Below are 72,089 nucleotides of genomic sequence, written 5' to 3' on the forward strand. Positions count from 1 at the left end.
CCCCTCCAGTGAGCTCCTGTCCGCGGCTTCCTTTGCCCTGTTTTGCGTCCACCTCTCTCTCTCTCTCTCTCTCTCTCTCTCTCTGTCTCTCTCTGCATATTGCTTTCATTAGACATCTCGGTCTCTCTCTCTCTCTCTCCTCTCTCTCGCTCTCTCACTTGCACACACACACTCCTCCCTCCCTCCAAGTGCTTCTTGTCCGGCCCCCCTGATCTCTGTGTCCATTGGCTTCCACCGGGTCTATTTCTCATGTCCAGCCCCCCCACCCCCCCCTCTCCCTCCCTCCCGTCTCTCTCTCTCTCTCTCTCTCGCTCTCGCTCTCTCTAATGACCGTCCATTGGTGTTGTTATTGCGCGTCCCGTCCGTCCCTCCTCCCACTCCCACTCCCACTCGGGTGCCTCGGCCCTGCCCATGTTTTTGTATGTCGGGTGTCCGTCCATCGCCTGACGTTCAAGTTCGCCCGGAACGTCACGTCCGTGCACTTGAACTTGCACAGCTCAGGGGGGGGGGAGGTGGGGGTGGGGGGGTGAGGGGAGGGGTGGTGGGGGGGAGGGGGGGGCTTTTGCCATTTTTTCCATCTCTCTCCCCTTCTCTCTCTCTCTCTCTCCATCCACCTCTCTCTCACTCTCTCTCTCTCTTTTTCTCAGCTCTCCTTTCTCAAAAAAGCCATGACGGCGATCCCGCGATCCATCTTCGCCTCCGCGCCATCTTTGTATTATTTCTAATTTATTTTATTTTTTTTCTTGTGGATGTCAAAGGCGTTGGATGAAGATATTTTTTGCCCCACCGGAGTCTCCTCTCTAACCCCGGCTCTCCCCGATGTGATCCGCGCTGAACGCCGCCGCTGCCAGCCACCATGTCTCGCCGCAAGCAAGGCAAACCCCAGCACTTAAGCAAACGGGATTTTTCGCGTAAGTAGAGATGAAAGAGAAAGAAAAAACATGTCATTTCTGGCTCCTTTTCAGTTCATTCAGCAAAGGGAGGAGGAGGGAGGGGGGGGGGGGAGGACAGCAAAACAGGAGCTTGTGGACACCGGACGCACCGCTCGGACCCGCGGTCAACTGGACTTAATAGCGTGAAGAGAAAGTGCGACAACCTCGTGCGTAAAAGCCGCTCGGAGATCCCACAGAGCCCCAGCAGAGAGAGAGAAAAAGTTTTGTGTGTCGGTGTAAACCCGTTTCTGCTTCTCTGTTTCGCGGCCAGAACGTGCATTCACAGGCTGTTAAACTGCACTCGCTGTGGCTCCGGTGCCCTCACGGTCGCTCCGGTCAGTGGAAACGCGCAGGGCTCCCCGTAGCAGAGCGCGTACTCTCCGCGGAGGATCGTGAAGAAATCACCCCCCCCCCCTCAACCTCTGCCCCCCCCCACCACCACCACCACCACTACCACCACCAGAATATCACTGTCTGATAGTTCTGCAGGCAGGTTTCATCTGCTCTCTCGTTCTATTTTTGGATTATTTTCAGAAAAAAAAAAAAAAACTTGGAGGTGGATGTTTGGATCGAGGGGGGAAAATCTTGTGCCCGAATGTTTACAACTGCCTCCCCCTAACAGCAGCTCAGGGACAGGGACACAAATCGATTTACTCAGCATACTTAAAAAAAAAAAAAATCAGAATGCCTATCATGTAAAGGCAGTTTATTGGTGTAAAGTTTAGATGAGATTGTTTCTTCCTGAAACAGTCAGCAGAGTCTGTGCAGCTCAGAGTTAGACAAGAAACACAGCAACAGGACAACGGTATATTTAGTCCTATTTCTGTGAAATATAATTTTCTCATTCAGCCAAATTTGGACAACAACAACAACAAAATATATAAATTAAGATTCCATTGCTTCACGTACAGTTAAGGAAAGGCACAATATCAGGTAATCTGTGGACTGCAGCTGCAGCGTGTGGGGGAAACGCGACCAGATTCCAACTATGTCTAGTTGAGAATCCGTCTTTACGCACAGCGTCTATTTATCACCAAAGTTTGTAGTTTTTTTTTTTTTTTTTTTAAGTTGAATGGATTTATTGAGATGCAGAAATCAGATATGTGACGAGAGCAGATGACTGTGTTTGGGAACTGCGGGGCGATTGCCCAAAGTGGCGTTTATCACCACACCATGTGCCGTACTGTGCGCCACCTCGGAGCTTTTCAACGGCTCACCAAGTGGCTACATACATAAAAGAAGAAGATATTTGGGCATGTTTACGCATCGTTGCTTGATTATGTTTCGATATGTTGACTAGCTGTCGCTGTGTTTGGTTTGGAGAGAGAGAGGCAGAGAGAGAGAGAGAGAGAGAGAGAGGGAGAGAGAGAGAGAGAGAGTGTGTGTGTGTGTGTGTGTGCGTGTGGCAACGGCTGGGTGACAGCGCAGTCACCATGGCCAAGCGTCGTCGCTAGGAGGCAGAGCGCGATCAGAAAATCCAGCGCTGAACTTGAACCTGATCAGTTTCACCGCAACCCCTATCTACACGGGCTACTATTTGGCGATCTCTTTAGAATAAAGGGAGAGTATACAAGACACGGGACATGGAGGGGGGTGGGGGTGTGGGGGGTGCGGTGGGGGGGTGGAGGCACCCCAGTCGCCAGATCTACTATTCCTCTTTATCACCTCAAAGCCACTTTCTCTCCCTGTATCTCCCCTTTTTGTTCATCACATTTTACATACGCGCAGGCTGCAATCAGCATATGCAGGAACACTGTGATATGCCTGCAGACCTCACCCCCCCCACCCCACCCCCAAACATTACACCACACACACACACACACATTTCATTTTGCATAGAGGTTCACATTTGTTACCAGTGGGGCTCAGATTTCGGCCTGTCGCTGTAAGCAAACATCCAACCGTCATTATTTCTTCTTTTCAGCACTCAGAGAAATGTAGAAAATGAAAACAGTGTGTTCATTTTCTACATTTCCTACAATTCTATATTTATGTAATACTATTTCACCTACTCTACATTTCACCAGTGTTTGCTTTTTAACAATATAATCAGGATGGATTTCAGTAGTAAAATGTAACAACACTCAACTGTGTTTTTCTCTGTTCCAAGTCCACACTTCCTTCTCCAGGTTAAATTACATTATCAGTAATTTCCGTATTTTGCAAAGATGGAATTATATTTCACATAGTTTCTTCTGGGTAGTGAGTCAGTAGACCAGCTGCTAAGTTTTTATAGTTGTGCTCTTTGTATAGATTCATCAGACAGGTGGAACTTACAGTAAAAGGGTTTCCATGTATACCTTAATTTTTAGATGTATTTGTTCTCCTTTAGGAAAAGTGATATTATTGCTCTGCATGTTTTGATATGTGAATTGAGTGCACAGACACATAATCCTCCTTTATTTCACCTAGCTGCACTGTCTTAAAAATAGATACAAACGAGGGATTTATATGTGTCCATATTTTTTTTTAAACTGAACTCTGTGCATGAAGACTAGCTTCATATTTTTATTTTTTATTTTTTTTACAAAACCCCCTTTTTTTTTTTTTTTTTTAGTTCTCTTATCCTCCCACCTCATGCTCCATTAAATCCAACAAAATGTTTTTTCAAACCCCGGATATCCGCTCTTGAGTTCAACCTTAGAAGTGAGGGGCTTATGCAGCTTTCATTAATTTCTGTTTTTGTTGTTTTATCCTGCAAATTTAATGCCCCTCGTGTGGCACTGTGCTGACCTGAAGTTAAATCAAAGAGGAGAAGGATTGGTGGGTGGGGGGTGGTAGTGAAGGAGACTGGGGCGGGGGGTGATTTGGTGGAGGCGGTAGTGGTGGTGGTGTTGGTGCAAGCCAGGAATTTATCATGTTATCTCCATGTCCCAGTTTGTGCACAGATGTCGCACAGGATTGCGGTGTTCAAATGATATTTCCTTGAGGGGACGTAGTCCAAATTCAGACCCTATCTCTCTCTCTCTCTCTCTCTCTCTCTCCCTCTCTCTCTCTCTCTCTCTCTCTTGCACACACACACACTCGTACATTACCACACACACTTTGTTACACATGCATGCACAGGAACCCTATCCCTTTTATCAGACAAAATCTGTACCAATCACCCAGACAGTGAAAATTAAAATCTATTTTTTGATTCTCAGTGGTTTTAAGTTCATTAAAATGTGAAATTGGCTGCTGAGTAAAGAAGGTCAACATGCATTAGGCGGCTAGCACAGAGTCAGACTCTTCACCTTGGACTGGAAGATTTTCTTAAAAAGAGGGACAGTGAATTATGTTCTCCCATTTCACTTCTCTAATTCAGTGGGCCACTCTGTTCACACTCCTCTCCCTCCACTGAGCTTGACAAAAGGCTTCTTAAAAAAGTAGTCAGGAGTTAATCCGGCCTCGGAGGGGTGAGGAATCGGGTTGAACGGCTCATTTTGGGGTGATTTCCCGCTGTACAAGCAGCTGGTATCTAAGAACTATAAGTCAGGCACATGTACGAGGAACAGAGACAGAGGGGAAGAGTTTTTCTTCTCCCTGACACATTCTCTCTGTGCCGCCTGCCTTCCCTTCCCTTTCCCCGGCACGTATGTTGGATATGTTTGTGACAGTTTTCCCTTGTGCTGATTACAGTATCAAACCCTGTACAAACAAGGTTGGGGAAATGAAACTCATCCATATATTTAGTTTTTTGGTGAATGCTGCATGTAACCATCATTTTCTTATGTTTCCCCTGTCATTGGGTATGAAATTGGTATCTTTTAGAAATCTGATTTGAGCTTTGCAACTATTCAGGATATCATTTCCCACCATTTATTCTTATGATGTGTGATCCAGATCAGCTTGCATTGTAATCATTTTTCCTGCATTACATGCATTTCTATCATTACAAGGCAGATTTTCTCACCCCCTTTATTGTGTGTACCACATGGCAGGCTTTTATTTAGCTTAGCCTCTTTAACTCTGATCTTCTATGTGACAGAACGAGAGAGGTTTTGTGGACTGTTCCTTGTCATCAGATCCCACAAATAGTTGTATCAATAGGTTTAAATTACAGGAGAGAAAAAGAAAAATATAAACATGTGGTTGTTGCTTTTCTGCTGAGAGTAAGCGTCACCTTCTAATTTACTCTTTTTTGCTCACTCCCCCCGCCACCCCCCCACCCTCCCATCTTCTTCTCCCTCTTTCTCTCTGCTTGTCCCCCCCCCCCCCGCCTCACCAGCAGCCGAGCCCCTCTCCACGGCCGTCGTCTCATCGGAGGAGCTGTCGGAGCGCTGCTCGGAGCACTCGGAGGAGAGCGGCAGCCTCAACGGGCACCATCCCGGCTTGACCGTGGGCCGGCTGGCCCGGCTGGGTCATGACGCTCACCCCTCTCTGGAGCAGGACCTGCTGACCTGCGGCCAGTGCCAGGCCACCTTCCCCCTGGCAGACATCCTGCTCTTCATTGAGCATAAGAGGAAGAGATGCCATGGGCCACCATGCCTGGCCGTGGGCCGGGGACTGGACAAGCCCCCCTCGCCCTCCCCGGGCCTGGCCCTCACCCCGTCCCCCGCCCTTGGTTCCCTGCGTAGTCGGAGGCCTGTGGAAGTGGGCGTCCAGGCCACGCTGGCGGACGACGATGATGATCGGCTCTCATCACCCCGGGGGATTTGCCCCAAACAGGAGCCCCTCCCAGGTAATCATACTGCTTTCACACCAGCCAATGTAGATCACCTTTGGCTGGATTTTTACCACAGCTGCTACAGTGCTTTGAACTAAAACAAAGAAGCAGCAGCTTTACTGAGGCAAGGGTTGTCTGATCGTTTTTCTAAGATGTGCGTCTGCCTGTGTGAGGGTAAATTCTGATTAAAATCTGACAGAACAAAGAAAATAGACAATAAGTGGTTCAGTCTTTCCCTTAGACATTTTCTGAATTTGTTGAGGCATACATGTTATCCCACAGCTCGGAGGCAGCTTTCAGGGTCCAGATTCTACTTTTCTAATCAGCACGTTGTCGTTTTAGATGTGTGTATAGCCCTGGATGGCTTTATGTTTTCTGCGAAGTCAGGTCTTGTTTTTGCATCATCAATGCATTGTGTGTGTTTGTGTTGTGGTATGACAAGCCAGTGTAGTCTGCAGTCTAGCCTATGAATGCTCCACTATAGCTCCAGACTTGTGGGGGCTGTAGTAGTAGTCCGACCAAGACGTGTTTGGAGGGACACACATGCCAACCCTGGTTATGGCAAGAAATCTGATTGGTTGAGATTTGTTTCGGGGTGGGTGTTGTTAGACAAACAACAACAGAGGGACGTCACAGGTAGGGAGGAAACCAGCGAGAATACGCCTCTGTTCTCTTTCACAGATGACCCAAAAGCGCACACACTGGTTTGATTTAGGATGGCTCTCTCTCTCTCTCTCTGTCTCTGTGTGTATGTGTGTCTCTATCATCTTTTGTTTGTACTGACTAGTGTAAAGGGGAGTGTGTATGTGCGCATGTGTGTGGGTAAGAGTGTAAGACAATGTAACAGATCTTATCAACCAAAGTCTGACCAGCTGTCCTTCTACTGATCCACTGAATTCAATGCAGAATGAGTATGTGTGAGGGAATGTGTGTGTGTGTGTGTGTGTGTTTTCCCAGTTTGCCCATTCTGCCCAGTTTGACCATGGTGACCAAATCCCACAGGCAAAGAGACATGGGTGACCTTGACTTTGTGGTACCACTGGTCAGTGTGTGTAGTGCACTTTTTAGATGTTTGCGTGTGTGTGTTTGGTATGTGTGTTTGTGTGTGCAGATGGGGGATCATTGGTTGAACTGGTTGTAGGAGTGTGTTTGTGTGTGACTTTCAGTCTGGGGAGTAACTGCAGCCTCTTTCTGGGATTGGGTGCGCAGAATGTGTGTTCTTGCAAAGCGTAAGTGTGTGTGTGTGTGTGTGTGTGTGTGCATGCATCTCTCTCATGTGGCCCTAGCAGATGTGTCCTGCTCTCGGTGTGGTTTCCCCCCTTCCACTGCCACATCTTACCCGACTATATGCAGCCCAGCTCTCCATCTCTTTTCTTCTTTTCCTTCTCTGAGTTTACCTCCATACCAAATGTCATAGGTAAAATATATGATTTACCTCTGGTTTTATCTTTTCCCGTCCATCCCGTCTCTTTTTCCAGTGCAAGAATCAAATAAGATGCGAGAGGAGAGAGGGAAAAGCCACTTTTAGTTTTGCTCATAGTGGGAAAGTCGTTTATTTAAAGCGTCTTAACACCACTAATTATTTGTTGCAGTGCCATTCTTTTTTCTTCCTTGTGAATTTTAATTAGCAGTAGTTTTTAGTGGCGGGCTGCCTGTACTAAATTAGCTGTTACAGAGAGAGAGAGAGCGAGAGAGAGGGAGAAAAAAGGGGGTGAAGATGAAATAGAGCAGCAGAAACACACAGGCAAAATACACTATTTATCACTTTGCTCGTTGAATGCAGCTCAGGAATCCTAAATGTTGTAGTTTGTTTTCCATTTTGTCATTTCCGCATTTGTGTGTGAGAGGAAATAAGCACAATAAGCTGTTAAAGGCATTACTGATCATTTCTTTTAACTGATTTCAGTTCCCACTTTTGAAATTTGTATTTACAGAGAGTTAAGATGAGGAATGTTGTTGTCAGTGAAAGATATTTTTGACCTTTGGCCTTTATCTTTAAGGCACTGGAGACAAATCTATCCAGTAAATATCAGCTGGAAGGAGTTAATGCAACATGAGACTGTGTGTGTGTGTATCTTTTTTAGTCAAACCTGCATGTCTCTCTGCAGTAACTATACGTTTCAACACACACCCACACCCAGTCCTACACACACACACACACACACACACACACACACTCACAGACACTCACCAGCTAAACTGGGTTATTAGAGCGATTTACATCATAATACAGGCGTCTGGCTGCTTCAATAGCGTTGTGTGTGGGAACGTCTTGGTAGGAACAGCTGTACACTCAGACAGGAGAAGAAAACAGGACAGCAGCGTTATATATCTTGTCTGATGTTGACGTCAAGCTGAACAGCAGACAGACCGAGCATTATTAAATGTTTGCTGTTTGGAAATTTAGACCGAAAAGGAAAAAAAAGAACAGTCCATCTGCACAAGGAATTCATCATTTTATTTACGTCTATCCCTCTTTAATTGATGCTTTTTTGGACCTTCTCTCAGCCACTGGACGCACACCAGCACAAACACCACCTCACTTGCTGAATTTACGCAACACATTCATTCTGATAGCCGATAATTAAAGCCAGTATTTTCCTCCCCCGACCCCAGCTTTCATCCTAATTGACCCCAAACTGTCACGGTGAAGTAAATATGTGAAAGACAGAAAAAAAAAACTGCTGGAATTTCAGCTGCGATTAAAGCTGTCCAAAAGCATTCCTAATGACAAAAAAAGGAGGTGAGGGAAGAATGCGTGTGTGTTTCTTATTTGTAAATGCTGGCTTGGTGTTCCTCTGCGTCTTGTAGGTTTTCCTTACAGAATATATGGCCTCTTTTTCAGCCAGTGAGGCACGCACACCTCCAGTTCAGCAAATATGTATTGTATATTCAGAAAATCTTTTCACACTTCTTTTTTTTTTTTTTTACCTAAGAGACATGAGATATGCCAGTTTAATAATGATGACTGACCTCACTATTTTAAGTCTAACATTATTTCCATTGGGTTGAGGTTTTAATGCTCATGCTCAATCTGTACTTATTTTAATCAGTAACAATATGAGCCAAATGGATCGCTTTCAATTTGTCTCATAATTTTGGGGGATGTACTCATCTAATTCTAATAGTAGTAACAATACTACTACTAATAATAATAATGATAATAATTAAATCTGACTTCTTTGAAAAATCCAGGGAATATTTTTCATCTCGTGTTGCAGGAAATCAGACATTTTATCCTTTATCTCTACAAATGTAGCATGTTTTTCTGTCTATATCATGTGGGGGCTGTATGGCTGCTTGTTGTGAAATGTGTATCAGCATTTATGGTCAGAGTGCTACAGAGCTGCTCTGGTTGCTGCGAGGCTCAGAGGAACACAAAGCGTCGGACTTGTGCCGGAACGCTGCTATTTACATATCAAACAGCTCCGATCGAGGAGAGCTGAGACTTTACCTGTATGTGTGTGTGTGTGTGTGTGTGTGTGTGTGTGAGTGAGAGAGCACAGTACAGGCAAAATGCCGATCAGTCATGCAAAAAGGCAGCATACCTGCCCACCCACACCATACAGACACACACACACAGAGACACACACACATGCACGGTTAGTACTCTCTCTCTTGCCCATTTATTCTATTAATCCCTGACTGAGATGAAAATTCTGATTATAATCCCAGAGGCGCCCCCCATTCAGAAACAGCATCACTAATGTATGTCTCAAAAGAGAGGGGGTTTGCATGTGTGTGTGTGTGTGTGTGTGTGTGTGTGAATTTATGTGTATGAATGGCTATGTCTCTCTCTCTTTTCCTTTTAACGAAAAGTGGTTGCAATTTAGAAAAAAAAAAAAAAATTCTTGGCTCGAAAATTGAAATTTAGAATGAATTCTCAGTGGGTTATTTCTAGAGTGAGTACAATTTCTGCTGTCCAGTTTGCCAGTTGATTTCTTATAATTACCATCCAGAATTTAATCCTGCCCTCTACGGAAAATCAGTGATAATATGTGTGTTAATGAGCTGAAATTGATATGTGGCCAGTGCAAAGAATTATTCATCTTATTGACCACTGATTTGTGATAAGCTCTGTTAGCTCATTACCAGAGATATTATCAGTAGCTGTACATGATGATAAATCCAGACATTTTTTGAGACTCATTTCATAAAACACTTTTTAGCTCCAAAATATCAGGCTCTCAGTCCGTCACTCTGGTCAGCCCACTTAAGAGTCATCCTGGCTTGAAGCCTTGTATCGTGAGAATTTTTAGACTGTGATCTAGTGATTAGCAATTAGCTTATCATCACTGGCTAATGCCATGCACCTCAATACACATTAGTGCATTTTTAACACCCATTCATTGTCTGGCTCTGTGTCAGATCTCTCTTTCTCTCTCTATCTCATGTCTGTTCACTCCCTCCTCTTTTTTCTCTTTTTTCTCTTTTGGCTCATGCGTCTGTCTCTCTCCCTCCAACATTAGCAGTCAATGCAAATCCGGGACAGCCAATTGATACTGAGTCAATTACAGTATGTTTGGTATGTGTGTTTCATGCCATAGCACATCCCGACGAGCCTACAAAGAGATTTCACACACTGGCTGCCATTACTAATCTATTGTTGCTCTCTCTGTCTGTCTCTCTTTCAATGTAAGATTTTATTTAGTGGACTCAAGTGCAACATTTGAACTCCTGCATTTCTCCCCCAGTGTGGTGACAATCTGACTGTGTCGGCATTTTGAATGAGCTTACTGAATGTAAACATGATGCTTTGTGTAGAAAATATCAGTGGCAGGATAACACAGGCCACTGGAATGACTGAAAAAGCTAATAATCTGCCACCAAAGCCAAAAGACTGTATTGTATTTTATATACAGCACTCTCACAAAAAAAAATCTCCATAAACTGCTTATTGGCAAAACTGTTGATTATAGTCTGTGTATTTACATGGTGTGTCTGCAATCCAGACAGGCCAAAAAACTTGGAATTCACTGCCGACAAAATTTAATTTAAAACAAGGATTGAAAAGGCGTGTTTGGTGTTGCTCAAAATAGAATGTGAAGCATTTAATGTGAATTTAAAGTTGCTTCTCTCTAGCCTGTGCTGGGAAAGTCCAGACTGGTGAACCTGTTGATTTATCCTTTATCCTGTTTGGTAATGTAATACTCACAGAACACACACAGACTCAGATACACGCCCATATTTTGTTACATAAGATAGTATTAGTGCAGCAGAGCTGAATTGCTGAACTAAATCTAGTCTGCTCTAAGTCCTGGCTCTTCATTTAAAACGGTCCTTCAGAAACTTAATATTTCACTTTGATAAAGTTGGGGGACTCATGAGAAACAGATTAAAAAGGAATCTTGAAAATCAAAGCAGAAGAAGCAAACATATCCTGACGTTTAGTTAAGAGTTTGGGCCAAACTCCAGAAATACAGCATCCTGCATTTCCTATAATACAGATAATATATTTTATAAACCTCCTCTGTGTAGTGAACACCTACATCTTTCAAACTCTAGCTCCGGTTTTAATTGTCTGGACAAAGCAGTTCTATAGCCACAGAAGACATTGGTAATAACCAAGACGAGTAAACTGGTCTTTTATTGTAGAATCTGCGGAGCTCCCCTTTAAATGACCATGGGTTAACCCAGAGGCTGCTGACGTGCCTTGAAGCAAGACAATAGACAGGGTCAGAGCTGTTGCTCTGAACCTGACCTCTAACCTTTCTGTGGAGTGGAGAAGAGTAGAGGAAAGATAATTTCCCTGTGGCAACAAGTCCTCCAACCTAAATGACCATTGTGTGTTGTTTGTCCTTACCCTTGGATATGACCCAGAGGAGCATACCAGTGGCTGGTGTATTGGTCCTTTGTTGTCATGGTAATGATAATAAACATGCAGTTAAGGTTATGGAACCATCATGTTTTGGTTAGGTTTAGGCACAAAAACAACTTGGTTAGGTTAAAGGGAAACAGACAGTCCTGTATACTTCATCATCTGACTTTCTTTGATACAGTCAGAACAGCTACAGTCTGCAGGGGTCACCTGATAACAAAACTTTTTTTTGCAAATTAGTTTCATCACTGAGCAAATTATTTTACACGGATTAATATCACAAGATAGATACTTTTACAGCACTATCTAATGAGTCTTTGTTGGGGAAATGGTCCGGCAGCTGTTCCGAGGGTTTGGAATAAATAGAGGAAGAGCAAGGCATGCTTAATTGAATATGTAATATCCTCTATTTATTTTCTATGTATCTGTATAGAGTGGGAAAAGAGAGGAGATCCCTGTTAGTGATTAGTGATTTGAGGATAACAGCAGGTTCTGTCAATGTAACAATGTAATATCACAATATGAAAACTTTTACAACAGTCAGTATGTTTCTGGGTCAAATGTCCCGGTTGCACAGGCAGACCCATGGCACATGTAACTGTGCAGCGTTTTGCATGTGCGGCGAGTTTGGAATAAATAGAAGAAGAGCAGGGTATGAGCCACCACCACCACCACGGATGTACAGACAACAACAACATCAAAGCGTTAAAAAAAAAAAAAAAAAAAAAATCCAAGGGAAAGACATCATGCTGCCCACTCACTTTGATTGACAGCTAGTCCCTGGGAAGCGCGGCGCAGACACACCACGGCGACGACGACCAAAGATGGAGACAGATCTGTAGAAAACAAAAGATCTCCCAGAATATTGTGGTCAGCAAACCATTCTGAAAACAATGACAACAGCAGAGGACAATAAAACATTAAAAAGACCAGTGTTACTTCCCAGTTTGTGCTATTTACAGCGGTGACAGTATGTCAGTGATGTGTGTGACGTCAAGCGGACTACTGTACACGCTCAGTGATGGAGGATTGTTTATTGATCTGGCTCTTTGTGTTTATGCGAATGATTCGACATCCACGCTACATTTACTCCTTCGTGGTGAGAGGGAAAGCTGCTGTTTTTGGCTCACTTGCTGCTCGCTGTGTGTGAGTGTTTATTCCTGTGCACTCATAGACAGACACACACACACACACACACACACACACACACACACAGACCCACACACTCTGCTTGGTCTGCTCAGGGGGAGCACATGTAACTCAACTCTCTTATTATGTTGAAGGCAGTTGAAGGCCTGTTCATAAAACAGTTTATACACTACAAAGCTTATTTATATAGGCCATTGGATTACAGACTGGCTCTACACACACACACACACACACACACACACACACACACACATACAAACATATATTCAGATCTCACTGCCTGGATACATGTTCATTCATTGGTCCTTCTCTCTCCATGAACCTGCTATTACATATACAACATGCTTACGTGAGTGTGTGTGTGTGCTTATAGTGTGGCATGAGTGAACATGAAATAGCATGTGTGTATGTGAGCTGGCAGTGTGGATGCAGGACATCCCCTGGTTAAATGTGCCAGGGCTGAGCTGGCAATGTGTGTGTGGCCAGTATGTGTGGAAGGGCCTGGCTCCTTGCTCTGGTTTCATGTTTCCCATTTGGCTGAACTACTACTACAACTGCAGCACAGAGCGGCACACACACCACTCACACACACACACACACACACATGCTGCCATGCTGCGACTATGTGTGTGTGTTGGTAAGTAGAGCGCATACAGTGTATGCACAGCTCTACAAGTATGAGTGGGTCTAAATCTTTTATTTTGGCATAGTGAGTGTGAGGCTGTTTCCTCCTCTCACTCCCACCACCTTTTCCACTTTACGTCCTTCTTCTCAGCAAATTAAAAGTAAAATTAGTAGAATTCATCCTCAAAGCAGGATAACATATGTAATGCCTGTAATCTCAGGCAGCTTACTTTGTGTTTTTTTTTTCCCCCCCAACATACAAGTCACTGCAAACAGGCAACACAGGCTGACCATGGACTGTGATGGCATTTAACAGTTTGTTTGTTCTCATCACCTTCAGTCTGAGACCACAGAGAAAACTCCATCAACAAGCTCAATCATTTATAGCAATGAAGTCGCGGACCTATGTATTTTTTAAATATAAAAACTACTGTGTTACAGTAATTCACTTTTAAAGAGACAACATTGTATCTCCAAATCTGGTTGATTTTTTTTCAGTTTTTCTGTCTCTGGTTGAGCAAAACAGAGAATGTGAAGATGTTGTGAAGGTGTGATGGCTCTTTTCACCATTTTCTGACATTTGGCCAAGCAATTCAAAATCAAGGAAGTGATCGGATTAATTGGTGACGAAAAACTGTCCTTTTTTCTTTCTCCCTCCCTCTTTCTCTGAGTTTGTGTATGCGTGTGTTGGTGTGTGTAATAGTCCATTGTCTGGTGTATAAAACGAGGTTTGACCAATATCTGGTTTGATAATGTTGGTAATGTTTTGTCGGGATCCCACGAAGGGTCGCAGAATGCACATTACCCACAAAAATGCACCAGTGAACCATACACACACGTACAATCTACAAAGACACAAGATGATTAATATTATAGGAGAGAAGAAAAAACATATCTCTGCTCTGCCAAATCATCCTTCCCTTTCCCCTAAATTTGCTATTTTCTTATGCGAGTTTATTTCTGAAACTGGTTCGAAATAAAACAAGTAAAAATCAGTCATTGCTCATAATATACACATATGAAAGTGGTGATGGGGATTGTTTATAGACACTGCTTTATATTGGGGTCACAAGCCAAAGAAGTTGGGAAGCACTGGTCTATGAAATGAGCTTGATCTGACTTCAGTATACCATCACATTTTAATTATTATCATTACCATCCTGAGTTTTAAAGTCTTGTGTTTGTGTGTCCCATCATGGATGATGATGTTTCCACTTTTTTGGAGATATATAAACAAAAATGTTTTCAGCTCCAAAAAAAAAAAAGGGGGTCATATAAAAATGAACCTTATTATGTCATAAACATTAGGTATTGTCACGTTAAACCTGAGCCCATAATTACACTTCCGTCCTCAGATGCCGAGGAATAACACTATCTAATGATTCTCCAAACACGCACACAACATGTCTAAGGAACTCCCCCACCGCTACCAGCAGCACTGACTTTTCCCGATAATTTGCGGAGGCTCATTTGAATTTTAAGCGCTACTTTAATCTTCAAAGCTCAAATAGCTTTATGAATATGCATGCAGTGGGCAGACTTTAGTTCATTACCTAGTTGTAAATTCTAATGACCATTAGGCCCTCACAGTAATTGCCAATTGTTTTGCATTTTTGATTGGCCTATTACCATGCGCATTCGTGGTGCACATCAGCTACGCTTGTCAGAGCCGGCATGTCAAGGGGTGTTTGTGTGTGTGTGTGTTTTCATGCCTGTGTGTGTATTTTCTCATTTGTGCCTTGGGTGAGAGATATCAGTGTGTGTGTGTGTGTGCGCATGCGTGTGTGTGTGAGAGCTGGGTGTGTTTTTTAGGCTAATATAAATGAAAGTTGCATTTTTTTTAATTGTGTGAAGACGAGCCAGAGATTGGACATATTTAATTTACATGATGTCTTGTCTGTTCCCTCATTACACTGCTTGTTTCTCACAAACACACACACACACACACACACACAAAATATACCAAATGCAAACCATCTGGCTCTCTCCTGTACGTGTCTGTCTTGACATGGTAAAATGATTTCTCAATGCCCATCTCTCTCTCTCTCTCTCTCTCTGTCAGCCTATTCATTTTTAGTGTCACCCCCCCTTTCTGTTTCTCCTTGAACAAACAGATGTCAGATACCTCTCTTTTCTCCTTCCTCGTCCCTCCCTAACTCTATCTAAGGCTGCCATTTTGGAGACAGTGATTCGTCTTCCTAAGTGAGTTTCTCTGTAAACATGCCTCCCTAAAAAAACGAGAGAGAAAGAAAATGAATTCCATTGTTCTCTCCTCAGCAGAAAAATGCGTCTCTTTCTGTGTGTGTCATGCAGTTGTGCATACAAGAAAATAGGCACCTGTGCGTACACACTCACTTACGGACACACACCTTACGCTTCCTTTGTACTCAGACAGAGGCCTGTTCTGACACTGTTTTTTTGTGAGAGGAAGACAAAAGAAGAAAGTCAATAAAACAAATTAATTTTCATCTAATAATGAGGCTGCACAATTAAGAAAATGAGAACAAAGACAGAAAAGCAGCAATAACAAACAAGAACAACTGGTGCTCAGGCACCAATCTTTATGTTTTCTTCTTCAGTTCCCTTTGTTGCTTTTTTCCCCCCTCATCTTCTCCCCCTCCTTTTCCACCCCCCCCACCACCCACCCAAAGACACACACATACACACACATTTGTCTTTTTCCTCACATCTTCCCAGCTTGTGTACAAGCGCTGTGAGGAAGATATGTGAACCTACATAGCGATGAAAAGGAATTCTTAATTGCCCAGAAATGAGCGATGTTACAAATGGCGGTGTAATGGACGCAGCCGAGTGTAAGAAGTGTGTGTGTGTGTGTGTGTGTGGTGTGTGTGTGTGTGTGTGTGTGTGTGTTTTGAGGAGTTGTCTCCAGTGGGACTCACGAGGCCTGTTTCCTGAGGTCTCTTTTAGCCCCCCTACAAATACTCACACACACTCACACACACACACACACACACACACACACACACACCCTATATACCTCTGGCTGCTGTTACTCACTTCAAAGTTGTTAATATTCAACTGGGAAACTGTATCCAGAGCACAGCTAAATTATTAAGCGTATGAACTTTTTAGGCAGTAAGATGAACTGATGGGCCACATCTATGAGATCCTCCTCTTCTTCATGGGTGTGTATGTGTGTGTGTGTGTACATACTGTCTCCTTCTGCCCAATGCCTGGTCTTCGGCCAAGGGCATGCATAATTGATCCTGTGCCCGCTATCATTTTCTTGATGTAATTGCCCCAGTAAGATATGATGAAATCTAATGGATAATTTATCCCCCCAAAATGGATAAAGAACCTTTAAAATGTACTTCTTGGGCATTTGTGTGTGTGTGTGTGTGTTTCATAGTACACAGATATTGCAGGTGTGTGGGGTCAGTCTAAGACAGGTTACTGATATTGTTACCAAGGAGAAAGAAATCCACAAAATGTTGACATTTTTAGGATGTTTTTGAAAGTAAAGTCACCATAACTGCCAGTTTTTAAAGGCAACATCAATCAATATAATTTGATTTGTAATATATATCATTATTAGTGCAAAAAAAAAAAAAAAAAACAACTTAGGAAAAAGTGTAGGAGAGAAAATACATTTTAAAAAATCAACACTTTCCAGGAAAAGTAACAGATTTTTCTTCAGTTTAAGGCTGAGGTCTGAAGGTCACAGCGTATTTCCGCTGCATCAATGAGATTTAAGAAAACCAACTGTGTTTTTTTTAACAGTATATAAAAAAGCTCCAAGAGATTTGAGAGTTTGTTGAATCTTCCCAACCTGTAGCAGAGCCATACAATTATTTAACCAAAGCTAAAACGACAAAATTGCCCTCAAAATTACACTGACAACTTTGTCTCACCTCTCTTCAAATGTTTGACTCAACCTGCTCCCAAAACTCAGCCCTAAAAAAAAAACCCATTTACTTAAAAATAAAGACCTCGCCTCTCTTGTTAAATAAATATTGAAGTGTGAAAGAGACGGTAATTCCTTGAACTCTTGCCCTGCGACAAATAAGCCAGGAGGAAAGCATATCTTTTGTGAATGTGTTTTTAAAGCAACCCCCCCCCCCCAAAAAAAAAAAAAAATAAAATAAAAAAATAAATAAAAATCCAAAAAAGCAAAGAAAGAAAGAGAGCACCCTCACCTGCTCTTTATGAATTTCTCTTAACTTTTCATTCTCTTTCGACTCATCTTCACCTTCTCTTTCTTTTTCCACCTGTTTTTTCCCCCTGTGCTACAGTTTGCTGTTGTAAGACAGATGTGTTTCAACATGCTCTGGACTGTAGTTAACACTGCTGATCACTCTCATTTACACACACGCACACTTTCGCAGACACACACATACTTTTTTATCTCTCTTAATTTAATGGAACCTGTCTCTTGGCCTTTGTTTGATTTTTGACTTTTTTGCTTGTTGAAAAGTTCATAGTGTGTGTGTGTGTGTGTGTGTATGTGTGTCTCTTAAGTGTGTGATTCTGTGTGCGCATGTAACACTCCACCAGACAGAGAAACAAAGAGACAGACACACATGCACGTACACACTGTTTGTCTTTGCTGTACCAGGGAAATGCAGGCCCCAATCTGCAATGTTGTGAGAGGTGTTGGGGGAGGAAAAAAAAAAAAAGACAGAAAGAGAGAGACGGGGGGATGAGGAGGAGAGGGCATAGGGGTAGAGCGCCCTAGGGGGATAGGGGATGTGTGAGAGAGAGAGGGTAGAGTGAGGCAGGAAAGGCTGGGCCCTGGTGGTGGCTGTCCATTAACAGATGAACTTGGCCGACATCCAACTGTTTGATGACACGGATGTCTTAGTGTGTGTGTGTGTGTGTGTGTGTGTGTGTGTGTGTGTGTGGATGGGTGGGTGTGGGAGCTACACCCACACACACACACACACACACACATACAATTACACACGCTATCTTTCCTCATTCTGGCTCTGCATATTAACCCACTGTTAGCATTCAGTTTAAGCTCTCATTCCCATTTTTGTCTACGAGCATACACACCTTCTCTCTCTCTCTCTCTCTGCCTCTCTCACACACTCAAACACATAGTTCAACAGGACCAGCTCAGACTGCTTTGCTGGCATGGAAACTGTGCCATGCAGGGTTAAAGAAGGAAAGTAGAAAAATGAAAAGCTACAAAAAAGTTCAAACACACACTGGAAAAAAAATAAATAAATAAAGAATTACAGCAGATTTCCACTAATGCCCCTGACCTGTCGAGCCCTCCACTTCAAGAGGCAGAAACATAGAAGGCAGGAAAACCGCACAGAGAAAGACAGATAGACAGGTCAGAAAGAATGCAGGAGGAAGTGAAATATACATATTTCTAACCTTTCTGGAACTGTTGCTTGTGTAACTGAGCATGAGTTGACAGTGCAGGAGCACATTTATATTTACAGCAACAGCCGAGGTCAGGAGGTGCAGCAGGAAGGAGGGAGGGTAACACACTTTCTGTAAATTTACACTGCCGAGCTGCCTCTGCTGCTACTGTTGCCTGCCGAGCAGGCTCAGCAGGTTTGATGCCTTGCTTAAGGGCACTTTCATGTCAGTGGTTACTGGTTATAGCATGGTGGCAAAGTGGGTATGAGTTGTGTTTTAACTTGGTAGTTGTAGTTCTTGCTGTCATGATCTTTAATTAAACTGATGGGACTGGTGCTTTGCACGCTGGTGTTTTTTGTTGAGTCCTATGTTGAAGATGTGTGTTATGTTGCTATTGTTCTACTTTTGTTGTTGTTGTTGTATAACAGCTGAGTGCCTTGCTTAGGCCACTTTGCTTTTTAATACGTATACCTCGGTAGTTGTTTTGGTTAAATTATGTTTCAATTATTTTAATAGTGCTTAATGTTTTTCTCATTGTAAAATGGTCCTCATCTTTATCATGTTGTACAAGGCACCATGTCCTATTAACTTGTAACTGCAATCAAAGGTCACATGAGTGTGAGAGCTGTGTGACTGTAAACATACAGGAAATAAGCCATAAAGTCTACAGTTAAACCAGTTAGAAGGTCATACATATGTACTCAGACAGCTAAGTGTGAAGGCACAGACAGACGATCACTCTTGGTTCACAGCTGACGGTGTACAGCTGATGCATGCTATGTCTGTCTGGCCTATTCAGAATTTTGTTTGTATCTTGAAAGAAAAACATGTTTTATATTTGATATCTTTTGCTGATCTTTCACACATGCAAAGTAGGAAAGATTGTTACACTGTCTAGTGTTTTGTTTTTCTGTATGGAAACACATTAATGTATCCAGAAAACTGCATAATGAGCTCCTGTGTAATGATTTTACATTCATAGGAGATGTAAAATTTATACTAAAAATCTTATTTTAGTATATCATAATAGTCAGGACATTGCAGTTGAACTCCTTTGAAGAGTAGAATTAAGGCCCTCACTATTGCTTATTATAATTCATCTTTTTGCAAATAAACAGATATCAGTAGTTGACAATAGGTACAGTATAGATGTGTACTGTGGTTTCTGCTGAGGATGGAAATGTACTTTGGACCTGTGTCACGGTGTCTTTGGATATTTTTATGCCGGTCTTCTATAGCCTCCACATTGTGGTCTCTTGTGGTCAGTGCAAACATAAATCAGAGCTTTCTCTCACAATAAAGGCAACATATGCAGAGATACCCATATACACATGAAACATATACACAATGTTTTTGTGTTCTTAATTTTGTAACTATGTGTACGTAGGAATCCAGACATACAGTCATTTTGCTTGGCTGTTTAACAGTGCATAGGCGTCACATGGTTATGTCATCTGCCAAGGGTCAATGGGTGTATGCTGTATGTACTGTACGTGTGAATGTGTGTGCGCCATATGATAGGATAGGTGGTATGTGGAGTTTATGTTTTCAGTGTAGGCCGTTATAGTACATGCAACATGAACTGTGAACTGGAAACCATGACCTGCACTTGTAAGTTCAGACTGAAACACATGCTGCAAATATAGCACAGTCAGCTTATGTAATGTGCCCTCCTGCAGCCATGTTGGAGGTCCAATTAAACAGACACAGATGATGCCTCTCATTTTGTCACTGACAGGATATGTCTTATTTGATCTCACTATCAAAGTATTACAATGTCTTGCCAACACATTTGATTTGCGCACCAACTAATGTGCAAACGTTCAACAGCCTTTAAGTGATTTTAAAAGCAACCATGTCTCCTAGAAATTATGTTTCCACACAACTAAACTCTAACAGCAAATATGTTTTGTAAGAAATGTAATTGCTGCCTGGCTTATGTTCAGAGGCGATCTTTTTTTTTTTTTTTTTTTTTTTTTTTAGTATGAATGAAACCGCACATTTATTTACAGCAGCAAAGATGCCAGGAGGTGGTTGTGGTGGATGTGGGGAGTGTGCACAACTGTCACACCAGAGACTGCGGTTCACATCCAAAGCACTTTGGTTAAGGTTATGGAAAGATCATGGATTATGTTAAATATAAGTAAACGCATTGTGTCTGAAGACGTTGCAGCTACCTGCTGTAGCTGGAAGTAACTGAACAGAAAGAGTAAAGCTGAGGGCCATAACACTTAAACAGTGAGCTAAAAGATGCTCAAACCCCTCATAGAGCTGATTGAACCATCAGTTGGGTGATAATTCTCTGTGGGCTCATCATCACGAGTGACACTTTCCACATTACATATAGTCATCTTACCATTACTAATTTAAACATTTGATTAGTGTCACTTTAATCTTGTAAATATTCATTGCACTGCTGAATTCGTCTATAGGCTAACCAGCTAACTAAGCATCTGCCAAGATTAACTGCTCGTTTCAAGCTATCTAATCAGAAGCTTGGCTTAACATATTAAACCTAGACTTTTTTCAGATGTCTGTCTACCTTGGTTTTTACAATTTACATTTGAAATGGCCGGTTAACAAAGCCTATTTTCTTTAGTCCTTGATCCTTCTGGCTGTGTATGATACTGTGTTTTTTCTTTAAAACATAATTGAGTCCAGTCGACATATTTTATACTGTAGCATCTTATATGCCAGATACTTCTCATGGGCTAGGGTTAGAGTGCGTGAGTGCAGTGTGTTTGTAGGGGATAGGGGATGGGGTTTGGGGTTAGGGTAAGGGTAGGTTATTGGTGGCCAAGATCCCTGACCACTGCTGCAAAGTCTGCTTAGGCAGGCCAGTGCACCCATAATTTTAACACACACACACACACACACACACACACATACAAACCTAAGACTTGTAAGTGGTGTAACTTACTGTTCCTACCTTTGGCTATATCTCTCCTCAGCCCCCCCCCGCCGCCCCACCTCCTGCGGGCTGTTTGTAGCAGTATTTGCTGCATTAAAAATGAGAGCTGCTTGGCTTGGAGCTACCACATCGGCTACCTTCTTTTCTCCCTGTGCTCTAATCTTATGTAAACACAGAAATCAGCTCCCAGCTCGCTCTGGCAGATGCAGGCCAGCAGTGATGTCCCACTGTGATATATCCCTCTAAATCCAGGATTAAAAGTTTGGAGGCACGGGGTGTTTGGGGGGTGTGGGTGAAGATTGGGGTGGGGTGGGGTTGGTGGTGTCATCTCTATCTCTTCAGTGTATTTATACCTGTGAAAAAAGACAGACTGAACTAAATTCAAATAAGTTGGTTTGAATCTAGGTGGTTTATATGAATGTGCTCAGACTCAGAAGAAAAAAAGCTATAATTGTTCAGGAGAAATAAATGTTTGCACTCCACAGGAATGAAAAAGCCAAATCTATTTTTTTCATGAATGGGAGGGTGGCATCACTACACTTTTAAGTGTCTAGTCTGCCAGAAATCCACAAAACGAAGAGGAAAAAGTGAGGGAGGGAGACAAACATCCCAAAGAGAGACAAAGATAAAGTGGAATAAAGAGACAGAAAGAAAAAGATATCTACACCATGCTGAAAGAGGCATGTTGTGATGTGACCCACGTCCAGGTCCGTGTACGCATAAAAGCATCTGTCTTCAAAGATATATTTTATGTATGTGTGTGTGTGTGTGTGTTTATCTGCGGACTGTGGCTGTCTGTGTGTATCTGTGTCTGTGAATGATCTATGGTTTGTGTTTACCGTGCCATATTTCGGCCTGGCCTGCCGTCACCGGCGTATGAATGATAAATTGCGGATGTCCATCGGATTCACCCAAGCACCTGTGGTCCCTCACTCCCCCGGCCGTGTGGCAGGAGAGCAGAAATAATAAATAAATAGGAAAAGTAAGAGATAAACAAAAAGGCCTCTTAGGGATAGGACTTTTTTTGGTCTCCAGAGCTTGCTTAGGATGCAAGATATTTTGAAGATGTTACCCCTCTTTAACCACTTTTTAGCCTATTTTTGTGAATGTTTTGTGAAAATTTTCAGTCATTATCATCCACCTCTGACCTGAGTCGAGTGTTTCCTTTTTGAATATAGCTTTAAGTGGAGATATTCAGTGTCCAGGTGTATTTTTAGAGCTCTTTCCACTATGTATGGGCATTTTGAAACTGCAACTAAGAATTATTTACATCATTACTTCTAAGTATTATTTGCTCAATTTAATAATTAACTTTTTGTCTGTAAAACACAAGACGACATCTTTACATTTTTTGTCTTATCTGAATTGTCCAAAACCTAAAGATATCCACTTTAACAGTGATTTCTAACAGAAACAAAAGCATCAGCTCTCTCGCCCTCTGTCTCCTGTTAATCTACCCTAATCACAGTAGAACGCTCTTGGACACTTAGTCATCAGTTTATCTTCTAACTGTCTCTATCAATAGCTTATGAAGCTCTGTAACTGCAGATAAAAGAGATTTCCCTCTGAACCTGCAGGTTATTGTTTGACTGGTAAATGAAGATTATCAGATGCAGATTGAGATAATCTAATCATAAAAAAATGTATAATGCATGAGATTCTTGTCTTAGAGGTTGTCTATTCAAATCAGGACAGAGTGTGTAGCTGAAATCATTTGTGTGTTTCACCCAGAACCTTTATTTACAGGACAATGTTCCTTTAACCAAACCGTCCAGTATCAGAGGTATGTGGATTGTGTGGTTTAAGGTGAATGCCTGTTGTTCCACTTGGACAGAACGATCATCACTATGGGCAAAGACTGGTGGAAAATGTGGTTTTGTTGCTTTTTACTGGTTTTGATATGATGAAGCTAGTTTGGAACGAAGCCCGTTAGTGTGTATGAAGCCTGTTATTACAGTGTAGCTGTCAGGAATGTGAGCAGATCAGGACTTTTGTGTTTTTGAGTCACACTCCAATTCATTCCTGATGGAGACTCATCCACGCAAGAGCTCACACACACTTGGAATTTCTGTATTACATTGGTAGCTCCTGCCTGTTCTCCCCATTTCATCCCTGCTGAGACCCAAGCCTGTATGTGTGTGTGTGTGTGTGTGTGTGTGTGTGTGTGTGAACATAGTACTACGCATGTGTAGCTTTAAATTAGCAGTTTTTCTAATGATGTATCTGTGGTGTACAGTGGCCTGATGTTGGACTTGTGGTTTGCAGAAATAACTTGTCAGCTTCGTTTCTGCCCTTTTTCCCTCTCTCCGTCTCTCTCTCTCTCTCTCTCTCTCTCTCCCTCCCTCTGTGTGTGTGTGTGTGTGTGTTTGCATGTCTGCTGTTCCACATGGCTGCGTTCTGTTGACCACAAAGGCCTTCATAGCATCACTACCCGTCCTTTTCCTCCTCCACCTCTTGGTTTCTGTCTCAGGTTCTTCTTGTTTTTTCTCCTTCTATGTCTCTCTCCCTCTCTCTCTCTCTCTCTCTCTCTCTCTCTGCTGTGTTTGTGTTTTCTTGGCCTGCTTGTCTCAGTAACAGTAAATACCCTTGCTACCTGACACAGATCCACCTTTCTACTTGACCGCGCACACAGAGAAGGGCAGCTGTGTGTGTATGTGTCTGTGTGTGTGAGAGAGTAAAAAAGTGTATTCTCCAGTGACCCTCTGCCCTCTGGTTTAAAGGACTGAGTGAATGCACACACACTCTTGCTCACACACACTGTCCCCCAAGCAGCCCCCTTTTCTGACATAAAACACAGGTTTAATCTTTGACACTGTGTCCAAACTGGCCTCTTTGCAGGTGAGGAGAGCCTCCTGGGGAGAGAGAGAGAGAGTGTGTGTGTGTGTGTGTGTGTGTTGTGAAGCTGTTAGTTGTGGCCTGACCTAAATGTGGAGGACAATAGCCTGGAGGCTGTGTGTACGTGTTTGTGTGTACATACTGTACAGTATGTGTTGTCTTCTTTGCTGCCTTTGTGTGTTTGTGTGTTCCCGTTTTTTGGTTTTCTTCCCTGTCTGCCTCCACACTTTCAGCCTTAACCTTTTCTTTAGTCAGGTGACACAACTGTATCAGATATTGGCTTTTTAGCTGGTCATAATATGGATCATGTTTGCCTGCCCCTCTCTGTTCAAATCAGTCAATGAGAGCAGGTCCTAAACAGTGTGTTTTCATAAAAACAAACATATTTTTTCTCTCTTCCCTTTTAGTTACATCTCACCATACAAACAGTTTTGGTTTTGTGTCTTGAGATATTGCTCTGTGAGATTTCTGCCTCTACCACAATACAATGAATTTAGATAAAACTTGATTTGTAGTGCTCATAGAATTAAAATATTTACATGTAATTGATAGTGTTTCTTTTCTGAAATCTTTCTGTAGCTACTTCACCATTCACAATTTATTTATTTATGTTTTGCTGCCAGCACCTCCATTTCCCCTGTGCATTACATTGTGGTACAATAGTGTCCACCAACAGCACACTCAAAAACTGAGTGTTTTTAGTATGGATTCTGACTTATTTGAGTATACATGATTTTGTCACTTTTCCACCCCGCGTGTCAGAAATAATGAAACACTGGAAGTTCTCCTTTTTTTCATTGCAATAATCAATGTTCCAGGCAATGCACAATGTCCAGCAAAATGTCAGTTAGCAGCAGCTTTAAGAATAGAATAGAATAGAATAGAATAGAATAGAATAGAATAGGCTCACTGTACAGTTAAGTACAACAAAATTGTGGGTGCTCCACAAAGACAAACAGTGCACTATAGAAGAAAGGTATATACAATAAGAAATGCAAAATGTACACAAATTATACAAATAATACAAAAATACACAAAACACCAAAAAAAAAAAAAAAAAAAAAAAAAAAACCTGCCAAGCTTTCTGAGAAATTTGGAACATTGTGGTATTTGTATATATCTGTTTCCTCTATGCTATAAACCAAATATTAAAATAAATAATAACCCTAAGCTCCCTCTTGTTTTTGTTTTTTTCCCCCTCTTTTTTTAATAAACAAGATAAGTAGCTGTGTTTTGGTATGAATGAAAACAGGTCAGGACTGGACACTACTGGCAATACTGGTCAAGAAAGTTCATGTTTCATAGCAATAAAACCAAACTTAGGCCCTCACATACGATACTATCATCTGTTGAACCACCACAGACTGGCACTGGCTCATTCTGAGATGGTAAATCAGCCCTGCAGGCCAAATCTTTGCTATAATAGATGCCTAGAAGTGGTATTTTGTGCCCTCAGCTTCAATAAAAACCCAGAATTCCTGTTTCTATTGCAGTGCTCTGTGATGATGGTGATGTTTCAAATGGAGATATTGACCTTTTAGGAATATTTACCATGTAATGCAATTATACCACTAATGGATTTGGCCCACTGATCTTTTTATGCACTGTGTCAGCGGGCCAGTAAAACATTGCTGGCTTTATTACAACACAGACGCACACACCATGCAGACCAGTTGGGCCCTGTGCTCATTTGTGTGTGTATGTTCAACATCTATAATCCTCCCTCCCCTGTGCAATCACACACAGACTCAAACACACATGCAGGCATGCATACACTGCCACAAACACACACATGCACACCAGACCCCTGCGATTGTGTGTCTGCCAAGTCAGACGGCAGGCTGCCAGCAAAAAAGGGGGCTGTGACTGGGGTGAATGCTCATCTGCTGGAGTTAGCCAGTTATAGCCACACACACATACACACACACATACTGACCCAGAGCCCATTTAGATTAACAGGGTTAATTAGCTCAACATGGCCCCCAACCCTGGCCACAGCGGAGGGGCGTTGGTCTCAGGCTGGGGTTACAGGAGTGCTAGCTGTTTATGTGTGGAATGCTAATGCTTTTAGCCACTGAGGTCAAACCTGTGTTGAGCCGGACTCTGCTAGCGCTAATGAGCTAAATATATACTTTCAGGTTCCATAGGTCCAGTATAGTACAAGCACAGTTATAGTTGATCGATTGGCCAGTATTATCCACTAGCTTTAGCTTATTTCTTAAAATCAGTATTGAAGTACAAGGTGATAATGAGTTACTAGAGAGAGTACACAAAGGCCAGAAGAATACTGATAAAGTATAAATGAAAAAAAGATTAATCAGTAATTGATGATACGTTTTATTTACCATAAAAATGATTTATCATTCATAATACAGGCTTCCCCATATCACATACTACTTCAAGTTTTCTAAGCTGCTTTTAATACAATTTAGTTATTTTTCTGCTTTTCTCTCAACTTTACTATATTTATGGTTAGTGCTATTCTTGGCCGTGGGAAACTGTAATTTACTTTTAAAAAATCTCAACTCAAGGTTCTCTTACTTACTTCTCCTGGATCTTTTATTAGCATCTCACAGTCTGCATCAGCACACAGAGTTTTCTAAGTTCATGTACAGTTGTTATCCACTAGTGAAGACTCAGAAAAAGCTGATAAGGAAACTTTGTGTGATGAATGTATAACTGTAAAAACCGTATTATGTTTTCTGTAGGTCTGGAGGAGCTTTTCTGAAGTCTGATAATGACCCCTGATGATGTTGGGGTTCAGACATCAATATCAAATATTTGAGAGAAAACTTGCATTATAGGGTGAGGGCGTGGATTTTGAAAGATGAGGGGATTGAACAGGCAGAGGGTATAGTGAAGATGCTATTGTGCTACATTATGGGAACTGTATGATCCATACTGGGACTAAAAGTCAGAACATTTTGGCCTTTGCTGTTTTGCTTTCGGCCATTTTCTCTCACATGCGCCCCAGCTTCATGAAAACTGCTGTACTGAATCACTGCAGTGCTCTGTTAAATTTGCTGCTGTACTTGCTGGTATTATGTTCTTTTAGACATTTGTAACTGTTTAGTACATTTATTGTTCACAGTTCACAGTTATTTTTATTATGTGTTCTTTTTTTTATGAATATCAACCGACATATTGGGTTTAAGTTCCAGTTGAGGGAGTCCAGTACTTTTTGTTTCTGTGACATAAAAAAAGAGCACACCCAAGCTAAGACTTTAATGTCTACTGTACACAGAGTGGTGTGTGAAGTTTACAGTGCATGTACTATATATAGCAGCGTGTATTTAGTATACCAGCCACTTCTCAACACTCTGCAATATATGACTAAGTTGATACAATTTCTCTGTGATAGCTTACCTTAAAAAGAGTTTTAAAATCTCAAATGGAAGCTGCTTATTGCCGGATAATGTGAATTTCCCATTTTTATTTAGTCATTTGAACTTCTCGTGGTAAGACCAGTGACAGGGCTGACTGCTGACACCTGCCAACTATTATCACACATACCGGTCAGTTCCTCTTTCACGCTTCTTTTAATTTCACACACACATCTGGCTGCAGGCCTGACAGAAACAGGTAGTGAAAAATGTGAATGGCTGTTGAGGTGAAACTTGTCTGCCTGTGATGGGATTGATTTTAGTATGATTTGCGTATGAATGAGTGTATCTATGTCTGTGTATAAGTGTGTGTCTGTAATCTCTTCTCTGTGTGTGAGTCACGGTGGTTTGTGTTCTGCACTCTGGTTGTCTAGTCTAAATATACCAGCAGACCATGAGAAAGATTCTGTTTCTTTTTTTTTCTGTGGCCGTCAGCCTTCTGACACATATTGCCACTTTGTTGCCGCCTTTCACTTCTGATATTACACCATTTGTGAGGGGAAAAGATTTAAATAAGAGCCATTTTAAGGCCCGTAACTGCATTCACAGATCTGTGATGGCCATCGGGGGTTTTGGTGAGACATGCTGCTGCCTTGTTGAGACCTTGAGGTAGTTTTAATAGAGAGAAAAGGAAGAAAGGAGGTGGTGTCTGTATCAGCCAGGCAGATAGCGACAGTTTAGGAAAGAACGACATAGAGAAAGCGAGCGATATACAGACACACACTGAGACAAAGACGGAGGGCAGATGGTAAAAAGAGTCAGCGCGATGTGTGAAAAGCAACAGTCAGCCTGTGACTTCACTGTGTGCCAGTCTGGCCTAAATATGGCATGCTTTTGACACTTTCTCCCCTCACACACACACACACACACACACACACACACACACACACACTCTCTCTCTCTCCTCCAACCCTCTATCACACACACAGTTTTTTCAAAAATGATTCGACTACATGAAGTCACTAACACAAGCAGGGTTAAATTGGTCTGTGGCTGTTTTTAACATGTTTTTACATAAAAGCTGTGAGCACAGCTGTAATAATGAGCTCACATCACATGGGTCTTTTGCTTTCTCAAAACACTAAATTCATATTGAATTACAGAAACAAAAACACTAACTGCGGCTCACTCTCCCGACACTTGGACTGTTGCATGAGATCTGTGTAAAATATGACCAGTGGCAGTGTTATTACTGGCCTGTGATAAATGCAACGCTAATAACCAAAGCATTTGTTGTTAATAGCGTATTCATTCATAACATTTGCCATTTGTGTAATAAAAGCTTAATAAGAACTTATTCTGGTCTGTCTCAATTGAGAGTCAAAGGGCACCTGATAATCTGAGCTCTTCAGAGTTGGGTTTTGGCCAGTTTTGATAATGATCCTGTATTTATTTCTAAGGTAAAACAACTGCATAAGAAAGCTATTGAATTTTCAATGTAAGATGAGCCTTTAATGTGTCTGTACCCAGGACCCCTTGTCCATAACCCATCAATAATTTTGATCTTCTAAAGTGTTATACATACACATACACATACACACACGTATACACATGAAAAATCTGTGACTGCCTGGCCATGGGGTGTGAGTTTGAATGCATTTTTTTGAATCTGAGAAATCAATTATGCTGCAGCAGAGTGTAAGGTTGCTTTTTTTTTTTTTTTTTATCTCTGAATGTGTACTAGGCCATTGTGGGCAATTTTGGAAATCAGCAATCAGTGAGCAGGATTGCTTTATGGCTATAATGGACTTTTATATGATTGATGATATGATTTTTTCAAGTATTTAATTTTCTGGATACACCAAAACAGATATGGCCTTCTGGTTGGTAAATCTCTAAACAGAACATAACTTAATATACAGAGGATAGACACGTTATCTCTATATTCTACATTATAAGCAACAGTTTCATAACATGTTCTGTCTTTCTTTCTTTCTTTCTGCAAAAAACAAAAAAACCTTCAGACAGGAGTCACAGTGTGGTTAGCTTTTCTCCCTGCACCACTTGAGATAAGAGTCCAGGATATGTTCCTTCAACCCATATGACCCTGACAGATAGCACCAACTTAATCCCACACACACTCACACATACGCGTACGCCTTCGTCTGCTATGGCTCTTCCTCCTCCTATAGGCAGATGTATAGGGAGGTAAGGGGGGCGGTTGGGACACATTTTTTGGCAGCAGTTAGTAGGCAATGTACAGTATATATATACACACACACACACATGCACATATGCAGAGCTATGCTTCAACTTGATTTACAGGGCTTAGCTGCATGGAATGGGAAAAAGAGAGAGGGTGGGGGACATAGAAAGAGAGACAGAGAAAGAGAGAGATGGGGGAGTATAGTTTACAGGTAACAGGTTTGGGAAAAGAAGAAATATAGCGATTGTATAACTGTTTAAAACAGAAATGGTGCAGGATTTTACAGGGTCTGGGAGTGGTTGCCCTGTAGGGAGAAGTGTAGTTTGTGGTTAGGAAATATAAATTTGTGTACCTGACACGCTGCTATATGTCCTCCATATACAAAATGGGCATGGGGGTCACATGAAATGCTATAAATTACGGAGAGCATATTTCCCCTCTTACCTTTAGTAGCATCTAGCCACACAGATAGTTTTGGTTTTATGTGTCCAGGTTTGGAGTTATCCATCTCTGAGATCTCTTCAGTGTCTTTGTTACTCCACACAAAAATCACTGTCAACAGTGTCCTTTAATAGAAAGTAGCTCCAATAAAAATAAAAACTGTCTGTGGATTGTAAGATACTTTTTCCACTGCAGACAGTTTGACATGTCATAACAGGAAAAACAGAGGTGTAATTACTCACATTAATAAAAAGTGCATTCCATTTAAGTGAGCCAGTTTCAGGGTCCTGGTGTATTACATGCTGTCTAACTGGAATGGCTCATTGGAATGTTATCAGTTATGCCTGAACCTTTCCTGCAATGACAAGATGTCTGCTATGAAAAATTAGGGATACTAATTTTGAAAAATTGATGCCATAAATTTTATTTTTATATTGCTGTAAGCAAAAAAAAAAAAAAAAAAAAATCATAAAAAAAATCATATATCTTTATTGTAGTAGGGTGTATCAGAGATGGAGATTTAGAAACCTTAAAAACTATCTACATACTGTAGATACCAGTAGAGTTAAAAAAAGAAAATATGTTGAGCTTTTTTTCTAACTTGGTTAAACTAGCCCTTTCATCATGAGTCTTGTATGATAAATCTTGCATGCCCAAAAACTAATGATGGACTGATGATATTCCAGTGACGGAGTGGAGACACTGGTGTCTATACTGATGTCTACACATTATTTAAGCATTAAGCTGACCAATCAGCTTAATTGCCAGAGAAGAACATTGATATTGGAAAATTCAATTACAATGTTTGATGACATCCAGTGCCAATGTTCTGTGGATGGCAGCTACAGATTAGGAAAAGGTTGTGGCTATGGTTAGTAAATGACAACATTAACAGTTATATTGTGACATGATGCGTCAGTCCTTTCAGGGTTAGCTGTTGAGTTGCTGTTGAGTAGTTAGTATGCACTTGTTTAATTACTGTCCCAAGCTTCCAGCCCACCCCTACATAGGAAACTAAATTGCAATTGGGTCATGTTTTCTATTAGCATAATGAGGAATTTACTTATTTGGCAAGTAGTAAATACTGCATACTGATATTGAATGTATCAATTAAGTGTTTGCAAACAACGTATTTGTCACCCATTAGCACCACCTTCTGGCAATTCTACTGCCGCTATTAAATGTAGCGGTTCAAAAAATATGTTGCCTCTGAACTTAATCCAGATATTTAATAAAAATTCAGCAAAACGTATTTGGTGTTGCAGTTTAGTTGTATAAAAACACAATTTCTTGGAGACAGGGTTTTCCAACCTTTGGCACATTTAGATTGTTATCAGATATGTTTTCTACATCCATATATAGTCATGTGGTGATAGGTGATAGCTGACTTACGGTTCTATTTTCATTCTGTCTTTACAGGCAAATGATTCAATTATTTTCAGCACAAAAACATTTAAATGAAAGTATAGACGATACAAAGGAAAATATATTAATCTTATATGCACATTGTTGTGACTCATGTTCATCTTATCTAGCAACTTAATGCTCTGAAATCCTTTTTTCCTGTGTGGTCCCTCCTACATTCTGCAGGACTGAGACCAGAAAACACTGACAGGTTTTTCTAATAGGCTGACTGACCTTCTCATCAGGAAGCATTTTTCTAAAGATTGCCTAACAGCTGTTATGAATATGATGGCCTTGTGGATTATTAAGGGCTAATGAGGAGGAGAAAGATATTCTAAAGATATGTAAGGAGTGAGAGTGTGTTTGTCAGACCCTGAGGGTGCCTGAATGTTTCCTCTTTTTTCTGTTCTTTCACTTTCTTTTAGCACGAGGCCATGCTGAATAAGGTTGAGCCAGGAGTGTGAGTGTGTGCATGTGTGTGTGTAGGTGTGTTTGCTTGATGATGAGTGATGTTTATGTTTTGTCTTTCTCTCTCTTTGCCTCTTTTTTTTCTGTTCTGAAGGAGGCAGGCAGACAAAAAAGACTGAATTGTTAAAAAGAAAAAAGTGAAGACAAAAAGAAATTGAAGGAGGTAAAGAAAGAGGCGGAGGGCGGGAAATACACAGGTATGCCAAACCTACCATGTCTTTCTAGGAAAAACTTGCGTCAGTGCTTTTTCGGCTCTAAATCGTGTCTGAACCTGACCTGACATGATTACCAGTGCTCGCCACATGCAAGGAATGGACCTTGCTTATCTTGGAACCAGTGCTGTTTTCTACCTGCCTGCATTCAGGATTTAAAATGCACCACAGACCTTCAAGAGTTCCTTTCACAGGGTGTCAGATTTACCTTAACTGAACTAACTTAAAGAAAGTCTCTAAAAAGTGACATGTTGGTGCAGCACATAGAAATGTAAAAATGTTACAGTCGCATAGTGTCTAGTACATGTACATTAATATTGCATGTGATTTTAACCAAAGTGCGTATGTTGGATTTTTCACCTTCTACCCAAGTAATAATTGCAGTCCTGATTACCATATATACTGTTTTTTGGAGCTTATTTGTCCTTTGATTATTTACATCCTGTACTGAGAGACACTTATTTTAAAAGAGTGTTTTTGTTTTTACACAAACCCGCACTTCATCAGCTCACTGAACAGTTTAAGTTCTTTTTAACAGTTGATAAGACGGAATTATATTTAAGACTGAAATATTTTTAATGTGTCTTGGGTATTTTCTGCCTGTATTGGATAGCTGATAGTAGAGAGCTGACAGGACAATAGACGGGCCTTCACCCCATCGGGGCACCCATGCCCTATTAACAGTAATCCCAATCCAGATGGGTTATAAAGTATTACAAAACACAGGAAGATCTAGATTAAGAGCAATTAATGAATGAACTAAGTTGCTTGATATCAACAACAATCATCACCTGTGGGAAACTCTGCTCAAAAATGTCACAAAGTGTGTGAAAGACATTGAAGAAGTAACAGGAAACTGTCTTTTTTGTTACTTTTTGCAACATACACACTTCACTTTAACAGAGAGCAACATGTGGACACTCCTCTACCTTTATCTCAGGGGGAAGTATGGTTTCTCAATTATCCTTGTTTGGCTATCCCCTTCCGACCTGTGGCTGTATTTACGCGAACGCCCATTTTATCCATGGCTTTTAATGGCATATAAAAAAAATCACTTCCCCAACAAAATGCCCTCTCCTAATAGCTTTTTAGAGTTGTTTGGGAGCTGTTTGGGTTTGGTCATTAGTGGACCATGAGTGTGTGTGCGCTTATGTGTGTGTGCGGTGCTTTGGACCAGGATGAGAGGCGCTACTAGGTCGTCCTAGGTGGGATAAGGGTTGGTGGAGGGTGGGGTGGGGTATCCTGGCTGTGCTCATGAGGGTGGGGTTGGTTAGAGTTTGGGATTGTGTGTGGTGCAGCACTTAGGCCATACTGAGCCTGATGGGAATGCCAAGCCCCCACACCACTTTCCAAATCACTAATGGAGCATCTTTGGGTTCACACATACACATAAAGACACACATACATTGAAATACTCACACAACTTTATAACATGCATGTAGATGCTACCCCCACAAAAAAAAAAAAAAAAAAAACAGCCCACCCCTCTCCACCATCTCTTCCCCTCTGTTGCTTTTCACACTTCTCAATTATTTACTGGCCTTTTTGTCCGCTGCTGGTGGCCGGGCCCCAGGACATATGTCAGTCTGTGTACGTGTGTGTGAGTGTTGGTGCATGCAGAAATGAATACCACTTCACACACAAACAGAAGTGGCTTTCACATCCATCACAAGTCTTTCATCATTCAGAACTGTTGTCTATACCATATGTTCATGACCAGTCACAGGCATGCTGAAACCATTTTTCACACACTTTTCAAATTACTGTTTGTGAATATTTTTTTTTTTTACAAGCCTTGTTTATAAAACACAGTTAGGTACAGTTTAGTGCTGTAACGCATATTTAGTGCATGATTATGTTTTCTACCTTCACACCTTTAGATTTATAAACATTTTTATTCTATTCTTTTAGAAACTGTTGTTGCAGTGTTGTGCAGTTAGGCTACTACATATATAAAATGATGTAAAATGTTTTTTCTATCTATGAATACTCATTAGCAATAGTGGACAAAGAGACAGCTAATGGTGTAGGTCAAAAGGAACTTGCTTGAGTAGGGTCTTTTAAATAAGAAATGATCCATATTTAACTTTTATGATGGTACAAACAACACAGTCTCATATCTATATCACAAACTGCCTTGAGAGCACATATGGCACATTGCTGCTCTGAAGCAACAAAGAGGTGAGCCATTGTCTGACTGAAACATAGAGCCCATCTTTCAAAATACACAGTAGAATATTTTTCCTGCAGAGAAACAGAGTTAGTGCATTAGCATCTGTATTTAACTTTAGAGTTGTCAAAAGTCCACTTTTTCACATTATTGATTGTGACACTTTTTCTAGTGATTTAATATCATATTATATAACTCTGTACAGGTGGTAAAATCAGTTATTCAAATTCCAAAGTTGTTTGTTAACCTGGATGACTCAAAACCACAAAATAATAACCCTCACTGTCTTTCCAATATATGTGACTGGTGGTTTCACACACAAACAAAAAAATCTCTCCATCATCTGACTTTGGTTCCAGCCAATGCACACCTTGTTTCTCTTGGAGGGCGAAAGATTTCCTTTGGCGACGAGTGGGGGGGCTTTTCTCTCTGGGAGCCGTCACAGCTGCCTTGCACACTAGAATGAATTTAAAGAGGCAGGTAAACTACTGCTCGCTTCGTATTAACAGAGCAATATATTTAGTCTGTCTCTCTAGCTGTTTTTTTTTCTCCCCTTCCTCTGTTTCTCCATCTCTGTCTTTTCTCTCTGCTCTTAGTTTTTTCCCCGGCCTGCAGAAAATGTCTGGGGGATCGATAGGGCTCTCAGGGTGTAGTGACTGCAGCTCTAATGAATCAAGCCTACAGTGTTTGTTAAGTAGACGTGGTTGTGAAGGACTGCTGGAGGGGAGTTTGTCTTCGTGCTTTATCTCATCATAACACTCCCTTTGCTGTTTGTCTCTGTAAGCAACAGAACAGTGACCAAATCTGGGAACTTTGATAGGAAATCTAGTATTACCCTTCTCATATATGTCACCTCTGTTGCCCATTGGCAGGAAAATTATTTGTGGAACTAGAAATGACATCAGAGTGTCTAAGTTTGCCTTTTAAAATGTAAATTACTTGACAATGAGTATTTACACTATGTAAAATATATGATATTGCTATCTTAATGGCATGATCAACCTCGGTTTTTGTTATTTTCATCAGTCCAGAGGCATCACTCAAATTCGAAAATAACCAGTTGATATAATTATTTATTATCCTTGCCAAAAATTGCTGCTGTTGCGGAGTCGATCCTGAAATCCTCTTGTGAACTGTGCACTAAAATCAAATGCCTGAAAACCTCCCAAATGCACCCGAGACCCGCTTGAAGTTGAAGCCTTGTCTGAAAAGAAAAAAAAAAAAAAACAAGAAAGGAAAAAAAAAAAAAAAGAATTCTTGTGTTTTTTGTTGCAGCTTAAACTGTATCTCTCCAAGGTTGGACAGTGAGACGGTGGGAGGCTGTTTGTGTTAAAAGCAGGATGGCTTGTGTTTCCTCTTATTCCTCCTCCTCCTCCTCTCCTCCTCTTTCTCTCTCTCACCACAAGCAAGAGCTATCTAGGAAAAAAAGGCTTTTTATCGCTGATGGCTAATAGTCATAAATTTGTATTAAATATGTCCTCTATCGATTGGCCTTGTCGGATGAATACAATTAAAGAGACGGCGCTGAGTGCTTCCCACCTGGGAGGGGATGATTGAGGGATTAAAAGAGGGGAGGAATGGATGGAAGAATAGAGGGTAGCAAACAATGAGGGGAAAGTGGGATGGATGGACAGAAAGAAGAGAACAGAGGAGTGAAAGGATTTTTGGCAGCAGTGTTGTGTTTTTGGTCGAGTTGCAACTTGTCCACATGTTGCTGTGTGTTTGTGTGTGTGTGTGTGTGTGTATTTTAGTCATTGAGGCTCTCATCATGCTCTTTTTCCTTCCCGATTCCCCTCTGTGATTTCCATGATTCCTCCTTTCCTCTCCTTCTCTATACTGTTCAGTTGCCAAATCATCAGAATGAAAAGAGGCAGTGAAATGTGTGAGAGATGGAAGGTGTGGAAAATAAAAAAGGGACTGAGTGATAGAGATGAGAAAAAGGAGACACAGAAAGAGTGAGAGAGAGAGAGAGAGAGGACAGCCACCTGTATGCAATGTTGATGGACAGATGGAGGGATGAAACCAGCTGAACGGAGGAGGGATTAGATGAAGAGAGGAAGCAAAGAGCTGTGTGTGTGTGTGTGTGTGTGTGTGTGTGTGTGTGTGTGTGTGTGGGCCTCGGGCCAGCTGAGGTGTTTGCTCGGCTCAGAGTGATCTCCCACTGTGGTCACTGCAAGACTTAGACACACACACACACACACTCACACACACACTGATAACTGAATTGTCCTGCTTGGCAGCTGTTGCAGGTCCCTGCAGATCACTCAATACCAGACTGGCTTTGTATATATATATATATATATATATATATATATATATATATATATATATGTGTGTGTGTGTGTGTGTGTGTGTCTGTCTGTCTGTGTGTATATGTGTGTGTGTGTGTGTGTGCGTCTGTCTTCAGTGACCATGGACCTCTTGCTTATAGCACTAAAGAAAATCTACTTCCTCTCAGCGTGTGTTCTTGTCTCATCAGGGATTTGAGACAAGTGTGTGTGTGTGTGTGTGTGTGTGTGTGTGTGGCTGTCCTACCATGAAAAATAAAACACATGTATTTTTAGTAATAATTAAAATGACATTTTCTCACACTTAAAATTGATTTTACCCATACATGTATTTTTGGACTAATTCTACCAATAGCTGAATGTTCATTATTATTATTATTATTATTATTTTATAACACCTTATAATACTCTGGACTGTCATTTGAACAGTGGATTGAATTGTTGGTTTGAACTGTTTGAATGTTTGAATGCCATCTATCCATCTCCGTTCCCAGTAACGACAGCAACAATACCGATTTGACCAGTGATAGTGATGATCCAGGAAGGTCAGTTTGAGATCCATGAGTTTCGAAGGCTTGACACACACCATAACACTGCCCAGTGGTTATAATACTGTAACTCTGGAAACTTACCACAGTGACAAGCAGTGGAATTACTGTTTTGTTTTGGTTTTTTGTCTCTTTGCTGGACGACTCAGCGGCAGCGGTATCAAAGCAGTGACCTCAGTGAAATAAATAACTGGGCTAATGTCTATCTGAACAAAGCCAGTGACATATTTGTTGTGACTCATCGGCTCGGCAGGATGCACTCGATTTCCTGTATCTTCAAGAGACATTTATGCTAAAAAAGAGAAAAAAACACTTGGAGTATTCAGTATCATCTTCAATTAAAGCACAAGATAGGAAATGATTTCCATTATGTGGATAAGGAGTGAGTTTAATAAAGGATGTCATCAGCAAAATAGTTGTGTGAGCCCTGAAATGACATTTACCTCAAAACCCACCTGAAATGACCAATCCGCAGCAGATTACGAATTGAAATAAAGTTTTGCATCCTGGGTTTCAAGGAGAAGTCTACGAGCTTAGTCACTGAGTATTGTGTGTATGTGTGTGTGTGTCAGGACCAAGTTTCCTCTTTCAAATCCTAGTTCTCTCTCTCTCTCTCTCTCTCTCTCTCTCTCTCCTCACATAAGTGCTGTAATTTGGATGCTCTGTAATTTCACCATGGTGGTTTAGGGTTAAGTGGAGGCTGTCCCTGCCATCATGAGTACTGCTCTTCCAAATGGACACACACACTCTCACTCATACACACATGCACACACACTGGATCATTGCTACATTGCGCATGGATGCTTCTACAAAGGCCAGTCCATTTAATTACATTTATAAACACAGTTTAAGGGCCCGGGCTGTGTCATTAGAACGGACTTTATGAGATACATTACTGTGTGTGGGAGAGGGTGTGTGTTTGTGTGCAACGGAGAGAAAGAAAAGGAAACTTTGTCACATTGCAGATATAATGGATGGCTGGACGGACGGATGGATGGATGGATGGATGGATGGATGTGCGCACACACACACACACACACACACACACACACGCATGCACACACAAGTAGATTGCTGGTGAGAGAGTTGCAGATAGCACAGTCTGTAGCCCAGCAGGGATTCCACACACAGAGACAGAAGGTATTGATATATCCCCCCCCCGCCCCACACACGCGCGCTACAGACACACACACATGGGGACAGACGGTATTGATATTTTTGCTCATCAGCCTCGAGTGTATGGCTGTGTATGGCAGGATCACACAGATACACACTTACTCGCACAAATACATGCACACACAGCATGTAATCAGACAGGCTCAATAATCTATTGTTGTTTTTGGTCATTCAAATGCGTTCATACTTCTTTCTTCCATAAAAATACCAGATCATTACTGTCAGGCCTCGAGGCTTCTATTTGCAAAAGTTGTTTGGAGCTATTTTAAGTTCTAGCTGGAATTTAAATAGTTCTATAGCTCGAGCTAGAATGCTCCAACAAATAGTCTGGCATGTAAACAGCATCTTTGATTTAAATGACAAAGTAGCTGATGATGATAACAAACCATGTAATGATGATGATCAACACGCTTAAGTGAAAGTATAACCCTGATACTGGTAATTCAGATGATAAATTGACTCTTGCTGACGAAGTCAGATCTGACAGAAAGTGGTAAATATAACTGTGTCCAAGAAAACCAGAGCATAACCAGGATATGTACATACACGGACCAGTGGTAAAGAGTTGCTTGGATGCTGTGGAGTCAATTAAATGCTTGACGGATGCAGATGACCACTAACCTGGACCATTGTAATGTGAACAGGAAGTTGAAAAACCATGCTCCCTCTAGATCATATAACATTATATCGCAGATATTATCAAAACAAGACAAGACACCAAACAGGGACACTAGATTGCTGTAGATATAATAGCTAAGAAAGACTCATGAGTACATTGCGAGTATGTTTCAAACAAACTTGAATGTGTGACTAAAGGCAAAAGTTTTTATACCTGTTCTGAATGGCCACATTCGAAGGCAGGATGAAAAGCTTGCATCATAGTCTGGCTGCATTCCATTGCCTCCCCTATCTCTCTCCAAGAACTCATTGTCTTTTGAGCCTCTTTGTAGTCTTGAAGAAATGAATCAAGCAATTGAGGATACTGAAAGCATTCTTTAACTCAGTTTCACACACAAAAAGTGATAGAAGTAGTTATGTAAAGAATTAAAGCTTAAAGCCAAAGTTCAATCTTTGCCTACTTTGAAAGTCACTGAATAAAATGGGCATGCTTGGTGGATTGTGGTGTGATTACCTGTTTCATAAAATTAGAAATCTTGTCAAATGCAGCTACCCATGGATCCACTATTGAAAAGGCAGTTATAGATACCGTTAAACTTCTCAGACAAGCATTTTTTTGAAGCACACTGATTTCTTCATGTTGCAACACTGTTCCTTCATGATGCTAGTAACATCACTAAGAATAGTCTCCTGAAGAGGCCAAAGGCCTCCTGCTTCATTCTGTCGTGTGGGAAGGTCGACAAACCTTGGCAGGACTGATCCTTTCTCCTCATTCATATATTGTAAGGTAGTTTCTGTAGTTTGTCATACCCCTTTCATGATTACACAACTATTCTTTGCATTGGGATTGACGTACTCTTGCAACTGCGGTGTGTGAGGAAGCTTCTTTGATCTAGGCACCGACTCATAGCCAGTAATAGAGGCTGATTTCCTTCCAAGCAGAGCACTGCCTTTTTGAGCAACTGCAGTCATGTTGTTATTTGACTGCGTCGCTCTCCTCAGTGAGCAGACAGGATACCAGCTGCCACTATTTGCCTTCCAATTGTTTGCTGTCCAGTTAGTAAGAAAGCTTGTGCGTAGAGGGGGAATAATTGGGGGAAAGGAGGACAGTGCAGATCCTTCTTTCTGGACCACACTGGAAGTTTTTGCAGGATTAAGCCCAGTACATTTTTATGACAGTTTATGATGCCAAGATAGCAATTACAGGAATTTTGTGACAATTTAATAGGATGCCACTCAAGTATGTAACAATGTTTTTATTTTTGTTGGTGTCCTGAATTTTATAACAGTCTTGATTTGAACTTTACCACCATACGTTTTTTGAGTTTAGCCAGCCGGGTTTTGAAACAGTTTATATAAAAAGCCCAAGGGATATATATATATATATATATATATATATATATATATATATATATATATATATATATAAAAGCCCAAGGGTCATTCAATTTCCTTGACTCCAACAAGATCACACAGTTTTGAAATTAAAACATGATAAGAGCCATAATTAGGGCAACAGGATTTTCACATGACAACAATGATATGCTGAAGTGCTTTTGGACAGTATAACAGACTATTGGAATAGAAGCAGAAAGCCACAACTGTTGCACTTTAGTGGGTGATGATGGAGGGAGGTGGGGAGGAAGGCTGGGTTATGACAGTGGAGTCGATAATGTCCATGTCCTGCAGAAACCATTTGAAAGTCATTTTCTCTGGCATGGTTTGCTTCCACTCCTAGGGCAGTGTATCAGTTACAACACAAATGTATTATGGGAGTCATGAGACATGAATATCTGAGTGCTGATCAACAACAGCAGTTATATATGTGTCACTGAAAAAATGTATGGATTAAAGCAAGGGGGTGGTGGGGTCGTTAAATGATTACATTCATATTATGTCACCAATTTCTCCATGATAATTAATGTCAAATATGAATATGATATAGACATTGGTATGACATAGATCGCCCATATGACATCAGCTCCTGGTAATTTGCCTTATTTTAAAGGAATATTACAATCATTTCTGTGGGATTTTTGTTCTGTTTTGTGATCAGGCAGGTAGAGAAAAACACTGAAAAACACTACGACCTCCAACAACCATACATACCGTGTTCCTCATTAAAATCAATGAGTATTGCTAGCTTCAGTATGATTTGGACATTATAGTTCATTATCCTTCTTGAAAGTATTTAAAATTAGTAAAGCTTTTCTGCCACCTCACTTACTTTTTGGCCAGAAAAATGTATCATTTTGATAATTCTAACAAAAGGATCATTATTTCTTTCTCCAAAGAAATGTCAAATTAATGCACTGAAAATATGTGCTAAAGTTGGCAAAGATTCTTTTTTGTCAGTTTCTTAAACCTGGAACTAGCAGTGTGTCCAATAAATTAACATATTCTTCCAGATATAAAACAATTGCCTGGTGAAGAGTATAATAATATTGAAATAATAATATTGAAAAGTGGAATTCTAGTGAAATGTCTAGGTATCCCTTTAAGGTAAAGCAGGAGGTGATCAGGGGTGAGCAGTAATGCCCAGATGTAAATATAAGCAGCAGATCCTGAAAGCCTGAGGCTCAGATAGAAATCCCAAATTGTATTAAGGGACATTGTCTCTCACTCCCTGTATGCGTACCTAATCCTGTTTCAGTGATGTTCCATTACCTCAATTATTATCATCTCACCCAGAGGTGGACTCAGCCAAGGACACCACCGGAGAGCCACCGATGGGTGGAAAGAGAGCAGAGATGATGGAAGAAGAGGTGGGGAGGGTGAGCTATAGAGGACAGAGTCCTAAATCGCACAAAGAAAGTTGGATGGAAAAGAAGAGGCAGGAAATATAGGGGGCATAGAAGGAGGATAAAGAGAGAGGGGAGGAAGTTGTAATAAATAAAAAAAATATAAATGATCACAAGAGATAGAAAATAAAAGGAGAACAAATTTTTAATAATTTAGAGATGCATAAAATTCATGTAAGACCAGTAAAATACTGGTAGGTCTGTCCTAGCTGGTAGCCAAGACCTGGCATCCATTTTTGTTTCCCAGCTGGTCAGAGAGGGATGTAATGGTGGCAATCCAGCTAATTCACAGGACAGAATGACTGGCTGAAGAACAGACAGTTTTGCAGGCTGACGGTGGAAAGAATTTTATCAAATGTAAAATGTAATGTATAGAACCTTTAGACTTTCATCCTTTCATCTTAAATGTTTAACAGTTCTGTACACTATATTTGGTTTTTCGTATGTGGACAAGGTACAAAAATGTGCACCAGAAATCAAAATAGCAAACTTTCGATTTGCTTTTCTAGAGCATCCCAGAGTATCCTGCACAGATGTACACACAGATGTTCATAGAAATGAGCATTTGACAAAATGTATGTCTCTTTACACAGTTGTTCTATTATAACATGCAGGATATTTCATTCATCAAATCACTAACATTTTCACAATATGTTTAATTGTGATAAGTTTTAAGTGCTAATAAATAATTTTCACCATGACTATACAGAAAAGAAGGCAAGGTTTTGCTTTTGCTTTTGGTTAATGGATGATGACTGCAGAAAATTTGCATTTAGTAATTGAAATCATTTGATCCAGTTAGAAATACATTTGATACTTTCTGTGTCTCCCCAGTTTGGTACACTGGCTTTATTTCAGCTCCTTGGACAGAGAGCTATACCTCCTTTTGAGAGGGATGGATGGAGCTTCACACTCTGTCCCTCACACACACACACACACACACACACAAAGGAGTCGTGAAACATGAGTCAAGCTGCCTTATTGCCTCCCTTTCCCATCTAGCACCACATAAGTGTCCAGGCAGTGCCCTTGGCTTAATAGGACTTAATGCATGTGCTTGTCACTATAGCATAGCTGGTATTGAGCGTTAGGACATTTCTGAAACTGCGTTTGTGTTCTCTGGAGTCTCACTAGCGGCTTTGACGTTTACCCCAGGTAGAGATCTGGATGCTATTATTTACCCCCATATTCCTTCCCTCCTTTCCTTCTCCTTCCTCTTCGTTCTTCCATATATCCGCTGTATCCAAACTTAAAAGTTGCAGCAGGTATTTGTCAACTCTATCTAAACTAAGAGGGATTACTTCTCCTGTCTCCTTCTTTCCCCCTCTCTTAATCTTATCTATCTTCATCTTCAGTTCTCCATTCGCTTTCTTACTTAATTTTTCTACCTCAGAGTGGTGGAGACTTTGCCTAATGAAGTGGCTGATGGGAGTATATTACAGAGAGACAGAGTGGAGCGGTCGCCTACTCTAAAATCCATTAACCTTACAGTTTCAATCAGCGTGCAGACAAGCCTGAGCTATGAGTCAAAAAGGAACGTATTAGCTTAAGAGTTACACTATTGTGCCTTGCACTTGTTTTGCTCAATTTTTGCCCACCTTTAGCTGAAAACACAAATCCTTCTTTTACTTTATATTATCATTGGGCTGTCACCATATTACCTTTATAGTCTGCACAATCTTACATTATTTTCATCAATTGACAATATTTTTCTGGGTAATGCAAAAATAGTTGAATGGGGGCAGAGCACAAACATTTAGGCCCTGGGTATTTCTATCTTTCAATACATGCATCATGCATGTACAAATAAATGATTTTTTTCAGGTTTCTGTGGGTACTTATCCATTTAGATGGCACGATTTTCCAGAAGTTCTGTTCAGTATCAGCATCAATGCAATCATGCTTTTGGAACTATTTTCTCTGCACAGTTGCAGGAGCTATATTAATATGACCATTTTATTTAAAGCAAAAGAGAGGTTGATCCCACACCCTGCATCTGGTCAGTGATGGAGAGGACTACCACCAAGCCAAAGGGATAAGTCATCCCCTGATTTATACTGAAGTGGATAGAGTGCATCTTTATTGTCAGTGCTGTCAGTCTTCAGGATTAGAGTGTATCAACCAGAGGAAAAAAGATGAATAAATAATTAAAGTCTCCCTGGTCCTGATGATGCAAATGATATTCACAGGTTAGATCTGATGCAGGTGGCCACAATTAGTGGTAATTTGTGCCGATTTTAATGATCCATAATTTAGCTGGCTTTCCAAACTATTGGTCATGTAGGATAAGTGTGTTTGTGTGTACTGTTGTGGAGACAGCAAGAGAGGGAAGGGCAGTGAAAACTAAAAAGAAGGAAAATTAAGGAAGGGGAAGACTCTCCCAACAAGCACTGAAATAAACAGGCAGGATCCCTGTCACACATTTAAACACATTTATGTATCTAGTTTATGATGACACACTATTCTGTCACACTTCTGTATCATCTTTGTGAACAAGAACGCATCTTTTGCCAATTCAGATTACTGTTTGTGTTTACGTACTGTGAAGTAAGCGCTATAGTGTGAGGAAAATTACATCTCTTTTAGAAAAACACACATATACTTTTATGTATGCACACATATACACAAGCACATACACAAATGTTCCCTTTGTTCCCTTTACAACCTCTGTGACTCTCTTCCTGGCTATTAGAGGTAAATTGCTGAGTGCCGATGTATAAAAGCTTCCATGTAAACCTGACATTCTTTTAGTATCACTGCTAATTTGTCATATTCATTCTGTCAGCAATTAGCAGGTGATATGACCCAATTTTGTGTGTATTTTTTACAATCCACCTTACCTGTTTGCATATTAAGGGAATGTTTTGTAATTTATTGTTCATGACACGTTACAGCAAAATTGCTTTTTACCAAAAAATCATCTCAGATAATTAACATCAATACTATGACCTCTAGAATGACACCTGTTTATTTGCATTTGCAATATTATTACAGCGTGTTTCAATTTAGTATGTATTGCAACTTCTGACATTTGTGGATGTTTCTATAATTATTGTGGTTGTTATTTCACATATAGCCATATTTTACACACACATACACACACACACACACACACACACACACACACACACACACAAAATGTATCCTTACATTTGAATATAGAATTTGAAAGAAAAATGGACAAAAATGCTTTATGTAGGGTGTATAGGAAAGACCTTTCTCAGCATATGTAGCACATATTTTTTCCTCCTCCTCACTTTTGTATATAAGACCTTAACCTTTGGCCCTAGTTTAGTTGTATTGGAGCATGGTGATAGTGACATAAAATGTCTAAACTATTTTCAAGTATATTTCTGTTAAACTGTATATTTATCCATTTGTGTGTTAGTGTGTGAATGTGTATCTCTGTTTGCCTTTTTTTTCATGCATCCACATTACACTGTGCTTAATAGTGGAAGGCTCTGAATGGCAGCAATGGGCCTTCGTTTGTCATCTAATCTTGTAAACGAGCTGATGGCCGTCCGTTCGGTCTTGTAATGAGATTACACATGCATTCTGGGTCCCACCACAGGTCATCATCGGCCATTCAAAAGCAATTATTGTTTTAAATGTTCCTTTTGTCGCCATCTCAAAGTGACTCTGCATGCTTCACTAAGGGGAGAAGTATTGAGGCGGGCCGAAGGGGTTATTTTTCCTCTCCAGTTGGAGCCTAAATGTTTTTACACTCCTACTGTTTTACTTTCCTTAGGCGCCCATGGTGTTCTGTTCAGTGTATGTGAATGAGAGAACAAACGTGTGTATGTGCATTTTGACTGTGGGGTGATAGACATGGAAGGAGGATGCACAGTACATGAGAGGATATGATCCGAGAAAACAGTGTACATAAATAAACTTGCATACATTTTATTTATTTATTTATTTGTCAAAATATGAAATAATTTCTGACTGGATATTTGATAAGAAACTGAATTGTCAGTCTTAACCTATTCTAAAATATATTAGAAACACAATTCCTGATGCAGATATCACGTATTTTTTATGTATTTATGCTGTTACTACAGAAATGAGGAAGCGGTAATTTAAAGGTCTAAAGGATTCTTCTCTGCTGCCTCTCCTGTGTGTGTGTGTGGATATGTGTGTTTGTCAGCAAGCCTCTGTTTTGGTAGATCAGTGGGAAGTGGTAGTCCATCGGGAGAGCCCTGTTTCTTTGTTCTCCTGCTGACAATGGAGGACTCACAGTCAGTCTAAAGGGAGAAATTATGTCCCAGAGCAGTCTGAGAGAAGAACAAATGCATACACACACGCTACAACTCACATGCTACTCATGTGGGGCATGACCTCAATAAGAGCTACTGTTGTATTTGCAAAGCCCTTAACACCATGTGCCGACCACTTTAAAAGCTGTAAGAATTAGGCCTAAGGTTCAAATAAGAGTTGTCATCCTCATGGATTTCATTCTGTACACAGTACTGTATGCACAATTATGTTATTTTTTTCCCCAAATGAATAGCAATGCAGCATTTCAAAATCCTTGATTCAAACCAAAATGTTTCAGAAGTCAGCCTTTGCTAATAGTCTCTGATATTGGCTAATTCATACAGTAATGCGTCTTGCTGAGGTCTGAAGGTTTTCAGTGGATTTTTCACTTACTATGACTCCTAACCCATTTCTTTCTTCTCTGTCACAACAGGTAAAGAGGAGCCAACCACCTATACCTGCACTACCTGTAAGCAGTCGTATGGCAGCGCTTGGTTCTTGCTGCAGCATGCTCAGAACACCCATGGCTTCCGTATCTACCTGGAAAGTGAACATGGCAGCCCTCTCACACCACGCATGGGTGGACCTTCCTCCCTGGGTGGAGGTGCAGACTGCCCTTCTCAGCCTCCCCTTCATGGCCTCCATTTGCCTCCTGACGCAAGCCCCTTCAACCTCCTCCGCATCCCTGGCTCGGGCTCAGGTGGACGGGATAGCGTCGGAGCAGGGGGTGGAATCGGTGCTGCAGGCCCAGCTGGTGGGGGTCATCATCAGCGTTTCCCTCCCACACCACCCCTGTTCAGCCCCCCTCCAAGGAACCACTTGGACCCCCATCACCTGAGCCCAGAGGAGCTGGCGCTGGCAGCCCACCACCCGAGTGCCTTTGACAGGGTGCTGCGCCTCAATCCTCCTCTGCCCCTGGACCCCCCTCCAACAATGGACTTCTCACGGCGGCTACGGGAGCTGGCGGGCAACACCTCAGGGTCCACCCCCCCACTATCCCCCAGCCGGCCAAGCCCCATGCAACGCTTGCTCCAGCCATTCCAGACAGGAGGAGGAAGTGGAGGAACAGGAGGGGCAGGGGGCAGTAAACCTCCATATCTTGCTACCCCACCTCCTCTTCCAGGCTCCATGCAGTCACCTGTGGGCTCTCAGACCACTCCTACTACCCCTCTCCCCTCAGCAGGGGCAACACCCTCCTCCACCACCCCCATGAAATCAAAGTGTTGTGAGTTTTGTGGTAAAGCCTTCAAGTTTCAGAGTAATCTAATAGTACATCGGCGCAGCCACACAGGAGAGAAACCGTACAAATGTCATCTGTGTGATCATGCTTGTACACAGGCTAGCAAACTGAAACGCCACATGAAGACGCACATGCACAAATCATCCTCACCAAACACAGGCAAGTCAGAAGATGGGCTCTCAACAGCATCCTCTCCAGAGCCTGGCACCAGTGAGCACCTGGGCAGTGCAAGCAATGCCCTCAAGTCAGTGGTGGCCAAACTGAAAAATGAGAATGACCGCATGCTACGTGAGAATGGTGAAGAGGAGGAGGAGGAAGAGGAAGAAGAGGAAGAGGAAGAGGAGGAGGAAGAGGAGGAGGAGGAGGAGGAGGAGGAAGGAGAGGAGGAAGAAGACCAAAATGGAGAGAGGGCAGCCAGAAGAAACAACAACAGCTATCACTTTGGTTTGAACCTTGAAACAGCACGTCAGCATGAAAACAATGGTGGTATTGGAGGCAGACTTGGAGGTTTGGCTGATGAGGGGTCCATCCCACGGTCACTGCCTGAGGTGATGCAGGGGATGGGTCTGGCCGCTAGCATGCAGCACTTCAGCGAAGCCCTGAATGCACACAAAAGGAATGCCATGGCCCAGGAGAATCACCTGCACCATCACCTCAACCGAGACCATCACCACAATCGTGAGATGTGTGACGGGGACTCTGTACTGGAAACAGATCGTGGGGAGGAGGGTTCTGTCTCAACGGTGAATGGGCGGGGGGCATCCCCTAATGAATCTGCCTCTGTTGGCCTCTCTAAGAAACTGCTTCTGGGTAGCCCCGGTCCACTCAGTCCTTTCTCCAAACGCATTAAGCTGGAAAAGGAATTTGACCTGCCAACTCCCACAATCCCTAACACGGAGAACGTCTACTCCCAGTGGCTGGCTGGCTATGCTGCCTCCCGACAACTCAAGGACCCTTTTCTGAACTTTGGGGATTCCAGACAATCGCCGTTCGCCTCTTCGTCTGAGCATTCTTCAGAAAATGGCAGTCTGCGATTCTCGACCCCTCCAGGGGAACTGGATGGTGGGATGTCTGGCCGCAGTGGTACAGGCAGTGGAGGCAGCACACCACATCTCGGGGGTCCTGGGCGGCCCAGCTCCAAGGACGGCCGCAGGAGTGATACTTGTGAGTTTTGTGGCAAGGTGTTCAAGAACTGCAGTAACCTGACAGTACACCGGCGCAGCCACACAGGGGAGAGACCATACAAGTGTGAGCTGTGCAATTATGCTTGTGCCCAGAGTTCCAAACTTACACGCCATATGAAGACCCATGGTCAGGTGGGCAAAGACGTGTACAAGTGTGAAATTTGTCAGATGCCCTTCAGTGTCTACAGCACCTTGGAGAAACACATGAAAAAATGGCACAGTGACCGTCCTTTGAGTACCGAAATAAAGTCAGAGTAGAAGGCCGAACTATGGGACCTTTCCCCCACAGCTATGTCCGCCATTAGTCCCCTGTTTATTCCCAGCTCCTTGTAGATTTGCCCCAACCCCAATGCTCCACTTTCGCCAGTCTGGTGGAAGCTTAAGACCATGTGCTCTGCACCAGCACACCCCGTCTCCATTACCCATTGAATGCATGATCTGTATCGGGGCAATACTCTTGCATTGACGCAAAACTTCGAGCCTTTCTCTTGTGCAATAATTTACATGTTGTGTACAATTTTCTTTTTTGAGTTTTCCTTTTCCATTTTTAAGAATTAGTCAGCATGCATAGTATGTTTTTGCTAATCAAAAAAAGAAAAGAACTTGTCCCTGGTTGGTTAATTGTTGAGTAAATGTGTTGCTGTTTTTCTCTTGTTCTGTTTTTTCTTTTTATTCTTCAAAAAGAGAAAAGACAAGAATCCATGCTGCATACATTCTGTAACACATATCATGTACAGTTTTGTTTTGTAACATGGAAAGTGAACAGTCTTTACCCTCCTCTTACAACCCTGGGAATGCACTTATCCAGATCTTTCTAAAAGACACCATGTTCACACAGGGTTTTAAAAAATCATGCATTAGCTTGATGACTAAACTGAAAGTAACAGCCTTCAAATTTCTTTAAAAAAGACAAGGGTGTGCTAGGAATTCAATTTGTACTATCATTTGGTTGAATAAGAAAGAGTGCCTTTGATATCTCAAGACTGCATTGGCCATAATCTTATCTGGTATAAGTTTGGGGTCACACTAGATAAAGCTAAAAGGTTTAAGCCACCCAGGAAAGGTCCTTGCATCAAGCACCTGACTGCTCAAATGGACTGTGACAACTCATGATGAAAGATCAGAGAGTTCTTGTTAATCATTGTTTAGCTACCTATTACATGTTGAATAGGCTATCTTTAATATGTGGATTTCATGGCAAGCATGGTACAAGCAGTATTGTGTATATCTGAATTATTTGTAGTTTTGTTTCTGGTAAGGAGGTACTTTTGAGATAAAGGTAATGTATAATGTACAATCCTGATCTTGAGGGATACAGCGCATGGCTGAGAAGTGTCATGTATCTGCGTTAGCACAAACCTACAACGCTGCTTCAATATGTCAGTGTGTGGAACAATGCATACAGTAATATATGAGCTCCAAGTGAGGTTACCTTTATTTGAGAGCAGTGAAATAACTACAAGTTAGACAAACAGAAAGTTACACAGAACTGGACCATACTGCGGGGATCAGAGGCAATCTCTTTCACTCTTTCACTTACATTTCTACTCTCAAAACAGGGTCATAAACTATGAATTGCAGATAAAAGTAAGAAAGAATTGCAAAAAATATATCTGTACTCCAGGGCTCTTAAAAAGAGTGGAAATGCGATAATTTTAATCAGTATGCATAGGCTAATGCAGGGCACATTTTTTGTTTGCTGTTGCTTTTCAACCCAAAAGGAAAGATTTTATTCCTTGTTGAGTTTCATTCAAGCTGTTTATAATATAGCACTTGTCACTCTGCCTGAGAGTAAGTACCGACATCTTTCTTTCATTGTCCCACACTGATGCAATGTTGGTACATGGTTTAGGTCTAAAAGCTAGGTTGTCATTTATAGGACATGAAGTGCACTGTTTCAGTTTTCCCAGTTTACAAGTTTATGCTCAAGGGGAAAAAAAATTGTTGAAATGCTGTCAGATAGGGAGGGTCCTGTTGTTAAAAGCAGTAAAAGATGAGACACATAATCTGTTGTCAGCAACTCCAGCCTCATGACCCTTGACCTCTGTACCCTTGCCGTTTCACCTTTGACCATTTGTCAATTTGTTACCCCTAGAAACCCCAGTGCTCAGCCTGGGCAGAAAATTCACTCTGTCAGCAAGGTCTGTAAATTAAAAGTTTGACATGAGTTACTTAAGTAGCCAGTGCTGCATAGTCTTAAAATGGATGCAGCTCTCATTGGCCACAGCAGCACCAAACATCCATATTTCTAAGGAGCTGCATTGTAAAAATGTTGTCATCTCCACCTGAATAATCTATAGACCTTGATGGCTAGATTACAAACACTCAAATCTTGTTGCTTACACTGCAAGAATCTGTTTTTGTACAAATCTTCCTTTAATTATAGATATGAAAATAAACGTTTTTGCAAATAACACTTCACTATCTTTTAGGGGAAACTGTATTTAAGTTTTGTTGTCGTTTCTCTTTTCCTCAGCGTCTTGGTGGTGTTCAAGACTCCGATCACAGTATATATGAAATGATAAAAAAAAAGACGAAAAAACAAACAAACAAACAAAAAAAAAATTCTGTGATGGTTTTGTATTTTATTTTGCCTTGGCTCTTCACAGCTCTTCAGGTTGAAATACAATTTGCATTGGGGAAAGGATTAAGATTATATATGAATATATAATAAAGAACTTAAAATATAGGAAAATGCACACTCATGTCGATTCCTATGCTTAAACACATTTATGGTCTACTTTTTCTGTATTTCTAGAATTGTATTTGAATTCAATGTTCACTTAGAATAGGCACTATAGTATTTATATTGAGGCTCGTATTTTTAACTGTTGCTTGTGCTCTCTAAAGGTATTTACCATACCTTTTTTTGGTAGTGGAAAAAAAAAATCCCAGGCTGCCACAGTATATTTTTTTAATTTGGCAGGATAATATAGTGCGAATTATTTGTATGTTTAAAGAAATAAAAGGAAAAATCCCATAAAAAAGCAGTTAAAGTATGTGGCACTGGGAAGTGTCGCGGGCCATGAGATGGCTGCCGCTCTGTTTCCTGTCCACAGAGGTGGTTGTACATATCTTCTTTTGTTTTTGGTTCGGACCTCCTTCCCCCTCTCCCCCCCGCTGCCATTCTTGTATGCAGTAATGCAAGCTGACGTCAGCCTGTTCTGTTGTGTGCTTCTGTCTCTCTCACCCCTCCCACCTGACTACATTCCAACATCAAGAAGAGAGGAAAAAAAAAAAAACTTCATATGCAGTACATGGATTACAAAAATACGTCAAAATAAATACATTTAAAAAGAAATTAAATGTTTTGCAGTTTTTTTTTCATTGCCAAATACTAAATGGTGCTTTATATTTAGATTGGGTATACTTTCATATGCAAAGCATATTTAAAAATGACCTGGGGGATGTGGAGAAGCCTGCTTGAGTTAAGACTTTTTTGTAAATGGCAATGCGGAATATTTTGTTATCAGCCTTTTCTATTCCTGTTCTGAGAGCTGTTTGTTGTAACTTGAACTTGAACTTTATCTTTTACTATGGGAGCTACTATTTATTATTACCTACATGCTCTGTTCAAAACAGAGACATGGAATGGATCCTTATTTTTGGTTTCTTTTTTATTTTTATTTTTGGCTATAATATAATTTTGATTTTTTTTTTTTCCTTTTGTAATGATGGCCGATGGTCATTTGATATACCTAGGTCTTTAATTTCTGATGTACTTGTTTGGGGTCTCTGTTCAGTTGTACTGGGAAAACCACTGTCTGTGTTTTCTGGCAGATGTCTGCATAATCCTGTTCACACACCCATTTTGTCCCTTTATCGAAAAACAATTAATAAAAAAAATGAAAGTATAACAGCACTTGTCGCTTATCTCCACTGTGTGTGTTAAGTTATCTCAAGTGTGTGTGTATGAGTACATGTGTGTATAATTACACCCCATCCTAGAACCCCTTGGTAACATTTACCTGCAACTTCACTAATGTTGACATCTCTGTTGAACACCATCTACTTTTTAATATTTTCGTTTAATATCCTCAATTTTTATGAAAATGTTTATTTTTCATAAATCATTTCAAATGGAAACATTTTCACAAGCCTGAATGTACAAACATATAGTTCTGGGTGCAAAGTTCTTCCTCCTACAGTAAAATTTCCCTCCAATACATACCTGTTTGTGTGTGTGTTATGGGTGACCTGTACTGAACGTTAACATACTTTCTCTAATGAGGCCTCATGCTGTTGCTTAAACCCAGTGAACTCAGTCTTGTACCCCCAGCCCCACCCTAGCCTTTGGCCCTGTTCTATATGTACTTTATGGCTTTCTCCCTCTCTCTCTCTGTGTGTGTGTGTGTGTGTGTGTGTATGCACACTGTCACTGTATTGCCCAGGAGGGGTGGGAGAGCTGAGCAGGTGCATATGCAAGTCCATGAAAACTCTAAAAACTCCCCACACCTGTGTGTCTGCAGAGTCACCCTACCTGTTGGTTGGGGCAGCTGGTTTTAGTGCAAGCCTGTCTGTATGTGTGTGTGTGTGTGTGTGTGTGTGTGTGTGTGTGTGGTGTGTGTATGTGTTCATGCATTACACCATTTTCACTTAGTCTGTATGCTATCTCAGTGCACATATGTGTACCATGCATGTCACTCCTCAATGTACAGTCCACTATCTGTCACTGATAGTAACTGCTCCCTGTGCACACATATGCACACACACACACACACACACACACACACACACACACACACACTCACACAATCAGAATACATACACTATAAACACCACATATACGCTCCACCTCTCAGAGAACCTACTTAAGTAAATATCATTATGTCCTTCTGTTTGCTCAGTAGTCACAAAGCCTCATAAAGCTGTCAGGATTAATCAGCACTATGTCCTCCAACCACCATGCCCTTCTGTTCAGCTCATTCACACTTAAATCTCCTCAGAAAGCATCAATACTCCTGCCTGCTGTAGGGTCCAGAATTTAAGATTCAATAATTTGGATGTAATTCACCATGAGAATGCTTATTCATTTTATTATTTAAGACTGAATGATGGTACCTGGTGGTATAAACAAGAAATTTCTACATATATCCCTCTATTGCCATAGTATTTTATGGGGTAACTCTCAAGCAAAAGTTGAAAACTTCTGCTCCTGAACTTCAGTATTTTGCTCGTATTGTAGATTAAGAAAGCCTGTCTAACAATTTTCCAACACGGCCAGCCACATTTGATGCAAAAAAAATCCAATAGAATGCACAAGGCATTGTGAATGGAATATGAGCAAAAATGTCACTGGGACATCCCTGTGTTTGAAACAGTAAAACAGCTCACAGGCCTCTTGATAACTTAAGGTTTGGAGTAAAAGCAAGTACAAATACTACAAAAATCAACAGCTAGAGCTATGTTAGACTGTAGGAAGTAAGTGTCTGGAATTCACTGGGTTAAGGTCAAGTTACTGTGAAATGTATTTTTGAAGATATTTCTGTTATATATAGGATAAAAGCTTAAAATATAAAAGATTTATTCGTTAAAAGATTCTTGGAGATATGTCTTGAATTTTCACTTTGGAGCATTTTCACAAAGAACTGAGAGAACAGTTGAGAAGGAGAACAGGTTTCTAGAGTAACTGGGTGGAGTAACACTTTCTTCCGTCCTTGACCAGGGCAGTGAACCCCAGCTGCTGTAGAGGAGGGTAGTGGAAGACTTTTCTTTGCTGGGGAGCTCTCAGGTGTGTGAATGTGTTGCTTGAATGTAAAGCATGGTGGTGTTGAAAAACAGCACAGAACTCCGTCAAATTTCCCAGCTTAGAATAAAGGCTACAAAAGGTCAGTAAGAACACGCATAACTCAAATTCAAAGCAATGGTATCTGCCATGATTTTGAGGAGATTTAATGTTGTGGCAGGGTCAGGTGCATTGGACATAGCAGGACTGAGACTTTCTATCTCACTTCAGGACCCACAAGTGGCAGCAGTTTATTCTTTAGTCCTGGTTAAACAACGTGGCTGGACACTGGCAGCGCTGCTGGGGCAAATAAAACAAATCAGCACCATATTTTTTCACTTCCCCTCTGTCTCTCTGCCCTCTACCCCTCTCTCTCTTTCTATGATAAATTCATTGTGTTATAAACCCATGGCCCTTCCACTTTACTTGGACTCTCCTGTGCTGGTTTATGTGAAGAGCGTAATGTATTTGTCACTGTTCTAAAATCTATCCAGACGTGACCTGCAGTCCCCCATAAACTCCCATGGATATGTCTTTGGCCTGCAGGGTTTTAAGAATAGGAGATTCTCCAAAGACTTTAGAAAGCATGTTTTCACACTGCTTTTGTCACTCTATGGCCTTGGCACAACACTGTTCCAGTGGAATCTAAACAAAGAAAGAGAATGTATGTGTGTGTGCAAGAGTGTGTGTTTTGTCTGTCTTTCTGCTTACTGAGTGTACTTTGGTATCTGTATATGTATTGTGTTACCCAAAGAAGTGCATTTTGTCTTCGGCAGCTTCTGTCTGCCATACAGAGCAGCTACTTCTATATGTATCAAGTGGTTTAATACATGCTGACCACTGTGGTCTATAGGAACTGGCGGCAAAGTAAATGCCTCTTACTGTAATGGACAAGCATTGAACATTACTTAGCACATATAATGGCCCCAAGGCCGGTCTGGCATGTAAAAAACTGCAATCAAAGCCAGTAAAGAAATAATGCATGGACATGACCGCACTGCACTTAACCCCTGTGTAGGAGTTACATTCACGACACCAACTTAAGAATGAATAAAATGAATGAAAATGAAATGAATGAAACATAATTTCAGGTGAAAATAAACTGTATTTCTAAACCTGGTATCAAATTCATCTTGGTGACACTATTTCACTTGAACAGGCTTAATGTTGTATACTATAAAAGAACTAGAACTTTGAATGGTCGAAACATGTAAGACACATACACACAAAAGAAAAAGACCCCAAAATTCTTGAGGAGTGTTGCCTCAAGGATACATCTCGTTAACACAGGTTTTATTTTTTAAAACTAGGCCATTGTTTTTGTCAATATGATAACCTTGCACTCATCACAGTAATTGCTAAGATCTAGGAACATGGGGACATTGCTACAGTGAAGTCTGATGAGGCAAGGAACACAAGCAATCAGAATCAGACAGGTTATAAACAAGCCAACTGTTTAGCCTGATTATGGAAAACACTCGAGGGAAAACGGAATGAAGAGTGTGCACAATTATGACAACTGTGATAGGTCAAAGTTGAAAAAGACTGACAGTTTAGGTAACAGTATTACTATCTGCCTTTGTTTTCTAGGATAGGAACCATGTTACCTCTGGTACCAGTGACATAATGAATACATCCATGCGTGTGATGGCTTGTCAGACACTACACATTGTACAGAGCCTCATAATATTAGAAGGAAAGATTTAACTGCTCTGGAAAAGTATTACACTGCCACTCAGTTTATCTTTTGTTGCATCAATCGCCAGGTAAATATAAAAAAAACACAGTGTTCAAGTTGCAAAGTAATGCATCAGGAATGTGCTCTTGTATGTATTTGATTGGCTAACACTGCACGTCGTCAGATGATGTTGGCAAAAGCAAGGCCATGTTACATTTTTTTGTAGAGACCTGTCTGATATGATTTGACTCAGTAATGCTGATGCATTCCCAGATCTCAACAGTTAAACTGGTGGGTAAAAATTATCTTTACTTTCTGGAACAATTAATAATAAGAAGAATTAATCAACTGCAGAAGTCAATACCCAGATAATACTGTAGTAAAAATACATTGTGCTGAGATATGACAAATTCCAAAGCCATTTGTCATAAGTGGACTGACAAACAAAACCAGGCCACAGGTATGAAGAACAGCTTAAGCTTACATAATATACCTCTGTCACAAAACAATGGAAAGCTTGGCTATCCTGTTAAAACACTGATGAAGGGGATTTCATCATGAGTCACACGAAAAATTGCGAGCTTTGTTTTGATATGAGTATTGATTTTACTGTAGGATTTTTGTGTTTCATAGACTTGAAAACTATTTAAATATTGTAGAATGTTTTAATCCTTTAACCACACTCAGAGCTGCAGTGTGTTTTCAGTGGGTGCATGTCAGCAGTTGTAAATGAGATGTCATGAAGTAAGAGGTCAGAGATTGTATTTCTGTTGCTCCATTTTCTTTTTAATCTGACCTTCCTGATGTTCTGTCATGGTGTAGTTGCATGATCTGTTTAGACTATTCAAAGAACACACACCAAAACATATCCATATTAAGTTATTTTATCTTTATGTTATTTGTTGCTTAAAATTGTTTTTCTTCTGCCACTGCTTTGACTGTATTTCTTCCATGGAGCAAAGTGAAGATGATTTGGAAAAACTGAATTTGTTATTCAACTGAGATATTTTCAAATTTGTATCAAATCCACTCTGCAGTTGCTCAATCACTTCACATACTGTTATTTATATTGTCACAGTTACCAGTGCTATCTGAATCAGTATTATGAATAGTAGTCATGCAAACTCTAGCCCAGACAAGTACACACATGCTCACACACAAACACAGCTAAGCTGAGTGTTGCTTGATAGATCATTAGCACTGGACTGTAGGGTGTAGAAAAGACAAATTAAATTGCAATTGTGATTTGTCTGCATTTTCTCATCTCCCAATAAACTTTGCTATAGTCACATTCTTAAACACAGATTATGTGAGGTTCTGGAAGAATATGAAGGGTTGAGGAAGCCAGGGGAGGGGACGTCTGTCTGTCTCTGTGCAGGTCATAAGGTCAGAGAGTAGGCTTAAAGGAAGAAAGAAAGTGCCCTCCCTCCCTTCTCTTCTCTTTTCATTCTTTCACTCTTCTCTGAACTCAGTCTGAAGTTCAAATTCATTGTCAAAGGGAATGTGAATGAGTGGAAGAATGAATGACTGGGGGGATGGGGGATGGTCAGGGAGGGAGTAAAGCAACATGTGTCAAATGTGCATGCTCTGTGCGCTGTGATGTTACTGATAAAGCCTGCTTTAATATGGGGGGGGATTTCATTTTGGAGCTAATGTCCTATACAGATTTCACATGCTGTTTGAAATCCCATTCAAAGCTCTGATTGAAAAAACTATGTAATCAGAGAGCAAACATTACAAAATTGAATAAATTCAAGCATCATGTCATTAAGTTTACACTTGTCCCATAAATGATCTAACACCCATAAACGTTGTGTCTATTACCTCCTGTTACAATTATATCAATTATCAGGCTACTGCAATGTGCTTATAAACAGTTTATGATGTCTTATGAATGCTACTTCAAGGACAGTGAATCTATTGGTCATCTTGTTTCATTGTTGAAACATTGTGAAACAAAGAGTCATTAAATGCCAAATATAGCCTTATAAACTGCCTTTTTACACTGTGGCTGAATAAAAAAAAAAAAGATCTCACTCATCAAGTACAAGATAATGTTCTGTGTTATATCCTCTTCCCTGACTGCATTTTAACCCACTGACCTCACAGCGCAGTGAGGCCAGGCGGCTGTAAGGGCTATATCGTGCTTGGATCCTCCAGGGTCATGAAAGGCCTCTCTCTGATCTCTGACCCCAGAGAGAGGCCTCGCCTGACCGGGCCAATGGAAAATCCCTAGGGCCTGAGCTGGATAAAAGGATGTCCAGGAAAGACATGGATTATCAGTGCACATAGATGTGCATGTGTGTGTGTGTTGTGTGGTGTGTGTGTGTCTGGGTGCATGTGTGTGATGACACACCCTGGAGAATCATGCCTGTCTGCTGTAACCAAGTTCAGAACACACACTCTCTAACACACACATATGCACACAGGGGCTATGGAGGTTAATTGCAGCTACACAGATGAGGGGGTTGGGTCACCTTTGCCAGAAAAGTGTGTCTGTGTGTGTGAGAGAGAGAGAGAGAGAGAGAGAGAGAGAGAGAGAGAAAGAGAGAGAGATGAGAAACTGCATAAACTCAAGCTGTACTAATGTGTGTGTGTGGGGGGTGGGTGGCGGGTGGTAGTCAGACACACACACACACAAGTGGGTAAGGGTACATGGTGTGTGAGATTGTTATGTCTGGAACCAATGTATACGTGTTTCTGTGACCCTCCTGCATGTATCATATCTGTTACTACACACACACACACACACACACATGCTACTCTTCCATCCTCATCTCCACTCCTTTGTGTTCACATATATTTGTGTGTGTGCGTGTGTGTGTGTGTGTGTGAGAGAGAGAGAGAGAGAGAGGTCAAAAGTCAACCTGCAGATTTGAGGGTTGGGTTTCACATGACTGAACACCTTTGTTGCTCGCCGCGGGGAAGACTAAACGTATGTGTGCGTGTGTACGATGGGGGTGTATTTGGTAATGTTGTGTCTAGTTCAGTGGACACCAACAGCACTACACAAAACATGCGAACGCCTCACACACACACACACTGTCACACATAATAGACTCATTTTGATTTTTTTTTTCACAGCAGCTGCAGGGGGAGTCAGCTGGTAAACGGCAGTGAAACCTGCCTCACCCTGCCTCCGGGAGCTGCTCTCACCTGCAAGAATATCTTTAGTCTGCCTTCCCAGGTTTTAGTGTCCCATGATAGTGTAATTGCTATTTAGCAAATGTTAGCAAGCTAACATGCTTAACTATGGTGGTGAACACGGTAAACATTATACCAGCTTAACATCCATGATCAAGCATTCCCAGTGTAAAGACTGGGTCAAAACATAATGTATGGTTGGATAGTGTATGGTCAAAGTGCAAAACTGAAGATGTAGTTGAAAACTGTTGTGGGACATTTGTAAACAACTGCTTTCGATGGAAAGTATCTAACGCCTGCTTGACAAGTTACTAAATGTTACTAGATGATGTAATACATTAACTGACATATTCATCACATCATATTTGCATTCTGCCCGCCAGTTTCAGCTTTCAACTTCTCCCCTTCTCTTCATGCTCACATACATAGTATTTCAATACAGTCAAACTCTGCTAAAATCCTTATTTTAACCACAGCGTTATCTGACAAAATCAGTAGACACGTAAGTTAAAGGCTGAGCTACTGGACACTCTTAAGGAAAGTAGCTAAGGTTTGTCCAAAAAGTCACTAGATTTATTGCTAGGCGCAATAGCTAAATAGCTAAGTTGCTAAAGTTACTAAAAGTCAACAGCCAATAGGGAAACTCAGTCAGCCCAGTAGATGAAATGCTGCATTATTAAAAACTTGGGAAACACGTTCAATATTTATGAAAAAAATCCTGAATTGTCACGTGGAACAGCACAATAGCCAATCAAGAAGCAAGCTGACTGAGGACACAAGCACGACAAACAAGAGACATTGTCGTCCGCCATGTTTATTCACGGTAAAATGCATTTGATTGCACAAGATTTTAAGTTTTGAGAGTCAAGACTGGTTGTTGGTCTTCTTGTTGCACATCACACACTATAACAATCTGTTATTATTTGTTGTCATGTGTGTGGTATTTCACATTTTCTAAATTGGTAAAGATTTTTAAAGCTTTTATTGTGCACCAGGCTTTAGCCTTGCTTCTCTCTCTCTCTTTTGTAGTAGTAAGGCAAATCTGCCAAGAAAAAAAAAAAAAAACACTTTTTCGTTGAACTAGTCACAACTTAGTTACTGGCACTTGAGGAATTTCAGGGACCACACCATGTCACCGTGAAAGGGTTTTATTACAAATTGTACAGTTAAAGTTATGAACAGGTAGATTAGACAGTCATGCTGTCATCGATGGAATTTTCTGTCCTTAAACTCTCATGCTGCTCATGACGTCAAACTGGCCTGTGAAACTAAATGCACTACAGTAGCTACAGTTCTCTTTAAAGTAGTGTACTCTTATTTTACCTTTTTTTTTCTAAGCAGCGTGAGTATTTGTCTTCTCAACAAGCTCTATTTTTGACTTACAGGTGGAGGGTGGACCTGATGAGGTGGCTTTTTCTGTTTCTGGGTCATGAAGGAGAGACAAAAAGAAAGAAGGGGAGAGAGAGAGAGAGAGAGAGAGAGAGAGAGAGAGAGAGAGAGAGAGCAAGAGAGTGATGCACACTGTAAAAAAAGCTAATAAAATAATTTCTGAGAGAATCTGAAGTGGATATGCTTCTTGACGTACAAGACTTTGACACTGACAACAAACTCAACAAGCTGTTGGATTTTGGTTTTGATTCTCTTTTATCAATATTTCATAGACAGAAGCCCATTCTGTACCCTTGCAGGTAATACAGCTGGAGGCCAGCAACTGCTGTAAGTGATTAAGGTCCCCAAATAAGGTGGAGTTACAGATGCCAGACCATTTTTTTTACAATGTTTTGTGGAGCATTTGGTTACAATGTGTTCATCAAAGAACCATTTGCTTCACTTTTTTTACTTTTACTATTTTTTTTTTTCCAGAGTGTGTGCGCTAATCAATATCAAATGTGCTACTGTTAGATAAAAGGGTAATTTTCAACTGTTGTCCGCTAGCCAGATGTTAAATTAGCAATTAAAGCAAACAATATGTAAATTCATAATAGGAAAAAGCTGAACGGAGAATGACAAGTTAAAAAGAATAAGCCAAGTGTCCTGCAGAAAAGAAAATGCAGAATACAAGAAATAAATCTAAGTATGACAACATATAATCAGATTACTTTACAGAAGACATGAGAAAACCCGTCAAGACATTAAGACGATGAAAAATTGAAGGGACAGCTATCAAAATTACTTGCCTCTCCAGTAAATGTGGTTATGATTTTCAAAAGACAAATTGTAAACTAAAAAATAAAAATAAAGGTCACCCTCTAAGGTAGATGGGAGAGCTCCAGCACAGTTTAACACAGATTAGCACCCAGACAGAGGCTACCTTTTTGCTCCAGGACTAAATGGTTTTAATGCTGGCATATTTATTTCTTTCTTTTTTTTAAGTTTAAGAGATGATTATAATTTACGTTCCTCTCAACTCCCACAGAAACGTCCAGGTAGTGGGAAGCCAGTGAGGGTTCTGTTGTTGCTGCCCTAGTAACTCCTACTGGTTGACTGTGGCACTCCCAGGTGAAGCTCATATCTTGCAGGTCCTGTAACATAGGTAACTACTGTGTGTCTGCAGGTCTTCCCAGGCCAACCATAGAATTAGCTTTTACAAGCCCTGCGTTAGAAACCTGAAGCATATTTTTACACTTCACGGTGAGTGTGAGCACTTACACTTACACTTACACTCACTTACACTTCACGTCTATTTCCCTGCTTTTTACGCACATAACTACAGTGATTGTGTGCAGCGCTCTGAGCGCTTCCAAAACTTGGGGGACACAACTGAGCACTGTGCGTGAATGAGTCCTGTGTAGACACACACACACACACACACACACACACACACACACAGAGCACTAGCGATGCTGAGGCTGCTGCTCTGTCCGTGTAGACAACTTTACAGTCATGTGACACTAAAAAAATGTAATTGATGGCACAATATAATGATGCTGCAGTGGTGTGATGTTGCTTGGGTTACAATGAAACAAACCCCAATACAGCATAACCAAAAATTCAACAGGAGGAAAGGAGGAAGATCAGCATTTTTTTTCCACTGTTAAAAGGTGTACCTTAGAGCCTCTACTCACTCTCCTCATGTTTTCTCAAATGTTAGCACCATGTATAAATGTGTAATCCTATCATAAAAAGTTAATGTTAAAATATTAAGAGCGTTATTTTTGCAGTGCAAAAGAGAGAGCAATAGTGAGACATAGGGATGAAAGAGGTGTATATGTAAGGTATGCTATCTGTCCCATCCCCTCTGGCTGGTTATTTCAACATGTTCACACTCACGCACACACACCTGGCTGTGTGCCACTTGTCTTCTTGTGTTCCCAGAAACTGTCACAAACACACACACAAACACACACACACACACACACACACACACACTACACACATACACACCCTATGCCCCAAAGCGGTGGTCATATGATTGACCTGTTCTACTGGCCCATCCGCACCTTTGTACACAGACACTACCAGTACACGCACGCACACACACCTGTTATCAACCACACCCACAGGTAAGCAGAGTGTTGAGTGACACTGTAGGGACACTGGGAGGCTCTTTGTAAAATAAACACACACACACACACACACACACACACACACACACACACACACAGAGAAAGCTGTATCTAACTATCTTCACCTCATAAACACAAGGTCAGTCGAGTACATTTGTGTATTATTGTGATTCCAAGACTTGTTTGAGTGCAGAAAGGTTACTGTAGTTGCCACCAGCTTTTAGATGATTGACGACTTTAATCTGAATCCATTATGCTGCCAAGGGCCCACAAGTTAGGATTATCAAAATACAGACAGGTATGTGCACTGCAAACACACACGCACAGACACACACACACAGAGAGAGAGAGAGAGAGAGAGAGAGAGAGGGAGAGAGAGAGAGAGGGAGGGGAACATTTTTGCCGCTTTCATCTCTTCTTTCCATTCATCCATCCATTCAGCCTATTAAAACACAGTAACAAAGTAATGATAGATTGATGACAGCCTGAGTTGATTGTGTTTATTTTCATCTGTGTCTGTGTGTGTGAGTGTACTTCAAATGAGTTGCGGCAAGTAGGCACCATTTCATTGTAACAGTGAGCAGTTCTCATTTTAAATAAGACTTAAGTGAGTGCATTGCAATGCTCAATTACTCGTCCTGGTTAGATCACTGCACGAATAAATACATACATGTGCACAGTATATGCTTTTTTCCCTCTATATTTATGCTCTTTGCCCACCCAACTACACAAATATGAGGGTGTATGGCAGACCTCAAGTGCATGGTTTTATTCACTAAAAGCAAAAGAATTAATAGGTGATCACAATTCCAAAATATAACTGTAAATCACAAAGGAGGGTAGGCCACATTGTTTAATCACCAGAGCTCAAAACAACCACCATCAGAACAACTCACACATTATTAACATTAGTTTGATGCTTTTTAGGAAGTAAAATGTTGATTTGAAGAGTTGTTTGAAGAGCTTGTAGATTTGAAATTTGACTGTGGTTGCAAATCAGAAGAGGTGGTCCCTGACCAAATTATGGTTTGGTTCATTTGCAGTGTGAAAAAAAAAAAAACTTTTTTGGATGGTTCAGACTTTGGGCCTATTACACAAAGTTGAGGAAAGCTTGTGACCCATTAAATCATGCAAGAAAGTAGAAGTAAAAATGAGTTGTGGTAGCTCATGGGGAGAGGAGGAGACAACATATTTATTCATATTTAATTGGCAGCAAAACAGATTGCTGCTGACGTCACACAGATGCCTGTTTACAAACCAATCAATGTCATGTATAGTGAGACACGCGTAGGAGATGCCAACAGGATTTAGGTATGCCATGCAAAGTTCTCTCATGTGATCAGAAAAATTGCAGTGTGAAACCAAAATTAAGTGTATCAGATGTGTACAATTTAACAAGCACGTGTACCTTGGTTCAGGTCTTGGTCTGGACTTTGAGGTGTGGAAACAAAAACAAAAACAAAAATCGTGAATTTGGAATTAATGTGTTGAGTGAGGCACAGCTGTAGACTGACTGTGTTAATTTAAAATTACATGGGAAAAAAAATAGAACAATTCAACAATGGCATTTTCCATGGCTAACAGTAACATTTACAAAGTGATATAGATACTCCATGATCTCTTTATGAATATTCCTAATGTCAGCTAACTTGATAGATTGCGTCACTTTGTAACCTTGTTTTTGAAAGGTGTTGTATCAATGAAGTTTGTTATCATCATTAATATTACTGCTCCACCTCTAATTTGGGTGGTTTGGACATTTTGGGCTTTTGGGTGTAGATGTTTCTGTTGAGATGCTGGAGTTGGTTTGAGTGAGAATGAAGAGAGAGGGGATGGGGGAGTTGAAAGGGGGACTGGGAGTTTGAGTAGGCACTGTTTCTGTGTCTCTTAATATAGTTAGTTTTCAGACTGTTAAAAGTGCCCCCTGAAAAAGTACAGGGACTATGTCCTTTGTGTTTCCCCTGTAGTACACCCCAATGTAAAATACAAATTGCAACTGTTCTTGTTTTACCTTGTGTTGCCTTTTTAACACAGAGAATGTGAAATCATTAGAATTCTGCTTTAAAAACACGTGGGCTCTGGACAATCTGCTACGTGGTGAAGGTTCCATCTCAAACCCCAACATGGCTTTAATCAGCCTGAAAGTCAAGCACCCAGAACATTTTCCGCTGTTAAGATGTGTTGATATTTCAGTAATTTAGAGTGGAGAGAGCTGAGTTGTTTCCCCACTTAAATAGCTGCTTTAAAACAATACAAGATCATAGATCTGGATAGTGTTTATTTTCACACTGAAAAACTCACAATGGAATGAAAAAGTGGGAAAACGTGTTAGTTAAGAAGTGACCCCCCCCCCCCCCCCAAACCAATAACAGTGCTAAAACGTAAAAATGCTTCAGTCAACTTGATTTTATAAAGACAAATCTGTAGACAGGGGGTCTGATATGGCAATGTTTATCAACATTCACAACCTCAGACTTGATAGCTTGTATAAAAAGAGCTGATCGATTAAGCACTAGTAAACAATGTTATAAAGCCATAAATTACAGTTTTAGCAAATGGTGCCTTATCAGAACGTTAAATATTTTTTGGCAGTGTTTGCCCTCCTCTGTAATGGCCAAAGACCTGTGTTGAAAGCCATGTCACTCAATGAAGCTGCAGCTACTTCAATTCCTGTCCAGAACTTGCATACACCTCTGTTGGTTTAAATAAAGAACCATCAAACTGGCAGCCACAGATGGATTTTTGAAAGTCTCCTGGATGAATTTCGAGGGATAGAATGGTGTATGCTGGCACCAAAAAAAGCTGTGTGTGTGTGAGAGAGAGAGAGAATGTGTGCGTGTGTTTGCATGTGTGTGTGGTTCAGGAGTGGTCTCAGTGTCCTGGGGGCTGGGGAGGTTTGAATGTCAGTTTCTCTAATAACGGGAATCAGTGAAAAGGTCAGCCCCAGTCGCCTGACCACAACGAGGGGATGGTGCGCGTGTGTGCTTGTGTTTGCAAGAGAATGTGTGTATTTCAGTGCATATGACTATGTGTGTTTGTGTGTTTCATATTCTTATTTGAGTTCAAGTGTGAAAAGGTGTGCATGTATGTGTGTGGCGGCAAAGGGGGCGTCGGTCATGCCTGGGGCAGAAATTGATTCCCTGGCAAGGGAGAGGAAATGAGGAGAAAAAGAGAAATGACAGAAGGTCGTGAGGTGTGAGAAGAGCAGGAAGAAAGGAAAGATAGCAGGGGTGGAAGGAGGAGGGAGAGAAATACGAGTAGAGGGGGTGAAAAGAAGAGGGGAAGAGTGAGAGAAGGATAGTGGCATGAAGAGGTGTGAGAGAAAGAGAAACAAGGAGACTGAGTGTTAACAGGGAAGAAGGAATCGAAGAGGAGGAGGAGCAAAGCAACAGAGGTGAGGGACAAGGAGAAGGAGAGGGAGTGAGAGAGGCGAAAGAGTAGAAGAGATTAAAAGGCAAAAGAAGAAAAAATAGCATGAAATGGACTGGGGGAATGGAGAAGGGAAAAGATAAGATGCAAAAGAAAGAGAAAAAGAAAAAGCAGGAATAGCAAAGAGATGGAGGAGGTGGAGGAGCAACAAGAGAAAGAAGATGATAAGGAGATGGAGGAGGCAAAGACTGAAGAAAGATGAGGAAGACTAGGTGCAAAAATACTGAGTAAAACTTAGGGAGAGAGATGACAAAAAAACAGGAGAGGAACAGAATCTGTGAGAGATGAGACGCTAAAAAGACGGGGGTGATGAAACAGCCTTTTAGCTACCTACCTAACTAACTAACCAACAAATCAATTCATTCATGTAACAAAACATTAATGTTAGCATGCAGCTAATAAAAATAGAAAACTAGCTTCTAGATTGATAAACTTATGTGGAAAGGAGATGTGTTCACTTCTAGACGTGGGCTTCCTGGAAATATTTTACATTCAAGTCAAAATTCTGAGAGAGCTCTATTACTTACTGTCTATGTAATTAGTGATAGGTTTATAAGACATAAATGCGACATGCTCATACATTGAGATGCATACCAGCCTTAACTGGTGGTGGGTATATGACGGCAGAAACTGGAAATGAATTAAAAGTGCATGCGTTTGTTGACCCACATAAAAACTAAACTTGCTGAAGTCTGCTTAGTTTACATTCAGTAAATGGCCTGATTCGCTTAATTCCTACACCGGGGCAGCCATGATGGTGGTCTGCTCTATAATGTGAAGGAGACACAAAGGAGGAAAATTGCATTAATATTTGAAATAATGAAGCCATGTGGTCATTAGGTTAGTCTCCTCTGCTTCCATAGCAATATGTTAAGCCAAGACAAGCGCCATATATTTTGCATGGTCCTGTCAATGCAAAAGATGGATCCTGTGGCATAATGATATCCTCTTAGAAGGTACTGTAGGTATAAAAAAAGAAAGAGAGAATAAAAGAAGAAGGGAGATTGTGTGTGTGTGTGTGTGTGTGTGTGTGTGTGTGTGTGTGTGTCAGACACCAGACTGCTGCCTGTCCCCTGGTCACATGGCTGACCTGATTTGCTTTCCAAAGCCTCTGAGTTAACCTTCTAAGGGAGTGCATACTTGTATACAAGCTGTCCCCAATGCACCTACATACACACAAGCACATGACATGCACAGTGAGGACAGTGAAATGACCTCAACTCACCTTCCGCCTAAGTTGAGATTTTGGCCCAAATCCCCCATGTGGCACTGGCTGAGCCACTGAATTGCATGTGAGTGACATCAGATCCTTGACCAATATTACTGAACACTGTGTACAGTAATGTGACATATGCGTGTGTGTACACGTGACAAGGAAATGGGAGGTAGAACAGTGACGTCCAGTAGATTATCAGTTAGAAGGTCTCAGCGTTCAGTGATTATTGGTTCCTTTGACCAAACACGTTTCAGATACAGACCCAGACAAAACACACATACCTTCATCACATTTGGTGCAGCCAAGATAAATTTGTGAGGAAATGTGTGCGCATGTTTGAGTAAACCGGGAAGAAGTTAATATTCTTCAGAGGGAACGCAGCTAAAGCTCTGAGCTTTTTAGGCAGGGGCAGATGGTGGAAAGACAAAGGGAAAATTTTTTCAGAGGAAGCATAAATCCTTTTGCAACAGGAACCTGTGGGATTTATGGGTAATGTAGTCTTTATGAGGGAGATTTTTCTACATCAGTAGTTGAATAGAATAATTCCCTGCTTTATGTTTCAAATGCATATTGTTTTTTTTATTTACATTTTACAGTACACTCCCCTCCTCCTTCCCTTAGTCCTAGCGTATCCTTGCCCAGGTCTGACAAGGTTATGTCAGGCAATGTGCTCAGAGGAGCTATTGATTTCCCCTCCAACCTCTCATCCCCCCCTGCTTGTTTGCAACATGGGCAGTAGATCTCTCTCTCACACACACAAAGAAACACACACCAATCCCAATCTGTCTTTTTCTTGACAAACATAACAATAATCTTTGAACACATCTTCTTGAGCACTTATCAAAAAGTGGTATTCTATCTAAATGTCACACAGTTGGGCTTATTTCAAGTACATTTAACAGAATACAACGCAAAATAGTGTGACAACAAAGGAAATGTTGATTGGAGGAAAAAATAACAGCTTTACACTTGCTTAAGGTGGTAAAATGGTATGTTAATTAAATCATGCAATAAGTCATGATAGAAACCCATTAACTACTTAGCAGATATTTACCACATTTGTGTCTATTTACTAAAAGTAAAAGAATTTCACCTTCTGTTTTTGAAACTATAAAACTACAAAACATCAACTGACTGTCCATCCATTTTTAAAAATTAAATCTTCTCTTAATAAGAAAAGATTGCAAACATTTTTTAGAGAAGACTCTCTGAAGAAGTCATGATTTTATGATCATTGTTACTGTAATGAGATGAAATGTATTTTTAGTTGTAATGTTTTGATGTAAAATGTTCTTTACCACTAGCTTGATAGGCAATCCATCTGATTTATCTGATTTGAAACAGCCTGTTGATTATGTAACTTCAATATGTGACCTTAAAATACTTTAAAGAAGAATATAAGTAGAAGTATTAAGAAAGATCATATCACTGAGGAAGACAGCACCTCTGACAAGCTTGCATTGACCTGTTAGCGCTTCATGATTTAAGGTGCCAGTGTTGAGTGCCAATACACAAGGAAAAGTGTCTCTTTGTGAAGCAAAAAGGGAGGTTATTGCAATTGGAGTGGGAGGTGATCATGTAGTGTAACTAACTTTCATGAATTTGATACCCATCACAGATTAAGTTAACCACAATTTTTACCCTTAACTTTAATGCAGTGTTTTAGTTGCCTAACGTTACTAATACCTTAACCATAATCACTTTCCACAACCAGTGTGGTCCTAACCTTTACCGTATTGTAGAAAAAATAAATATGTCACTGAACATAATCAGGGGTTTTACTGAACTTTACCAAACTGAAACTATCTATGTTTTGTTTGGTTATAGGATTGTGGGTCTTTTGAATTACTGTGGCCAAGGTCAAGCTTACTTTGCTAAAGTGAGGCTGAACGTGATCAAAACTTGAACAGAAATCAAGCCTGGTTTTTGCTGCCCCTCAGATATTTGTATAACAGACTTTGTGGCAGTAGCATCACAATTGCGATTACATTGGGGCTAATGAAAGGATTTTGACAGATTTTTCCTTCTTTCAAGGACCTTTGGACATGGACCACAGTGTTCTGTATCTATACTTGCTTAAGGCGAAGTCGTAAGTTAAAAAGACGATGAAGAGAGGATCAACTTGATCTGTAAAAGATGTATGTTGCCGATTAGAAGCGAAGTTCCTAAAGTTAAATTTTCAGTGACTATGCTAAAGTTATAAGTCTCAAACCCAAGGGACAGATTTCTTCTGCAATCATTGTCATCCCATCACAAATTGTACCCTGAGTTGCAGGGAGTAAATAGGAACTAGCAGAAAATATTGTCTAACAAACAAAACAAAGACATTATTGTAAATAGTGGTCTTGAAAAATCCACATTAACTTAACCCAAAGTCTAGGAACAAAAACTTTCTGTTTCAGTGATTGACCACTCCCCCAAATTTCACCCCTCTCCCTAAACCTGGCCTGTTTCCATAAGAAAGGGCTCTGCTAATGTGATTGCTGTGGTCATGGGCCTGCACTGATCTTCTTTTTATGAGGGAAAATGAGGTCTGATTGTTGGGGGTGCATTTTATGTCGAGGTCCAACAGCTACATAGACAGGCGGGCAGACAGTGGTGAATGAGTGGCGGTGTGCCAAAGCCAATAAGAGACAGCGGTGGGAGCCAGGGGGAGGGGAAATACTCATGTATTATTCATAATAATTCAAATAATCCTCAGACAGTGGAGTGTTATGGTCTGAGTACTCATGTATGTGTGTGACAAATGATTTGAGGTAAAATATATAAGTAAATAAGTAAAATATGGATCATAATTTGGGCCAGTACCTCTCTGCATTGATGTGATAGCTGTCAGAACACCCTATATTTGTAGTTTATATAGCACACATAACTGCAGGTCAGTATCACAAGATTTAGGTGTCTAAGCACCAGTGTTGTTATTACCAATATTATCCGTTAATGTGTGTTACCCACTACTCCTTGTTAACTAATCACATGATGGCACTATAATAATTTTTTAATGTCTTTTTTTTTTTCTGAGCAGAGCAATATTCCCCTTTTCCTGGATTCTTTGGATGATTTCAGTTTCCTTAGGAATAGGAACCTATCCTTTCCTTTCTTTCCTATCGCATGATTTTCTGGCTATTTTGAATTAAGTCTGAAATTTTATGTCTGAAAGTTTTCACAGCCTTCAAATTTGTTTTCATCTGACGAATTTCATACATGAAAAGTCTGGACCAAGCCACATGAAGTTATTACATTTTATTTTGATTTACTGTTCTGTTTTAGAGTGATACATTTTTAAAATTGTGTTAGTAAGGTAACACAATTGCTCAGAAATTAAAAATACTATTTGTACAAAATTGGTGTACATGTTCACAACCTAGCTTCAAGCTCTTGCGACACTTAAAAAATTGGAGTGCACATGTGTTTCTGAAATTAATTTGTCATGATCTACAGTCATGTCTTAGTCAGCATGTGAAATTTGAATTAGATTTAAATGTGTGGGAAATATAAGCAAATTTTTGAGGCTTACAATACAGTGGCCAAAACTATAAATAGTTTATCTTGCTATACATGGCAAAACCTTGCCTCACTTCAGCTATCGTCAATTACAAAGTATGTCACTCTACTTTTTTCAAAATTTGTATTATCTGTTAATTCTCAAAATTCCTACAGTTTTTGTTCAAATGATACCAACAATGAGCGCAATATGTACTGTACAATCAACATGTCCTAACCTGCCAAATGTGTAATCAAACATGAAAATCACAATCAAACTGTGTGATTTTTCTTTCAGCTTTTTATCTGTAAAATTGAAATTTTGGTTAAATCCTAAACTTCCACTTCTGATGTATTTAATTTATTCACTTTACACAACCTATGGGAAAAGGTGCTAACTATGAAACACAAGGTCCTAACATCTAGCGTGTCTAAGAAACTGATTAAAGTCATTAGGTTATTATTATATTATCTCTTCAACATCAATGTAATGCTTTTCTATGGAACTCAGTTGATATTTGAATGTTCATGACTCTTATTGTATAATGAGTTTATGTCAAACGATGTGCTTGCTCAGCAATTCAAATCTGGCATTATGTCCATTGACATTTTTTGGTGAAACAGTTGCGCAAGAGCTTTGCAGGCAGCGTCCTCCTACATAGATATTGTATCTTGCTAGCTATATAGCTACATTGTGGATGTATTAAGAGAGCTGGATATGGTGCAACCACTCAGCCTTGCTGCCAATTTGCCACTTGTGCTAATGGAAGTAAAAAATCCTCCATGACCCATTAAGCATTTTCCCCACAGATCACCATTATAAAAGAGGCATCTGTAAAACTGAAAGTCAGATACTACTCTTTGTACTCTGAATTTTTAACCATAAGGGTTTTATATGTGAAAAACTACCCCTGGACCTACAAAAGCTATTTTTATTTGCATGATGTTATCCTAATATAAAGTCTATGGGCTGAATGTGGGTGGGGCAAGAAGAGGAAATATTAATGTGCATATCCAGCACATCACAACAACCACAGATGATTGTGAAACAAATTAACCATTCAAACTTATCAGGCTGGACCAAAATTCCTTTGAGAACTTATATGAAAAAGGCATGCTAGCTGAGATAGAGGAAGCTTTAGAACTTGAATTTTTTTGTGCATGTATATGTATTCCAAATCACTGTGACTGGAGGAAATGTACTGTGTATAGGCAGTCAATATAGACAGTTAATGAGCAATTCATATAATGAATATAAATTGCTCATCTTTTGTGGACTTGTTAGAAAACTGATATACTGAAGTTATTATGCTGCTTATTT

General features: G+C 40.7%; 1 protein-coding gene across 2 annotated transcripts; it reads left to right on the forward strand.

Annotated features, from left to right (window-relative positions):
• Positions 1-539: 539 nt before the first annotated feature.
• On the forward strand, positions 540-52,444 carry bcl11aa (BCL11 transcription factor A a). 2 transcript variants are annotated; one of them, XM_018694655.2, is made up of 3 exons: positions 540-911; positions 5,146-5,595; positions 46,597-52,444. In XM_018694655.2, exons 1-3 carry the CDS (start codon positions 857-859, stop codon positions 48,843-48,845), a joined length of 2,754 nt encoding a protein of 917 aa, XP_018550171.1. In that variant the 5' UTR covers positions 540-856; the 3' UTR covers positions 48,846-52,444. The 2 variants fall into 2 exon arrangements, with proteins under 2 accessions (XP_018550171.1, XP_018550170.1); XM_018694654.2 differs by having other exon boundaries at positions 541-911; positions 5,143-5,595.
• The last annotated feature ends 19,645 nt before the right edge of the window (positions 52,445-72,089 follow it).

Source organism: Lates calcarifer, linkage group LG16_LG22 (genome assembly GCF_001640805.2).
Source record: "Lates calcarifer isolate ASB-BC8 linkage group LG16_LG22, TLL_Latcal_v3, whole genome shotgun sequence".
Taxonomy (NCBI): domain Eukaryota; kingdom Metazoa; phylum Chordata; class Actinopteri; family Centropomidae; genus Lates; species Lates calcarifer.

Bases quoted from the DNA above. Each gene is read 5' to 3' on its own strand.
- bcl11aa (XM_018694654.2), top strand. From the start codon at position 857: ATGTCTCGCCGCAAGCAAGGCAAACCCCAGCACTTAAGCAAACGGGAT. The intron at 912-5,142 runs GTAAGTAGAGAT...CCGCCTCACCAG, and splicing joins AAGCAAACGGGATTTTTCGC to CAGCCGAGCCCCTCTCCACG. The intron at 5,596-46,596 runs GTAATCATACTG...CTGTCACAACAG, and splicing joins CAAACAGGAGCCCCTCCCAG to GTAAAGAGGAGCCAACCACC.